This window comes from Macaca mulatta, chromosome 5 (genome assembly GCF_049350105.2).
Source record: "Macaca mulatta isolate MMU2019108-1 chromosome 5, T2T-MMU8v2.0, whole genome shotgun sequence".
Classification (NCBI taxonomy): Eukaryota; Metazoa; Chordata; class Mammalia; order Primates; family Cercopithecidae; genus Macaca; species Macaca mulatta.
The window spans coordinates 35,925,101-35,997,189 of NC_133410.1; the positions used below are offsets into that span (position 1 = coordinate 35,925,101).

Here is a 72,089-nt window from a genome sequence, read left to right on the forward strand (position 1 = left end):
AGATTGATTATTTCAACAGTCTCCCCTTTTTTTCTGCTCGACTTCCCTTCCTCCAGTCCATTTTCCACTCTTTAGGTACAGTGATCTTTTTGAAGTGCAAATCAAATTACACCATTCCTCCATTAAGACCCTCTAATGACTTTCCTATATCTTCACAATAAAACCCAAACTCCTGTTATGGTCTCAAGGCCCTTGCCTTCTTCTCCAACCAAATCTTTTCATTTTCTCCCTGCCTTTCATTAACCTCCTATTTTTCAGACACACCAGGCTCATTCAGACTAAAATATCCTTGCCCATTCTGCTTCTTTTGATTGGAGCACCCTTCCCATGATGTTTGTCCTGCTGACTCTTTCTTATATTTGGGGACTAATTCAGAAGTTATCTCTTCAAAGTAGTCTGACCTGAGAATTCTTTTTAATTGATATTATTTCCCCAAGTCATTTGCTTTCACATCACCTTATTTTACGTTCTTCATAGTAATGGTAACATTTTGACCTTATCTTATAAATGTACTTATTTATTTTTTGCCTCCCCAACAAAAATGTAAGCCACACAACACCAAGGCTCTTGTATTTTCTTGTTTACTTCTCTGTCCCTAGGGCCTAGAACAGTGCTTTGCATAGAGCAGACACTTGGAAGCATTTGTTATTGATGAATGAGCACAGGTATTAAGTATCTTGCCAATTTTAAAAGGCATAGTTGAATGTGAGCACATTTATGGAAAGAAAGAAATTGGATATATGGAATGGCCACATTGGGCCGATTTTGTTGTATAGATAAAGTAAGAATCTTTCGCATGTTTATCACGATGATGAAGACAACACTGAATCTTGCTTTTCTCACCAATATCATAGTTATATTGTGAGAAATAAAAGGGAAGAATACATTTAAAACACTTTACACAACTCTGGCACTCAGTAAAAGTTAGCACTATTATCATAATAGCTAAGCTTTCTTCATAGACTGTGCAGAATTGAAGAGTTCATCTATACAGTGGACAGTTCAACTACTGAGTTTGCTTTTATCTCTGTTATTTTATGATTATTTTATTATGTTAAGTGATAATCTTTATGAAGACCAAGTCAAGTCTTTCTTATAGTCTTCTTTCTAGAGTTTTGAAAGATTTATACCTCACATCATATTAAAAGAAGGGCATCCCCGATTCCCACTTACAATAAAAGAGAATGAGATCACCTTTGTAACATTTTCTTTTCCTCACTTCTATCGCCTGTTACTTATCATATTTCAGTTTCAAATTCTTTTACCCTTAATCTCATGGCTACAGATACAGTTTCTTCATGCTTGTTCATTTCATGTAACCTCTTTCCTTTAGAATTTGCTTTTCTCCAGTTTCCATTCTTATAGTTTTCTTGGTTTCTTATCCTGTGAAATTGCAATAAACATAATCCCTGCCTCCATAGCGAGAACATTATTTGTTAACAGATGGTAGGCTTTCAAAATCTGAATCGCTAAAAGTAGAAGAGACTGAAAAAGGTAATCAAAGGTGAACTCTGCTTAATACAGGAAAAGAAAGGTCACTTTTACCCTCAAGAAGTAAATAAAACTCTTATACAATAACGAAAGTTACCAACTGCTAGGAGCATTAAGGAGAGCATGTAGAAAAGCATGGGAATTCATTTGTCTGTCTCAATTAGTTAATGGATTTTGAACATTAGTCATTAGGTTTCTACACTTTAATTAATTTAAGTAATTTATATAATGAAATTTCTGAACATAAAGTATTTCTAATAAGCATTTCATCATTTATCCCAGAAGGATTTCAAGTAAATTAGTTCAAGTAACTCAACTTTGCTTCGGAAAGGAAGTAGTAGGAGCTGGAAGTCAAGTGTGATACTGAAATGAGACAGCTAGATTAAAAAGTACCGCAGGAAGGAGTAAGACGGTTGAATGAGTAAGTCCCTTAGGCCATAACAAGCCCCCAGGCAAAGGACTGAAAACAAAATGGCCATGGTTTATATAACATTTAGTTTCTATTAAATCTATTTTTGTCTGTGCACAATTTTTGAAAATTTGCCTTGTAATTATTCTTGTGTAGCTTTCTCTAGATACGTTTTTAAACTAAATATAAGATGCTTGAAATCAGAAACCGTTTTTTAACTATTATAACTTTTTATTATAAGAGTTATTGCAATGTCTATAGGACACGTAGTAAGTGGTAGTCGTGGTTATTTCTAGCAATGAAACTGGAATGGGGAACCACTTTTATTCATCCTGTATTCTTTTTATTATGTTTAACTTTTTATTTTCAGATTATTATAGCCTTACAGCATAGAGAGTTCCTCCAGTTTAACATTTTACATGATGATAGTAAATTATCAAAACTAAGAGCTATCACTACAATACTATTAGATAAACTATAGACTGTTTCTATTTTACCAGTTTTTCTGCTATTGTCTTTTTCTGTTTCAGGATCTAACCTAGAAAGTTTTTTTTTGTTTTGTTTTGTTTTTTTTTTTTTTTGAGACAGAGCTTTGCTCTTGTTGCCCAGGGTAGAGTGTAATGGTGCGATCTCGGCTCACCACAACCTCCACCTCCCGGGTTCAAGCAATTTGTCCTGCCTCAGCCTCCCAAGTATCTGGAATTACAGGCATATGCCACCACACCCAGCTAATTTTTGTATTTTTAATCGCGGTTTCTCCATGTTGGTCAGGCTGGTCTCGAACTGCCGACCCCAGGTGATCTGCCTGCCTCAGCCTCCCAAAGTGCTGGGACTACATGCATGGAGGCACCAAGCCCAGCCCTAATCTGGAATCTTACATTGCATTTAGTTGTCATGTCTCCTTAAACTCCCCCAATCTGCAATGGCTCCTCAATTTTTCATTAGTGATATCAAATTTGAAAAATATAGGCCACTTGTTTCATAGACTGTCCTTTTATTTGAATTTTTCTGATATATAGTCAGGGGCCTCATAATGCTGCTTTGGTCAATGATAAACTGCATATACAATGGTGATCCCATAAGATTATAATACCATATTTTTACTGTATCTTTAAATTGTGCCAGCTATTTCAGTTGGCTCCTTTAGATATGTTTAGATACACCAGTAATTACCATTGTGGTATTACTGCCTACAGTATTCAGTACAGTAACACGTTGTACAGGTTTGAAGCCTAGGAGTATAAGCTATACCATATAACTACATAGTCTAGGTATGTAGTAGGCTACACCATCTAAGTTTGTGTATGTACACTCTACGATGTTTGCACAATGACAAAATTGCCTAATGATGTATATCTCAGAATAATCTCCATCATTAAAATATTTATGACTATTTTTCATGATTATAATGAGGTTATGCATAAGTGGAAAAAAATGACACAAATGTAACGTTCCCTTCTAGGAGTGAATCATATCAAATGACACATTATGTCAATATCTCTTATTACTGGTAATTTTAACCTTGATCTCTTGGTAAAGGTAGAATACACCAGGTTTCTCCACTATAAAGTTACTATATTCCTCTTTGCAATTAGTAGATATTCATTTTGGTACATTTACTTTGAGACTCCTAATTTAACTTTTACCCACGAGTTTTAGTTTAATTGATGGATCTTGCTGCAACAGCTATTACTGTGGTATATTAATGATTTTCTATTTCCCTCATTCTTCCTACATTTATTAATTATAATTATTCTGTAAGAAAAATCTGTTCATTCTCCCACATGTATGTATATCATATATACTCAAAAATATTTATTATTGGGTTGATATTTAATATTGACAGTTGTAGTAAATTGTGCTGGCTATTTCAATTGGCTCCTGTGCCTCTTTGCCTTTGTTTTCTTTTTATTTTCTTTCTTTTAGAACACGATCTTATTTTCTGGCACCATAATATGTTCCAGGTTCGCCTTGTATATTTTCTGTCCCAGTCCCAGGATCAACTACTTTTCCAACAAGCCCTGATTCCTTTTATGGAATATGGAAACTAGGGTGTCACTACTTCTAGGCTCCCACAATAGACAGAAGCTAGGAAATATACGTATGTATAGAAAGCCATATGCGCATACACACATATCCACACATGTATATGCACACAGATAAATACTGAATAAATTCTGTTTTTGCTTTTTCAACAAAATTCTAGTTCTCCTCATTCTACACATCATTGATCTTTCATTCCTTTGTGTAACATCGTACTAGTTCGTAACAATTCTCAATACTTGTATTTGATTGCAGATACAACTGCAATCTCCTTAATATCTTTCTTCTCAAAATCTGGTCCATGGACCAGCAGAAGTTGGGAGCCTGGTAGAAATGCAGAATCCCAAGTTCCACCCTATATCAACTAGTTAAAATTTGAATTTTAATCAAATTCCTCAAGTGATTAGAATTCAAAAAGCACAACTTGAGAAAAAAAAAAGTGACTCATTCATTTAGTATCCTCACTTTGGAGTTTCTTAGATTAGGCCCCTTCAGCGCAAATCTTGAATGATATAGAATGAATTGACCAACATCATTTAAATTTTAAAATGATTAAATTTCAGTTTAAACTAAATGGCAAGCTCTAAGTTAAGGGCCAGACAGTCAAAACAAGAGTGTTAATGGGGGCAGTGCAACCAAATTTAAATAAAATTTTCTAAAATCTCTGTGCAGGGCAGATACAAAACACAGCCACAACATGGTTGGGGTGGGGTAATGAAAAATTTTCAAACTATGTTTTATGACTGACCCTATTACAGAGAACAGGTGAGCCCTAACATTCTGTCTGGTTGGAGCAAAAATAACTGTGGTTTTTGCCATCTAGTCGTAGCAAAACCTCAATTACTTTTGCATCAACCTAACATGATTGATCTATGTTCTGTAGAACCATCTACAAGCCCAAAGATATCTACAGCCAATCCTGATTCAGTCCCTCATAAGAATAACAAGAGATTATAATTTTTGAAATTATAATTATAATGTTTATTGAACTTTATTGAGAATTTACTATGCTCTATATGCATTTTTTTCATTTAGCTCATACATCCTGATATGGTTTGGCTGTGTCCCCACCCAAATCTTATCTTGAATTGTAGTTCCCATTATCTCCATGTCATGAGGCAATTAGTGGGGGGTAACTGAATCATGGGGGCAGGTTTTTCCTATGCTTTTCTTGTGATAGTGAATGTCTCACAAGATCTGATGGTTTTATAAAGGGCACTTACCCTGCACACGCTCTCTTGCCTGCTGCCGTGTAAGATGTGCCTTTGCTCCTTCTTCACCTTCTGCCATGATTATGAGGCCTCCCTAGCCATGTGGAACTGTGAGTTCATTTAACCTCTTTCCTTTATAAGTTACCTATTCTCAGGCATGTCCTTATAGCAGTGTGAGAACAGACTAATACAATAAATTGGTACCAGTACAGTGGGGTGCTGCTGTAAACATACCTGAAAATGTGGAAGTGACTTTGGAACTGGGTAACAGGCAGAGGTTGGAACAGTTTGAAGGGCTCAAGAGGACAGGAAGATGTGGGAAAATTTGGAACTTTCCAGATACTTGTTGAATGACTTTGACCAAAATGCTGATAGTAATATCAACAATGACATCCTGGCTGAGGTGGTCTCAGATGGAGATGAGGAACTTATTGGTAACTAAAGTAAAGGTCACTCTTGCTATGCAAGGAGACTGTTGGCATTTTGCCCATGCCCTAGAGATCTGTGGACATTTTGAACTTGAGAGATTATTTAGGATGATATGTGGCAGAAGAAATTTCTAAGTGGCAAAGCATTCGAGAGGAAGCAGAGCATAAAACTTTGGAAAATTTGCAGCCTGACAATGCAATAAAAGAGAAAACCCCACTTTACATGGAGAAATTCAAGCTTGCTGCAGAAATGTGCACAAAAATAACAAGAAGCCAAATGTTATTCACCAAGACAATGGGGGAAATATCTCCAGGCATGTCAGAGACCTTTGCTACAGCCCTTCCCATGACAAGCCCAGAGGCCTAGGAGGAAAAGATGGTTTCATGGGCCAGACCCAGGGACCTCCTGCTCTATGCAGCCTTGGGACATGGTGCCCTGCATCCCAGCTGCTTCAGCTCCAACTCATGCTGTTTTTGCAGAGGGTGCAATCCTCAAGCTTGGTCAGGTTACACATGATGTTGGGTCTGCAGGTACACAGAAGACATGAATTGAGGTTTGGGAACCTCTGCCTTGGTTTCAGAGGATGTACAGAAATGCCTTGATGTCCAGGCAGAAGTCTACAGCATGGGTGGAGCCCTCTTCTCTCCAGGCAGAAGAAACTCTAAGAGGGCAGTGCAGATGGGAAATGTGGGGTTGGAGCCACCACACAGAGTCCCCACTGGGGCACTGCCTAGTGGAGCTGTAAAAAGAGGAACACAGTCCTCCAGACCCCAGAATGGTAGATCCACTGACAGCTTGCACTGTGTGCCTGGGAAGGCTGCAGACACTCAATGTCAACCCACGAAAGCAGCCAGAAAGTGGGTTATACCCCCCAAATCCACAGGGCTGGAGCTGCCATTGCTGTGGGAGCCCACTTCTTCCATCAGTGTGACTTGGATGTGAGACATGGAGTCAAAGGAGACTACTTTGAAACTTTAAGGTTTAATGACTGCCCTACTGGATTTTGGACTTGCATTGGACCTGTAGTTCCTTTGTTTTGACCAATTTCCCCCATGGGAAACAGGTGTATTTACCCAATACCTGTACCTTCATTGTGTCTAGGAAGCAACTAATTTGCTTTTGACTTTACAGGCTCATAGGTGGAAGGGTCTTGCCTCATCTCATATGAGACTTTGGACTATGGACTTTCAAGTTAAGGCTAAAATGAGTTAAGACTTTTAAGGACTGCTGGGAAGGCATAATTGGTTTTGAAATGTGAAAACACATGAAATTTTGGAGGGGCCATGGGTGAATTAATATGGTTTGGCTCTGTGTCCCTACCCAAACCTCATCTTGAATTGTAGCCCCATAATCCCCCAAGTGTCATGGGAGGGACTTGGGAGTTAATTGAATCATGAGGGTGGATTTTTCCCATGCTGTTCTTGTGATAGTAAATAAGGCACATGAGATATGATGGTTTTATAAAGGGTGGTTCCCCTGCACATGCTCTCTTGCCTGCTGCCATGTAAGACGTGCCTTTGCTCTTCCTGCACCTTCTGCCATGATTGTGAGGCCTCACCAGCCATGTGGAACTGTGAGTCCATTAAAAATCTTTCCTGTATAAATTACCCAATCTCATGTATGTCCTTATAGCAGCATGAGAATGAACTAATATACAGCCATACTTTGAGGTAGGCAGAAATGCTGTCCTTATTTTATAGATAAAGAAACAGATTTATAGAAGCTAAGTGACTAATTTTAAAAGCCTCTAGCTTAACTCAGGTTTGTCTGACTTCACAGAATCAATTCTCAGCTACTGCAACATGCAAATGTTAGCTAAGAAGAATATATAAATGCTTTGTATATTCTAACCCATGTATCTAGGAGAAAGAAGGTGAAGTCAGACAAACAGCAAGCCTCCTTCCCAATCCTAACTCTGATACTTACTAGTGGTATGAGCTTGGAAAAATTATTTAAACTGTATGTGTAAATTTCTTCAACTAGGGCTAATAATACATACTTGTCTGTAGAGTTTTTAGAGAGTAGTCCCTTAACTTCTAAGAAATGCTGAATTAGAGAAAGATATCCTTATTTCTTCCTGTTATTATTAATATCACATTAGGTAGCTACACCTTAAAGCCAAAGTCAAGGGCTCTAATGTAGAAAGATATTAAAGAAGTCCATTGTGATGAGGGATTTTAAAAATCCAGGCATATAGAGTACTTTTTTGGGGATCTCTTGGTAATTGCTAATTTTACCTGCACTAATTTAAGAAAGAAAAACAATACTCTACCAAGTAGACTCAGCTGCCTTTCAGAAACTGAAAGCATTTCAACAAGCAACATAGTCCTTCAGCCCAATCCCCCAACACCACCTTTACCTTCATTACAGTAATTCACAGTGCCAAATTTTCCAGAATACATTTTATAAAAAGTAATAAAATCCATATTTTTGTTGAATTGGTACCTATCAAAATTAAACAACTAGCTTTTTGATGAGTTAATATATTTCCCTTTTTGTTCTAACATAAAAGTTTGGAAAAGCCAGAGTTATTTCTTATTGAGCTAGATAGAGGACCTTTTAATTGGTGACTGGTTTGAAACTTGACTGGTTTAATATATTATACATTAAAAACTTCTGAAGTCAAAGGACTCAGCAAGTGGGCAAAATTGTTTGGTCATTTGTATAGCTGCCCTTTACACATGCTGCTCAGTTATTTATAATGTATTAAAAGAATAAAGAGCATAAAATAGACGGCATGGTGAAATTAATTGCCCAGCCAAACTAGCAAGCTCAGTTGAATAGTGGTATTTTGTTCTACATTATGTACACATACAAAAAATGTATGAGACCCCAAATGGGAAAATGGACACAGAAGAATAGGAAAAGCATCTGGTGCAAAAACTACATAGCCAATAAAAATAAAATGACCTTAATATGATCTTGTTCTTTTCTCACTGAAAAATAGAGAGTTTTTAATAGGCCCAAGGCCAACTGGAGTTAGACTGCCTGGCTCAGGGCCTGACCTGTCTACCTACTAGCTGAGTGATCTGTGGCAAAAAAAAAAAATCAGATTCCTCATTTATAAAACAAGGCTTATTGATACTTACCTCAGTACAATATTGCTGTTCTAAAGACTCCTCTTAAAAAAAGCCTTTCTCACTCCCTTGATGGAACTAGTACCTAAGCATTGCTTTCTACCCTGCTTTAGTTTTCTTCATTGCCTGGCATTCTCATTACCTGAAATCATAGTAAATAAACAATATTTGTTTGTTTATTTTCTTTCCCCTAAGATGCAAGTCAAAAGGGGGTAGAGATTTTTTTCCTCCCTACTGTATCTTCAGAACCTACAAGAGTTTGACACATAAGCACTCAATAAATAATATCCATATTATTGTTATTAATAAGTGGATTTATTTATAAAATTTTTATAATTTATATTTTGTGATTTGTAAAATATAGCCTTGTATATTTTACAAATCACAAAATATTTGCTCATTAATGAAAAAATGTCATTTAACTTAAAAACTAAATTTATCATTTTGAATTGATAAGGAATGATAACAAAGTTATTCATTTGTAGCCAGTTGACTCCTTTTGTAAAGTCTTTCTTACCTGCATGGGAATTTGGTTTTAATAGTAAACATATATAAGGAGAGTGAGCTGAATTGACTTGAATAAAATACCAAAGGCAGCCTCCTCCAGACTATTAGTTAAAGTTTATTTGGTTATAAACATCCAAAAATCATTATGGTTTAATATGGAATAAATATGAGAGTACAGGCTGTTAATTGGAAGTAACACCCCTCAGATTCCCAGTAACAGCTGCCACTTGTAAGGTGTCCACTGTGTTACAGGCACCATTCTAAGATATTTACATAATTACCATATTTCATTATCCTATGGACTCTATAAAGTATAGACATTTATCATAGGACTTTTATAGATGAATAAACTGTTGCAATCAGGAGTTATACAATCTTTCTGAGGATATCCATTAATAAACAACAGATCTGATTCAAACTTAGCCAGCCTAATTCTTGGTCCTTTGCTGTTATCCATTCTGCTCTATTGAATCCCAGATGCTCATGATTAGTGCATGTCCAGGTTTCAGGAAGGGCATGTACTGAGTTAGCTTCAGGGATCTCATATTATTTTTCAGGTCCTAGCATCAACACGACTCATTCTAGTGACTGTCAGTTTCAAAGTCCTAGGATAAATAAATAATTGGCTTAATATTAATAAGCTATGGCCAATGATTCAGAGATATAAAATATAGACATGTTATTTGGGGGTAATTCTTGTGGTATGAAGTCATCACCAGAGAAAAGATAATTGTTGTAAGCTGAAAATCCACTCTAAAAATTATTTAATAGCTAATATGTGAAATATTAGAGATATTATCTATAGATTTAGGGATATCAAAATATTAACAAGCAGAGAATGAGAGAAATATCTTCTGTGTAATTTGAGTGACAACCTTCAGTGTACATATTATTATTCCCATTTTATAAACTAAAAAACTGAAGATAGCTAGATTAATTATACTCACAGATAAAGATCTAGTAAATAGCAAAGTCAGGTCTTTACACACATCTATTGATTCCAGTTTATTCCTTCTCTACTATACTATAATTTCCAGTTCTTGGTTTTCTTAAATTTAGCTCATAAGAAATAGAAAATAAGCATAAAGATGGAGAATTTATAAGAAAATTTTAATTTTTTTTTTGGCAGCCGGTAAAGATAAACTCAGGAGGTATACAATAATTTAAAGAACTTTTCTCTCATTTGTATAAGCATTCAAAGCACCCTGCAATTTGAAAAGTATGTAGTTTTCAAATTACTCATTAATAGGATTCAGATCCAGTCAGTAACTCTACAGCCAGTGAATAAAGAAGTTAAAAAGTTAATCAACAAAGATATAAAAATGCATAGAGACAAATGGTTGATGGGGTTAAAGGAAAGACTTTAGACAACTAAATTGAACGAGGTTTAATTGAGATAAGAACAATTCATGAATTGGAAAGCACCCAGAACCACTGGAGATTTAGGGAGCTCCACTCCACAATTTGGGCAGGGCAGGGAGTATTTGCTGACACAAAACAGAAATGACAGTACAGAAAAAGCTTCATTGGTTACAGCTCTGCATTTGCCTTATTTGGACATGGTCTGATTGGTTGGCAGCCTGTGATTGGATGAAGCTCTTGGCTGCTATTATTGGCTATAACTTAGCTATTAGTTACAAAGTAAGCTCTTACATCAGGCTTTCAGAATGTTTACATGCTAAGTTATTTTTCATTTGGTTATGTAGGGTCTCAAGTAATGGAGGCAGACTCAGGTCAAAATTATTTTAATTTAAAAGTAGGACAAATTCAAGAGACCTCGACACACTGATTACGTAAATTGTATTTCTACCTGAGAGACTGAAATGATAGACCATTAGGGCTGAACTTTGTTGTATTAACAATCTTTTTGATTCTTAATTGGAAATAGGATCATAATCTATTTTTAAGAAATTTGTTTTTATGAGAGATATTCAGAGGAAATTCATCACTTTCCTCTCCTTCAAATACTAAAGTAATTAAAAACAGACATTAGAAAAAGATAAGAATAAAACTCTCAGCTATATTACTAGTGAAACTGAATTACATAACAGATTCACCTTGAGGTATAAAATGGCCTCTCTAATCCTTCCGTTTTACTTGAAATTATTCATCCAGTCAGGGGCAGTTGCTGGACATGAGCCTGCTCCTATTCTCCCCCTTTATGTACCCACAACACACACACACACACACACACACACACAAATACATGAGAAGTCTATACACGGGCCTAGTAGAAAGGGTCCTTAAGCTATCCACTGACCATGACATTTACCATTTTTCCATTTGATAATATTAACAAGAGCTCTTTATACCAGGAGAAGCACATTAAGAGGGGACACAATGGGTAGAATATTTATTGTCACTCATTCTAGGTGAAGAGAAGGTACTATCTTGTGTTCCGCATAGAGATAATTCAGTAATGTTCATATCTATCTATCCATCCATTCATCTATACATCCATCTGTCTACATCTAAGTATCTGTGAATCCATCTATCTATCACCCATGTCTGTTGTACAGTCCCTCTATGCCTAAAAATATCACATGGATATTTTTATGTATAAAACCTATTCTTTAGATGTAAAACTATTATGATCAAATATTGAAAATAACTAGAAATATGTGTGTGGAGAGAAATATAATAAGTAAACATTTGAGGTCTGGATTTGAGGGATTTCAAGCCTCCTTTTGCTGACTATATAATCTATTCTAGTCATTCAGAGCAGGTGAAAATTATTTCAGGGACTATGCCTTTCAAGTATTTAGTCATCTGTGGACTTCCTTTAGAAGTGAATATAGTCCACTCTAAGAAGAAGGAAACATATGACAAAGTAATTAGTTTATAATTGACCCCCTTTAGGATCCCCAGACTCATTTCACATGAGTATTTTTAATATCACATTAAATAACAATTAGCACAACACTTTTCAAATATAAAAATGTGTGAAGCACCAATCAGATGGAATAGATGTGCTGCCAGGTGTCACTGAGCAATCTGTATGCATCTCTTACAGACTGCGTGAGAAATCTCATTTAATAGAATAGGGCTGAGAGTCTCCTTACCTAGTAAATAACACCTCACAGTTCTCCTTCAGCTGGGTACCCAAAGTATGGATGAAGGGGGAAAATGCCTATAATTAGACTTGTGTTGTTGTCATTGTTGCCCAGGATATATTAAATTCGCTTTTTATGGCTACTTTCCCTGTCTCTCTCTCTCTCTCCCCACTCCCCCCATCCACCCACCCCCATCTGTACCCAAGTCAGAAATTTAAGGACTAAGTTTTTTGTTGTTGTTAAATCTATAACATTAAAGATTCTTCTGGACTCCCAGAAACCTTTCACAAGATTAGAGGGGAAATATTCCTTATTTTTGTTGCTCCTCAGTAAGCAAAATAGCAGAAAGATTATGTTATTATTTCATTCAAAACTTTAATTAAACACTCTCCTGTGTGCCAGCATAGCTGTATACCAGACTCTTTCTGAGAAGTATAAACAGAAATGCACCACCCCATATCATCACAATCTGGGCAGAGCAAATGAATATTTTACGGAGGACTTAAAATACGCTATCCATACGTTTAGCCAAGAAGTCGTTTCAGATTTACCTGAGAAACTTTTATTAAAGCACAAATAATGCCTGCCCAGTTGCAATACCTGGAACTTCTGTTGATGCAAGTGTGACAACAGGACAAAGATATTTCTAATTTGGAAAATGATGACCAGTGTGATTACCATGCCCACCTCTGTGAACTCCTTTTCCACAAAGCATAAGTTACCCCAAATTAAACAAGACAGCCAAAGAGAAGCGTACCTGGATTATATTTATTGCAATTGTTTTTCTTCCCCATACTCCTTGACCACAAATCATGCCATTACCTTATATATCAGGATTTTACTTTGGTTACATTCTTTCCCGTCTATTGTGTCTTTGTTTAACTTTCAGACTTCCATCCTCCTTTCTTCAATTGGAGATGCTTTTCAACATCAGTACCAGAGTGCATGTTGCTTTTTCCTTCTGAACATTCTAAGAGGAGTGCGTTTTTTCCACAAACAGACCTTTTAATGGGTTTTTTCAAAACGCAGGATTGGCATGCACTTAGCTGCCTCCATCTGCTGCTGTTCCCTGATGCAGCATGACCTCTGTAGATTCACAGCGAGTTCCATATGCCCGAGGGCATTTTCTCCTTCCCCTTCAAGGAATGTTAAGTGTTTATCAAAGGACTGCCATTTTGGGTGGAATCCTTCTTCATTTTGGAAACTCTTACTGCAGCATAGTCTTCCTGCCTTTATGCACTAAATGCCATTAGTCATTGTAAAAATCGAAATCTCTCCACCTATCTTCAAAGTCATTTGATGGAGCAGCGTCAAATTCAGAACCATTGTGCGTGAATCTAAAGGACTTAGACACCCCCACAGGTATATCCCAATTTCATTTTCAATAGGTGTCTCTGTGTCCTCCAGGGAGATGTAAAATCCTCTTCGCCTCTCCCTGGAGGACACAGAGACACCCATTGGAATTGGATTCCAGGGGAGTTCTCAGTATTATTAAGTACTTCTAATACTTGAATTCTCTAAGAGCGTATGTATAAGATATACAAGTAATAAACACTTGTTAACTCTATTCTAATAATGACAGGTTTTTTTTAAGGCACAGCTTTTTATTATATAGTAAAAGAAGATGTAGGCTGGAGGAAAAAGTATTTAATTGGAAAAGTTATAAAACATAGAAATTCTAGGTAAATAAACTATGAATTCTATTAAAACCTATTTTACAAACACCTTTTAAAAACTAAAGAAACAGCCTTTAAGACACTATTACTTATTTATAAAACCTATCGCACTAGTGATCTTAGCAAGTGTTTTCTGTAACATATTCACCATGCTTTCAGATCCTTACCCAGCTATCACAGTTCTGCTTCAAGCAATTCTTCAATTTCTGTGTTGTAATTTCTATGTGAAACTCCTGAAAGAAAATGTAATTAATTGACTAATGCAGGCCTCTGAATAGCTGCATCACAGAAAACACTTCAGAATAGGTGATGGCTTCTTCATCCCAACATGGATAATAGCAGGCTGGGAGCACGTCCATTCCATGAAAGAGACAGCATCTTGGATTATTTTCAATCTCCTGGTATCATCTTGAAATGCCAGGAAAAAGAACAGGTATTAGAATTAGGACAGACTTTTATTTCCGTTTTTCAAGCCTCGGGCAAGTAATTGAACTTCTCTGTTATTGGTTTCTCCTCTCTCTAAAGCAGTGCTTCTCAACGTACTTGCATTTATCAGTCCCTTTTGTGCCAAGGAAACTTTTTAGACATTTTTCCTGATTCCTTCTCTAAATGACTTAATCAGACTCTTCAGAATTGGTGATTGAGCAGGTACACTTTCCTAAAATTCCATAGGGGTTTCTAATTTGTACCACTGGTTTAGAAACGCTATATTCTTAGACAGTGGTATTCAAACTTTCACATGTCTCAGAATCACCTGGAGATTGAAAGATTGCAAATTGCTGGTTACCATCTCCAGAATTTCTAATTCAGTAGTCTATGGTGGGGCTGGAGAATTTGCATTATTAATAAGTTTGCAGGTGATACCGGTAATGTTTGTTGGGGGACGACACTTAGAAGGCACATTGTCCTAAGACCTTTTAACTCCAAGTGTGGTCATCTGGCAACTTGTTCTAACTATATTATTTGGAACATTGTTAGAAATGCAGAGTCATAAACACCACCTCAGAATTACTAGATTAGAATCTACTTTTTAACAAGATCCCTAAGTGATTCATATGCACATTAAAATTGAAAAACAACTGGACTAAGATTTCTCAAATTTTCTATAATTTGAATTTTAATTAATAAACTGTTTAGCCTGCTTAATAATGGCACGTATTTTCTCGATATGCTATAAAAGCAAACATTACTTTTTGTCTTTAAAATGTTTACAATCAAAATTAGCTTTTATTAAATTATTATAAAATCTTTCTATCTTTTCGCTTTTCTTTGACCTCACCAGTATTTCCTGATCTGGTATTTGAACATAATTTAATTTTAAATTGAAGTTCTTAAAAACTGTTTATTTCACAACTTGGCTTTTGGCACACACAAGGTTCAGCTTAAATGACTCATTCATTCACATAGCTCCTGCTGTGCCTTACAGTGTATTTATATTTTATGTTGGTGCATTTATCCTTTCTTTGTCTACTTCCTGCTGAGGATTTAGGGAGATTAGTTTACAAAACGAGCATAGATATTACCTTCCTATAACAGATATTTCAAAACATTTAAGTAACAAATCACTCTTCTGCCTTCTGTTTTCTATCCTAACAATATAATTTTCTAAATTTCCCTAAATACAGGTGCGTATAGTGCTGTGTAAAACCTTGTATTTCCTGTTTTTTCTGACTGGTTATCACTTTTAACTGAGTTCCCAGAGTACTTATTGTAATTTTGGCATTAAATAGTAGCAGAATTTAGCTATTACAAAATAGGTGTAATATATAGTAGTTTTGTAGATCCATAATCAAAACTCTTGTCCCTTCTCCTGCAATTTCACCTTAGTGCTTCAGTTTTGAATATAGTATCTCCTGCAGAGCCAAACCAGGAGCTGCAGGAGGAGGAAACTGAAAAGCCTTAAGATTGCAAGTGCTTTCTTAAAATGTGTGTTCTGAACACCTCACTCACCTCACTTTTGTCCTGGCCCTTATCTCCTGTATTAGTGATCAGTTGCTAACAAATTGTCTCGAATCTTAAGTGTAAAACAACCAGTATTACTATGGATAGGAATCGGGGTGTAGTTTAGTTGAGTCTTCTATCTCAAGGTCTTTTTGAAATCCAGAACCAAGAGCATATCACCCCCTCCTCAAGCTTTGTGCTACAGTTATCACAAAGCTTGAGAAGAGGGTGATACGCTTCCCAGCTCACTCACATAGTTGCTGGCAGGATTGTGTTTCTAATGGCTGATGAACTGAGTGTTTCAGTTCCATGCTGGCTGTCGGTTGGAGGCTTCCCATGGTTCCTGCTCTCTGCGCCTCTCCATGCAGAAGCTTGCTTCATCAGAGAAAGCAAATCAAACCCAAGAAAGAGAGAGTAAGCAAGATGGAATATAACTTAACCTTAACATTGACCTCTTATCATGTTTGTCATATTCTGTTCATTAGAAGCAAGTCACAGGGTCGAGTCCACAAAGAATTATTGAGAGGAATCTCAGAAAACTCCTCACATCTCCCTTACACTTCCTAGAAAGCCACCCTTCTTGTTACTGCTGCTGCTGCTGATCATCTTCTTTTTCGAGATGGAGTTTCGCTCTTGTTGCCCCGGCTGGAGTGCAATGTGGCATGATCTCCACTCACTGCAACCTCCACCTACCTGGTTCAAGTGATTCTCCTGCCGCAGCCTCCCGACTAGCTGGGATTACAGGCCTCTGCCACCATGCCCAGCTAATTTTTGTATTTTTCATAAAGACAGGGTTTCACCATGTTGGCCAGGCTGGTCTCGAACTCCTCACCTCAGGTTGTGTCCGGAATTGGTGGGTTCTTGGTCTCGCTGACTTCAAGAATGAAGCCACGGACCCTCGCAGTGAGCATTACAGTTCTTAAAGATGGTAGTCCGGAGTTTGTTCCTTCAGAGGTTCAAAAGTGTCTGCAGTTTCTTCCTTCTGGTGGGTTCGTGGTCTCACTGACTTCAGGAGTGAAGCTGCAGACCTTCACTGTGAGCATTACAGCTCTTAAAGGCAGTTCATCTGGAGTTGTTTATTCTTCCTGGTGGGTTTGTTGTCTCGCTGGCTTCAGGTGTGAAGCTGCAGACTTTATGGTGAGTGTTACAGCTCATAGAGGTGGCATTGACCCAGAGTGAGCAGCAGCAAAATCTACTGTAAAGAGCAAAAGAACAAGGCCTCCACACTGTGGGAGCAGGTTGCCACTGGCGGGCTTAGGCACCCCGCTTTCATTCCTTTACGTGGCCCCACCCACATCCTGCTGATTGGTCCATTTTACAGAGAGCGGATTGGTCCATTTTACAGAGAGCTGACTGGACCTTTTTGACAGGGTGCTGATTGGTGCATTTACAACCCCTGAGCTAGACACAGAGTGCTGATTGGTGCATTTACAATCCTCTAGCTAGACATAAAAGTTCTCCAAGTCCCTACTAGACTCAGAAGCCCAGCTGGCTTCACCTAGTGTATCCTGCACTGGGGTTGCAGGCGGAGCTGCCCGCCAGTCCCACGCGGTTTGGCCACACTCCTCAGCCTTTGGGCAGTCCATGGGAAAGGGCGCAGTGGTGTAGAGGACAGTTTCCTCTGGGAGGCTCAGGCTGTGCAGGAGCCCCTGGTGGTGGGAGGGGGAGGCTCGGGCATGGCAGGCTGCAGGTTCCCAGCCTTGTCCCGAGGGGAGGCAGCTGAGGCCTGGGGAGAATTCTAGCACGGTGCATGCGGGCCGGCAGTGCTGGGGGACCTGGTGCAACCGCTGCAGCTGCTGGCCTGAGTGCCAAGCCCCTCACAGCCCTGGGCCAGCAGCACTGGCCGGGCAGCTCCAAGTGTGGGGCCCGCTGAGCCTGTGCCCGAGCCCGTGCCCACCGGAACTCACGCTGGCGTGTGAGCACCGCAGGCAGCCCCTGTTCCTACCCGCGCCTCTCCCTCCACACCTCCCGCAAACAGAGGGAGCAGGCTCCGGCCTCGGTCAGCACAGAGGGGGGCTCCCACAGTGCCGTGGCAGGTTGAAGGGCTCCTCAGGCTCCACCAGAGTGGATGCCAACGCAGAGGAGGCACTGTGAGGGCTGCTAGCATGTTGTCACCTCTCAAGGTGATCCACCCATCTTGGCCTCCCAAAGTACTGGGATTACAGGCATGAGCCAACAAGCCCAGCCTACTCTTCTTCTTCTTCTTCTTCTTCTTCTTCTTCTTCTTCTTTTTCTTCTTTCTTCTTTCTTCTTTCTTCTTTCTTCTTTCTTCTTTCTTCTTTCTTCTTCTTCTTCTTCCTCTTCCTCTTTCTCTGCTCCTCCTCCTTTGTCTTTCTTTTCTTCTTCCTTTCCTTCTTGTTTGCCTTGCTTTAATCAAAAAATTATCGTTAGGTTTGGCAAAATGTAACATTGTAATTAATGAATGAATTGATTTGGAGTTTTATTATTTTATTGCATAAATGTAGTATAGATGAAAAAAAATTTTATGGTCTCTAAGACGTTTGAAGTAATGGAAAAACAGCCCACCTGTGATATCTGAGAGATGGCCAGGCATTATCAGATAGGCCTTGGTTTTGCTAGGAGCTGACCCAGACCTTCAATGTTGACATAGTTTGGCTCTGTGTCCCCACCCAAATCTCATCTTGAATTGTAATCTCCAGGTGTTCAGAGAGGAACCTGGTGAAATAGCGATTGGATAACAGGGGCGGTGTATTAGTCAAGGTTCCCTAGGGGGACAAAACTAATAGGAGATATATATATATATACACACACACATATATATATTTTCTGTATGGAGGATATATATATATCCTTGTCATATATATGCATATGTGTGTGTGTGTGTATATATATATATAGGAGTTTATTAAGTGTTAACTTACGTGATCACGAGGTCCCACAATAGGCTGTCTGCAAGCTTGAGGAGCAAGGAGAGCTAGTCTGAGTCTCAAAACTAAAGAACGTGGAGTCCTATGTTTGAACACAAGAAGCATCCAGCATGGGAGAAAGATGTAGGCTGGGAGGCTAGGCTAGTCTCTCCTTTTCACATTTTTCTGCCTACTTTATATTTGCCAGCAGCTGATTAGATTAAGGATGGATCTACCTTCCCCAGCCCACTGACTCAAATGTTAATCTCTTTTGGCAACACCCTCACAGACACACCCAGGATCAATACTTTGCATCCTTCAATTAAATCAAGTTGATACTCAGTAGTAACCATCACAAGTCTATCCCTTGTCAACTTGAAGCCATACCCATTTCCTGCGATCATAATCTTCAAATACAGACAAAAATAAGGTCATAATTATGCCTAACATAATACAACTATCCTCTTGGTGCGGAGCACCTCAACATATCCTGCATATCCTCAACAACTATTGGTGCGGAAATGCACCAATCCCCAACCCAAATACTGTTACATAAAGTTAACAATACCTACATGCTAATATCAAGTCAATAAATCTTATGTCACATGATAAAGGAAAAGGAAATAAAATGAAGACTTTTTTTTTAGTACAAGAGTATCCATGCACAAACATGTTTTTAATAAAAGAAACAGGAAATACTGATGACAATCATGGTCCTCGTTTCTGCAGCTTGTGACATGATTGTAGCTGGTATTGATGACTACCTTCTTTTACTACCCATTCTGTATTTCCTTTGACTTCAGTAAGCACCCCGGCAGGTTGTGGTTTTATTTCCTGGTGGAGTGACCCAAACCTTCAATCCTGAGGGGTCTGGATTATTTTTAGTCCTGCCTGGATTGGGCTGTTGTGGTGTCCCATTGACCTTAAACATAGGGCATGGTAATACTAAGAGATGCCCTAATGGATCTCTTGTATTCCACACATACACTTCCTTACCTCTATTATGCAGTAGTAGACTGATTTCATCTTGATAGTCCAGGTCAATTACCCACCCAACACTGTAACTCCCTTCTTTTTTTTTTTTTTTTTTTTTTGAGACGGAGTCTTGCTCTGTAGCCCGGGCTGGAGTGCAGTGGCCGGATCTCAGCTCACTGCAAGCTCCGCCTCCCGGGTTCCCGCCATTCTCCTGCCTCAGCCTCCCGAGTAGCTGGGACTACAGGCACCCGCCACCTCGCCCGGCTAGTTTTTTGTATTTTTAGTAGAGACGGGGTGTAACTCCCTTCTTAGCCTGTTAACTTAAAGGTAGGAGGAGCCCAAAGTGTCCAGGTGGCAATCTTAACTTCCAGTTTAATGGAATCACTGTTGTGTCTCCTGAACTAAGACCTCTAGGCAACCAAAATGTAATGTCGTGGGAACAGGAATCACAATTTTTGCTAGTGGATCACTAGGGGTGATGTTAAGTGGTGCCACTTCTACTTTCACTCCTTTGTTCCTGGACCTATAAATCCTGGCTATAGGAGAAACAGTACCATATATCAGACACTGATTTAGAGCTTAGACGGCCTTCTGGAGAACTTTGCCCCAGCCGTGCAAAGTATTGCCACTGCGTTGGCATTGTAATTGTGACTTCAAAAGCCCATTCCACCATTCTATCAATCCAGCTGCTTCAGGTTGGTGGGGAACATGGTAAGACCAGTGAAATCCATGAGCATTAGCCCCCTGTCACCTGTCTTTAGACATAAAGTGAGTGCCTTGGTTAGAGGCAATGCTGTGTGGAACACCATGACGGTGGATAAGGCATTTCATGAGTCCACAGATGGTAGTCTTGGCAGAAGCATTGCTTGCAGGATAGACAAACCCATATCCAGAGTGTCTATTCCAGTGAGGACAAACCTCTGCCCTTTCCATGATGGAAGAGGTTGCATATAATGAACCTGCCACCAGGTAGCCAGTTGATCACCCTGAGGAATGGTGCCATAGCAAGAGTTCAATGTTGGTCTCTGCTGATGGTAAATTGGGCACTCAGCAGTGGTCACAGCCAGGTCAGCCTTGGTGAGTGGAAGTACATGTTGCTGAGCCCATGCATAACCTCCATCCCTGCCACCATGGCCACTTTGCTCATGGGCCCATTGGGTGATGACGGGAGTGGCTGGGGAAAGAGGCTGACTGATATCCACAAAATGGGTCATCCTATCCACTTGATTATTAAAATCCTCCTCTGGTGAGCTCACCCATTGGTGAGCACTCACATGGGATACAGATATCTTCACAGTTTTTGACCTCTCAGATAGGTCCATCTACATACCTCTTCCTTAAAGTTCTTTGTCACCAATTTTCCAATCGTACTTCTTCCAAGTGCCTGATGATGCAGCCAAACCATTGGCTACAGCCCCATGAATCAATATGTAATTACATATCTGGCCATTTCTCCTTCCATGCAAAGTGCATAACCAGGTGCACTGCTCGCAGTACTGCCCACTGGGATGATTTCCCTTCACTGCTGTCCTTCAGGGATGTCCTAGAAAGGGGTTGTAATGCTGCAACTGTCCATTTTCAGATGGTGCCTGCATATCGTGCAGAACCATCTTTGAACCAGGCCCTGGTTTTCTCTTCTTCTGTCAACTGATAATAGGGAACTCCCCCTGAGGCCGTCAGTGAAGGCTGCAGAAGAGAAGGCTGGGTGGTAGGAGTATAGACCGTGGGTATTTGAGTCACTTTCTCATGTAACTTACTTGTGCCTTCAGGGCCTGCTCAAGCCCAATCACATGTATGCCATTTCCATTTGAAGATGGAATGAATGTTGCTGTGCATGACTCACTTTATGACTAGATGTGTCAGGAAGCACCCTATTCATGATAGGCAGTTTATGTTGTATCATGACTAGATGACCCCATGGTCAAACATTCAGTTTCCACCAACACCTAGTAACAGGCTAAGAGCTATCTCTCAAAAGGACAGTAGTTATCTCTAGAAAATGGCAGGGCCTTGCTCCAAAATCCTAAAGGCCTCCACTGTGATTTACCTATGGGAGCCCGCCAAAGGCTCCAAACAGCATCCCTATTTGCCACTGACACCTCAAGCACCATTGGATCTGCTGGGTCATATGGCCCAAGTGACAGCGCAGCTTGCACAGCAGCCTGAATCTGTCACAGAACCTTCTTCTCTTCTGGACCCCACTCAAAACTGGCAACCTTTCAGGTCACTTAACAAATGGGCCAGAGTAACACACTCAAATGAGGAATGTGTTGCCTCCAAAATCCAGATAGGCCCACTAGGCATTGTGTCTCTTTGCTGGTTGTAGGAGGGTCCAAATGCAGCAACTTATCCTTCACCTTAGAAGGAATATCTTGACAGGCTCCACACTACTGGACCCCTAGAGATTTCACTGCAATGCTAGTTCCCTGTATTTCAGTCGGATTTATTTCCCATCCTCTGACACACAAAAGTCTCACCAGTAAGTCCAGTGTGTTTTGCTACTTCTTGCTCACTGGATCCAATCAGCATAATGTCATCAGTGTAATGGACCAGTGTGATATCTTGTGGAAGCGAAAAGTGATCAAGGTCTCCCCAAATAAGATTATGACACAAAGCGGGAGAGATAGTATATCCTTTAGGTAGAACAGTAAAGGTATATTGCTGGGTTTGCCAGCTGAAGATAAATTGCTTCTGGTGGGCCTTATAGACAGGAATGGAGAAAAAGGCATTTTCCCAGTCAATGGCTGCATACCAAGTACAAGAAGATTTGTTAATTTGCTCAAGTAATGAAACCATATCTGGTACAAAAGCTGCAGTTAGAGTCACCACTTGGTTAAGCTTACAATAATCCACTGTTTTTCTCCAAGATCCGTCTGTCTTCTGCACAGGCCAAATGGGAGTGTTGAACAAGGATGTGGTGGGAATCACCTCCCCTGAGTCTTTCGAGTCTTTTGTGGTGGCACTAATCTCTGCAATCCCTCCAGGGATGCAATATTGTTTTTTATTTACTATTTTTCTAGGTAGAGGTAGCTCTAATGACTTCTATTTGGCCTTTCCTACCGTAATAGCCCTCAGCTTACCAGTCAGGGAGCCAGTGTCGGGGTACTGACAGCTGTTAAGTATGTCTATGCTTATTATAGACATATAATTATGCATTCTGGCACTGGGGAAATGACCACAGGATGTGTCCAGGGAATCACTGGACCTACTGTAAGTTGAACCTGAGTTAAAACTCCATTAATTACCTGACCTCCATAAGCCCTTACTTTAACTGGAGGACCACAGAGATGTTTTGGGTCCCCTGGAATCAACGTCAGCTCAGAACCAGTGTCCAGTGTTCCCTGAAATGTCTGATCATTTCCCTTTCCCCATTGCAAAAGGCTGGAGGTCTCCTACGAGAAGGATGGAAAAAGATTCACTGCATAAATTGTTGGTAACGTAATGGGGTCTTTCCTCAAGGGGACCAAGCCTCTCCTTTATTCTAGGGGTTCTGGATCTGTAAACTGACTCAAGTATGGAAATTGATTGAAAGACTGTGATTCTCAGTTTTAATCATTCAAATTAGTCTTTTGTCCATTTGACCTAGATGTTTTCTGCTTATATAAATTAAGTAGGAATGCAGTAGTTTTCCTATCCATTTCACTTCTAGGAACACCATTATTAATTATCCAATACCAGAACTCTACATAAGTCAGACTATTCTGATTGCTACTTTGTCTCTGCTGTCCATTACAGTAGCTACGCCCACCTTGCCTTTGATGACTGAGTGCTGCCACTTGGCCCCTGCCACCTTGAGATCCAATTATTCCCATTGTATTTAAATTTTGTAGCTGAATGACTGTGGTTCCCACTGTTAGATCTAACATACCAAGAAGAGCAATTACAGGGCTCTTCAGAGATGCAGGTACTACCCTCACAAATCTATTTCACAAGGCATTGGTCAAGGGTTTATCTTCTGGACTCTCCCAGCTAGGATGAGTTGGTCTAAAGTGACTAATCCTCTTTGTCATCCCAATCTCCCTAAACCTTTGTACTCCTTCCTCTACATTAAGCCTAGGGAGATCAGACATTTCCAGGTAATTCACAGTGGCCCATCTTTCAACCCATATTTCAGCTAACCAAACAAATAAACCACTAGAACCTTTTTTAACACCCTGAGCTGCAACATTGAAAGCGAAGTCCCTACTGAGTGGGCCCAAATCAATAAATTAAGCCTGATACAACTCTATGTTCCTTCCACCATTATCTGATACCCTTAATATCCATTTCCATGCCTGTTCTCCAGATTGCTGTTTATATATATTAGAAAACTCCAGTAGTTCTTTTCGAGTGTAGTGCACCTCCTCATGGGTCACACTGTTAACCTCACCTCCAGGGGTCTGCTGGGACTTTAGTTTAGTTATAGGTCTAGAAGCAAACAGGAATGTTGAGGGTGGCTTCTGAGGAGAATCAACATGAGTTTTCCTGGCAACCGCCTCACGGGAGGCCAGCATTGTTGCCTCAGGCAGTGCAAGGTTTATCTCCTCAGACAAAGGTGGAAAAGCTGATGGCAGCATGGGTCGGGGAGGGGATATTGCCACTACTGGGGATGGGGAAGCTGTCCCTTCTGGCAAAAAAGATTCATCAGACTTTACAAACTCACTGTCCCTGGTTTCATCAGGGTCCTCCTACACATCCCCATTTCAAGTTGTAGGGTCCCATTCTTTTCAATCAATGCCCTCACCATAACAGTAGACACCTGGCGAGGATGTGCATGCACCTTTTGTTGCAGATCAGTCACTTACACAATAAGAGCTTGTGTCTGTTTTTCCACAACTGCAGTTCTTTCTCTACAGGAGATAAGACTCTCACTCAGGGCAATCTTAGATTTGAGGCTCAGTGTCTGCTTCTGAAGCTGGGAGACAGAATCCCTGAGTTCATCATTTTATTTCATCACTTTGTCCACTCTACTTAAGAGCAACCAACCAACTTCATTATGTTCCTTGGTTCTCCACATATGGTCTAAGGTATTATGTATAGAGTCACTAAACTCCTTGCCTCTCACAAACAGTGAATCAGGAGTGTCAAATGTATTTATTTTGCAAAACTCTTTAAATAGTTCACACCGAAGACTATCAGTATTCTCCATACTATTAGAAGTAGAATCCTTAGCATTTTTGCATCTAATCATATTAAGCAGCCAACTCCAGAATCCCCAAAATTAAAGAACCCCATCCTTAATATTCTGTCCCTCTAGAACCACTGCTGGTACCAAATTTTGTGTTAGTCAGCATTCCCTAGAGGGACAGAACTAATAGGAGTTTATTAAGTATTAACTTATATGATCACAAGGTCCACAAAAGGCTGTCTGCAAGCTTGAGGAGCAAGGAGAGCCAGTCCAAGTCTCAAAACTGAAGAACTTGGAGTCTGATGTTTGACGGCAGAAAGCGTCCAGCATGGGAGAAAGATGTAGGCTGGGAGCCTATGCCAGTCTCACTTTTTCATATTTTTCTGCCTGCTTTATATTTGCTGGCAGCTGATTAGATTATGTCCACCAGATTAAGGGTGGGTCTGCCTTCCCCAGCCCACTGACTCAAATGTTAATTTCCTTTGACAACACCCTCACACACGCACCCCCAGGATCAATACTTTGAAACCTTCAATCTAATCAAGTTGACACTCAGTATTTAACCATTACAGGTGGTTTTCCCCATGCAAAGATACACAATCATAGAATTATTCAAATTCCTGACAACATCCAACCCAGCACAAAGCCCCATTTCCTTGAACTCTCCTCCAAATCGCCTCACCCAAGCCCAAATCCTCTAAAAAGTCATTTGTAATATGCTCTTATTGAGAGATACTTCATTATTTTCCATGATGTGCTTTCCACTGTCTTGTCAACAAATTAATAAATTAACTTTCCTCAACTACAGTTGATTCTAGTGGCCTTTGGCTTGAGGGCATTCATTGGCTATTCTAAGAATTCGTGTTAAAAGTGATATAAATTAATCATATTGTACTGTTTGGGAAGGAGTTGTTTGCTATTATATAATAATCTTTGCTCCTTTTATTCGTTTTTTCAGAACTTGATTTATGAAAACAAAATAAAGACAGCAGAATTCTATTTCATTTGCTGTAAATTATACAGCGAAGCCTTTGATTATGGTTTGTCTAGTTCTGTACAGCTACTAAGCCAATACTATATCCAGAGGGCAAGGACTAACCTTGTTCTTCTTTACAATGCCAACGGACTAGTAAGAACTGAAATGTACTGCCCTAGCAAGTCAGACCAACTTTTTCTACCACTAAAAGTTCAGTCTGTTTTTTCCAAAAGCATCCTAGGTGGTGGCCTCTGATTATACAATAAGTTTAGTAGTTTAGCTGGAATCTAATTTCTCCAGGCTTTCAGTTCACCCCTGTTAGAAAGTTCAGCACTTACAGAGGTATGTTACCCTCCTTGTATTTCCAGGATATCATTAAATGTAAAGTTCTAATGAAAAACTAAATGCCACCAATTGTGGTGGCTCAGGCCTGTAATCCCAACACTTAGGAAGGACGAGGTGGGTGGATCACTTGAAGTCAGGAGTTTTAGACCAGCCTGGCCAACATGGTGAAACTCTGTCTCTAGTATAAAAATACAAAAATTAGCAGAGTGTGGTGGTGCACAACTGTAGTCCCAGCTACTTGAGAGGCTGAGGCAGGAGAATTGCTTGAACCTGGGAGGTGGAGGTTGCATTGAGCCAAGATCGGTGCCACTGCACTACAGCCTGGGTGACAGAGTGAGACTCCATCTCAAAACAAAACAAACAAAACAAAACCTAAATACCATTAAACTAAATTCCATACCTATAATTATATTTCTCTGAGCTTTAAATCAGTCATAAGTCATAAAGAATAAAAGTTGACATAGCAAGGTATTTACACTGATGTAAGGCGGCTAGTTTTTTCTGGTATTGGATTGAATATAAATTGACTTCATAGTTAGACATCTAGATAGTTAAAGAAAAGCATAACAATGCCATTGTTGTAATAACACAACTGGTTTAGTCATTTTCAATTCTGTTAAATTTTATTAGATATTTAAATATACATATACACATATGTATACATAGACACATATATGTATATGTATATACACATATATATACACACACACATATATATATAGCTGAACAATCAGTCAGAATGTGAGTAGATGAATCCTGCTATTTTCTTTGTACCAGAGGTAATATGGATCTATAATTCAGTAATTTTATGGTTAGTCAGTCCTTATAAGTGTATTTTATTAAGTGTATCTACTTTTCTAAATGTGAAATTTATTAGATTGTAATGGAAACAAATTAGTACTTATTAAATAGTCTTTGTGTTTCCTTGTACTTTTTGAATAAGAAGTAGGTAGTTAAGAAGTAATATAAATTCTAGAGAAAGGAGGTAGAAAAGAAGAAAAAGATACATTCTCTCAGTATACAATAGCAAACACCACTTCTGTACAGTAAGCTTGTCCAGCCCGCAGGTGGCAGGCTGTATGCAGCTCAGGACAACTTTGAATTCAGCCCAACACAAATTCATAAACTTTCTTAAAACATTATGAGATTTTTTTTGCAATATATTTTTTGTTTTAGCTCCTCAGACATTGCAAAATGTTCCAATCAAAGGTTAGCATGTTTTCATATCCTAGAATTTAAAAAAGGAAGAGAATCAAAAACATAACTCTGATTAGATGTTGGCACATGATACCAATGAGGAAAAAAAAGAGTGGATATGGTATCTTAGAAATCATCAATAAGGCAACTCTTACAGGCCCAAATTCAATAACAGTAGATAGAAAAAAAAAATGATGGGGGAAAAAGATGCATAATTTAGGATGAATATAGGAGAGGCACAGATGTCTCAGAATAGTGTCTGGAAATAGAAATCCTAGAATAACCAGAGGTTTGTGAAAAAAGGTAAAGGCAAGAAAATGTATGCTTTTTCTTATGTTTGGCAAACGAAGAGAGAGACATAGCCATTGCTTGGCATAGATGATGTGTAACATGATGGAGGACGAAATAAGAAGTTTTTCAAATTTTGGTTTTTTTTTTTTTCACTCTCTCTATGTAAGTAGCACAATCTTTAGTTCAAAAAAGTTCAGATTGAACTTTGAAATAAGAGAAAAGGTACTGAAAATTAGTTGGTAGCGGTAGCTCCTAGTACTCCAACAGTTAGTGATAAATCCTAAAATTTCTGTGGAAATGTATTTATCACTTCATGTGCTGCCTTATATTTGAAATATTTTTCCTTAACAATTTAATGCTGGTTGTTTTATCACCCATAGCAAAAATCTGTCTGTTTTATAGCTATGTTTAGATGCTTAGTTACACACATTTTTTCCTCTCCTGTAGTTTGGTAATTTCTCAGTAGAGGGATATTACCTGGCTTATGACATGAGTTTATTTTTTCATGTAGGAAAAATCATTTGCTACTCCACCTTTTATTGTAAATGGTAATTACCTAGTCAATCCACTTTAGGCTTTATATAGATCAGTTTTATAAGCCAGCATAATCCACATATACCCTCTCTTAAATAAAAACAGAGTATGTGAAATACCACATTTGGGTTTTAATATGTAATAGTCCTTCAGTAAGCTGAATCAAATTTATTTTTATTGCCATTTTGGTTCTAGTGTATAAACTAAAATTTGGATATTACATAGCCAAGTCTAGTCCATCCACTTCATTCCATGCAGCACAGATAAATAATTATAAACCATTGGCCTCTGCACAGCTTTTTCTCTGAAACATTCTTGAGTGGATAGTGAGGAGAGCCAAGAAAGCAAATAGGACTGCAAGAAACAGAGAATGGTTGATTCGCCTCAGTGTTGACATGCTGGATAAAAAGATGGGTCATCTGAAGTGAGGAATAAGGAGGGGATATAACCAAGTCAATGAGACAGTTGAGGAGCTTTTTTTGAGAATCCACTGCTGAGTAAGTGTTAGGCAGATGCCTGCTACCAACAGGTATTGCCAGAAAAGGAAGGAAGAGTCAGTGAAGGATGTAAGGAGACAGCAAGAGGAAAGGAGCTTCATGAAGATGCCAGACCTGCGTGGAGCTTGTGATAGAACCGCAGCAAAAGTATATGCGACCCCAAGTCCAACTCAGACTACTTTCTAAAGGAGGGAGAAATGAATTACTTGATGAAACAGATTGATAATTTTCTGTATGAGGATGTGGGGAATCCAGGAAGGTCTTTATTAAAGCCACGTTGTTTTAACCAGACCTTGTTCTTCCCGTTGTAGTCCTCTTAAAGCCAGGGGCTTCATCAATGAGTAATACAAAGTATCTTCACTGTATGGGTGTCTATTAAACGTGGAATTGGATCTTAAACCTAGTTTGGCAAGAGTAGAAAATTTTAGAAATACGGAAATTCCCAAAGAAGAAAAAGAAACAGTTCTCCACGCAGAGATAAGGTTAGCTATATAATCAGTGCAATTCTTACAGTTTTTTTCTGTGCATTTATATATAATTTTATGTTTTTTACAACTTGGATAATTAAAGAAAATTATAATTATCTTCTGACTAAATATATTGTGAGCATTTTTGACCTCAGTCTTTCTTTAAAGCAGGAATTTAATACAATGACTGCATACTATTTCATAAATTAATAATATCATAGTGATAATCTAACCTAATCTAATAATGATGATGATAATTACAGCAGTGTTAAAAGTGGTAGTTACAATAGTAGAAGGGACAATAGTAATAATAGCAGCAGCTGACAAAAAATCTAAATAGATTACATACTATACTTACCATGTGCAAGATAAATTCATAAATTATCTTACATATATTATGTTATATAACCCTCTAAATAATGTTATAACATAGGTATTATATGTCATTCATTTTATAGATGAGAAAACCGACTTTTAGAGGCCAACTAATTTGGAAACTTAAGTGTATATATATTAACCACATGTGCAGCTTGTTAAACATATCAGTGCCTGACTCCAGCCCAGACCTACTGAATTATAATGTATGAGGTCAGTTCCAGGCTTCTATATCCTTAGGAAGCTCCAGGGGTGATTCTCAAACTCTGCTCATTTGGGGAACCACTTTGTCAGTAACTTAGCCAGATTTGCACCTGGTCTATCTGATGCCAAAGTTTGCACTCTTAGCTTCTCACAATGTGGATGACCATACCATTTAACCAGCCTCATATTTTGGTGCATTTAAATTGTTAATAGGTTTATTATAATGAAAGTAAGACTGAGACACAATAAAATATTTAAGGAGTTTATTTGTGCAGTGATTCGTGAGTCAGTAAGCACCAAACCAACTGACAGTGTGGGGTCCTGTTGAAAAGCACAAGGGATGGCTTTTATGAGGTGAAGGCAGAAGCAAAACAAAGACGACATCTGATGGATTAGAGTTGCCTTATTTGTTATATTATACTGGAAATTTCCTGGTTACAAAACTATAAGTTAGCAGCATCTTATTTTGGTTGAGCTTAAGTTTTGTTGTTGTTGTTGGGTTTTTTTTTGCTAAACAAGCATTTACAAAAAAAAATAGCCTATATTATGTTTCACTTATATTTGCCTTTCAAAGTTAAGGCTACTTTAAAGTTTAAATGTTTTCATCTGCTCAGGATTTTTTCAGGCCTGGTCTTTTTTTTTACCTTTGAGATGGAGTCTTGCTCTGTAGCCCAGACTGGAGTGCAGTGGCATGATCTCAGCTCACTGCGACCTCAGCATCCCAGATTCCAGCGATTCTTATGCCTCAGCCTCCTGAGTAGCTGAGACTACAGATGTGTGCCACCAGGCTGGGCTAATTTTTGTATTTTAACTAGACATGGGGGTTTCACAGTATTGGCCAGGCTGGTCTCGAACTCCTGACCTTGTGATTCACCCACTTTGGCCTACCAAAATGCTGGGATTATAGGCATGAGCCACATTGCCTATCCCTGGTCTCCATTTTAATTTGCTTTAACAATTATAACTAGTGCTAAGATGAGCAAGCTTGTTTATTAGAATATTTTCTAATTGTTGCTTAGCATCAATTTCTGTAACTAAAACAAAAACCTAAACATAATAAACATTAGTTTAGCTATTTGCCATGTATCAGATGAGATCTCAGGAACTCACTACAAATTTTACTTATTTCAGCCAAACCGAAAATTATAGTACTGCGTGTGTGTCTGTCTGTGTGTGTGTGTGTGGTGTGTGTGTAATGGGGAGAGAGAAAGGACAAAAAGAGAAAGAGAAAAATTAATTTGGTATAAAGAGAGATTTGGCCCAAAAATAGAGTTGGGTCAGTACATTTTAACATACTCTGAATCTTCATCCTTAAGTGACCTTTTTTTATATTTTTGAGACGGAGTCTCGCTCTGTCGCCCAGGCTGGAGTACAGTGGCGTGATCTCTACTCACTGCAAGCTCTGCCTCCTGGGTTCACGCCATTTTCCTGCCTCAGCCTCCCCAGTAGCTGGGACTACAGGCACTGGCCACCAGGCCCAGCTAATTTTTTGCATTTTTAGTAAAGACGGGGTTTCACTGTGTTAGCCAGGATGGTCTTGATCTCCTGACCTCGTGATCTGCACACCTTGCATTAAAGACGGGGTTTCACCGTGTTAGCCAGGATGGTCTTGATCTCCTGACTTCGTGATCCGCACACCTCGGCCTCCCAAAGATCTGGGATTACAGGCGTGAGCCACCGCGACTGGCCTTTTTTTTTTTCCGCCCCCCACATTTTTAGAAATGAAAACTTCTCAGAACTTTCAAAGATTTACATTTATTTAACATACTATTTAAGGAAGACAATAATTTTAACATTAAAGATAAGATGCATGGGAAAACTAAGAGAATAAGTAGGTAGTTCATTCTTAGATCTTCTGAAAATATAAATGGCAAAGATCTGTGGGCCTAATGAGGTAGAGTAGTGTAGTTGTACATACACGCACAATAAGGGAAGAGTAATGCAAGGCTATTTTTTTCTTCCACTCGGTGCCTCCCTTTTACCAAGTGCACACACACAGGCATACACTGGAAGCATATACAGACAAGCAGGCCAGATAGGCAGTAATAGCATTCTCTTAAGGAACAATAAATGCTACGAGAGTAGAAGGCATTTATTCAATAAGTGCCAAATATGAATCTGAATGTTGTAATGGATAAAGAACCTTGGTTACTAACTAGAAAGACCCACGTTTCACTCCTGTCTTAAAATGAGTTAGTTACTGATACAAGAAAAATAATTTATCTTCAACTGTGTTTTCTGATTTTTAAAGCTAAGGAGTTGAGCTAGATTATTTTGAGGGTTCATCTAGGTTTAATGTTCTCTGACTTTATAATTTTCTGTCATAGTCTTCTGACATAGGGAAATGAAAAAATATCAGATCATAGATGACAATAGAAGAATCATAATTTTTATACACGGATTCTATTATAATAATGCCGCTTCATGTTTTGAAAGGCCTTATATTCTTTAAAATATGTACATCTAACTGAATTATTTAATTTGATAATGGTGTTTTAAATAATAAAGATATAATTATATATCCCTTTTCAATATATGAATCTTTATACAAAAGATTTCTAAATTAAATGTTAGTGTTGTCTTTAATTAAAGGAGTCTTTTCACAAATCTCACAGAATAATATTTGCAAGACTTTTAAAAAAGACAGCATCAGAGTATTTCATTAATGCATAAACATGCTTAAATTGCAGTTTCTAATTCTGTGATGACTTACTGCAATAAAATTGAATTATGGCTTCTCAGGAAATGAGAGCAGAATAAGAATATGCATATATTTTATGAACACCATTTATACAGAATATTGTAAACTATTTTTTTAGTGAATGGGCTTTTCTAAAGTAAGCTAAAACTCACATTTATTTATTTGCAGATCCATAACAAGTATTTTCTTAATTTTATTTTATTTTATTTATTTATTTATTTTTAGAGATGGAGTCTCGCTCTGTCACCCAGGCTGGAGTGCAGTGGTGCAATCTCCGCTCACTGCAACCCTCGCCTCCCAGGTTCAAGCTATTCTCCTGCTTCAGCCTCCTAGTAGCTGGGACTACAGGCACATGCCACCACGCCTGGCTCATTTCTTTTGTATTTTGGTAGAGATGGGGTTTCACCATGTTGCCCAGGCTAGTCTCGAACTTCTGAGCTCAGGCAATCAGCCTGCCTTGGCCTCCCAAAGTGCTAGGATTACAGGCGTGAACCACCGCACCTGGCCCATAACAAGTATTTTCTATTCGTTAAATCAATGTGTATTTAAATGTAATATTTACTGAATGGTATTTAGATATTTATAAACTTGGTGTCTTGGGGAGTAGATCATTGTTTCCTTACACTGAAACATATTTTCAGCACAACCTAGAAAATCAATTAAAATTCTATCAACAGGTTCGTTTTCTGCAGCATAGCAGGACAGATATTCAGAGGAACCCCACCAAATACAATGCATTTAAAACTTTTTCATGCATTGTTGAGCTACTGGTAAGGTGAGACAAATGCATAGAGGCCAGAACGTAGGCAAGTCATAGAGTAGGTGTTTTTCCTGGGATTCAGCTGATCCTGGTGGCTCACAGGCTCAGTGTTAATATGCCAAGCATGTCAGGTTTAGGAGATGAGGCCTCTGGTTAACGGAAAGATTTTTTAGTGTCTCCTTCACCAACTTAGGACTCCTGAAAGTCAATATATCAGGGTAAATGGGGAAAAAAGTCATGTTTCACAAAGAAATATAAAAGTTAGTGCAAAGAGGTCTTTGTTTAGTAATGTCCTTAGGAAACTGGCAGAAGCAATTAGAAAACATTTTTTTTTTTAAAGAAAAATAGACTTTCAAGCCAACACACACACACACACACCTATTGCTATCATAAAGTACCAAGGAACTTCCAGAAGATCACCCATAGGTACATACATACATATATTATACATACACAAATAAATAAATGAAGAAGCTAATGAGGAAACAATGAAGAATTATTATGGTCACAAACCACAAGATTAGATGCAGACAGATATGCTAAAGGACATAAATTATAGCTAGATGGAATAAACATGTTCTTATGTTACATACCAGAATATGATAATTATAGTTAACAATAATATATAGTTTCAAATAACTACAAAGAGGATATTGAATGTTCCCAACATAAAGAAATGATAAATGTCTGTCATAATAAATATGCTAGTTACCCTGATCACTATACAGGGTAATATAGTATTTGAACCATCACTGTGTACCCCACAGAATTCACAATTTTTATGTGACAATTAAAAAAAAAAGTAGAATAAAGTATATAAAAAAGAAATTTCAAGATCAAATCTCAAAATACTGTTGATGTTAAAATTATCAGGCACAGAATATACATGCTAAAATTATCAGACACAGAATATAAAGTAAATATATTTAAGGGACTTGAAGAAATAAGAATAGGAATTGATAATATGAAAAAGGAGAAAGATAACATAACAATTTACCTGGTAGCTTTTAAAAACACCAAATAAGGCTTCTGAAAATTAAAGTGACCATCCCTGAACACAGCAAATGAATGGAGATGTAAAACATCTATTGGACACTATTAAAGAGTATTAGTTAACTGAAACATAGGTATTTTTAAAAATCCAGAATGCAGAACAGAAAGAAAAGGGACAAAGATACACTAGTGAAAAAAAAAAAATCAGTAAAAAACAGCAACAACGAATAATTCCTGCCCCATGGAGCCACATGGAGTAAAGATCAACAGAAAACAGTAAACATACAAAATAATTATACACACCTATGCATGGATATAAGTGTATAGACGGTGATAAATGCTAATACAAATATTGAATGAAGCTGAGATAGTGGGAGGTGTCTATGGGAGGGCACAGTGGTAATTTTAAATGAGCTGGCTAGGGCTTTGTTGCCAACTGATACTTGGGTAAAACCATAAAGGAGTGCAGAAGTTGGTCATGCAGATATCTGGGGAAGAACATCCCAGAATATTACAAAGGAAGGCTGAGGAACTGACATGTTGGAAAAGAAGCCAAGAAACCAAGATTGAAGTAGTTTGAGCCACAGGAGCCCAGGAAAGGATCAGGTGAGAGAGATAGCAAGCCACTTATCAGGAAGCACCTTTGGACCAGTGTAAGGACCTTGGCTTCTATGCTAAGTACAATGGGAAACCACTAGTGCATTATGAACGTAAAAGTAACATGACTTGTAGTGTAGTTTTAAATAAACAATTTGGTCTTCTGCTGAGTGTAGACCATAGCAAAAAAGACAGCATATAGACTCAATAAACGTAAGCTATTATTACTGACTTTATTATGTTATGGTATATTTTGTACCACTGCCATGGAACATATCCAGAACTTCTGGAGTCACATGGTGGAGGAGACAAAGAGTTCATGGTGTTCCCTAGAGTCCTCATTTAAGACAAGGGCAAATGTCATTCTAGGGCATCAGTAGAAACATACTAAGGGTGCCAGCTAAGGAATGGAGATGGGGTAGGTAGAGGTGAGATGTAAAGAATCTGATGGTTTTCCAAGGCCAGAGTAGAGATTTAGCAGATGCTAAATATGCTAAATTTAGAGATTTAGCATATTTCTGTGGACCTAAAGACAATTGATCCAATCAGGGTTTTAGCACTGTTCTACCACTTTCTGGCTTTAAGACTTTGGTAAATCTCTAAACTTAGATTTGTCTTTGTTAATTTTTATTGTATAATAAATACACTGTATGCACGGAGAAGTATATGAAACATAAATGAACATTCCTACAAACATCTCAGTACTAGAGACCTTGTAAAGTACCTTGAAAAGCCTTGTTATGGACCCCTCCCAACCACACAACCTTTAATAACCCTCCCTCAGAATAGTGTCGATTCTGAATTTTTTAAATAATCCTACTTCTGTTTTAATTATGCTTTAATTTTAGCACCTTTGTATAAATTCCTGAGCAAGAAATATTTCTTCTTTTTCTCTACTCTTTAATTCATTCAATAAATATTCATTTTTATGTATTCTTTTGGAATTTATCATTTTTGCTTCATGTCATATTTGTGAAATTCATCTATGTTAATAAAACGAGCTATAGCTCATTAATTTTCACTGGTGTATAATATTACATTGTACAAATAAATATATGTTCGTAATACATATTTATTGAACATTTGAGTTGCTTTCAGAATTGTTTGCTATGATCATTTTTGTACTAACAACCTACAGAAAACATCACGGAGTGCAATTTCTGGATCAATACATCAAACTGCTTTCAAAAGTGTTTGTGCCAATTTACTCTCTCAGTGCAGAATGCAAGTTTCCTTTATTGCACTTGGATAACAAGATTAAGTGTTGCCAGGAATTTTAATTTTGCCATTATGAATTTTGTGCTTTTATTTCTCATTGTGTTTTTCTTTTTATTTCTCTGATTACTAATAAAATAAAAAATTTTCACACATGTATTGGCTAATCATATATCTTCTTTTTTGAAGTGTTTATCTTCTGTCCCTTTTCATTTTAGATTCTTTTACTTTATTACTTTCTATTATAATTTTTGAGAAAATAAACATAAATATAAAAATAAACTTAAACATAAATATTAATATAAATTAACATGCATATATATATACACATAGATATTCTTGATAATACTTTCTTGTCAGCTCTATCTGTAACAAATATTTTTTTCTCTCACTCTAGGGAATTATCTTTTTATACTAATACAAATGCTGTTGATGACAAAAATTATTACAATTTTTTAGTTTGTTTTCATGATACTGATACACACCACTGGAGACAGGACAATTTACAAAAGAAAGAGCTTTACTGGACTCACAGTTCCACATGGTTAGGGAGGCCTCACAATCATGGTGGAATGTGAAAGGCACATCTCACATGGCTGCAGACAAGAGAAGAGAACTTGTGCAGGGAAACTTCCCTTTATAAAACCATCAGATCTCGTGAGACTTATTCAATATCACGAGAATAACACAGGAAAGACCCACCCTCATGATTCAATTATCTCCCACCAATCCCTGCCACAACACATGTAAATTGTGGGAGCTACAATTCAAAATAAGATTTGGGTGGGAACACAACCAAACCATATCAGCATTTATAACTTAAAATGGTAAAATCTATCAACTTTATGTCTTATTTAAGAAAGCATTCCTTTTTCAAAATGATGAAAGTGCTTTTGTGTATTATATTCTAAAAGCTTTTGAGTTTTACTTTTATTTCTTTAGACTACTTGTGACTGATTTTTATAGTATGATATAATGTAAGGGTATAATTGTATTTTTTCCATATAGATAATTATCTTAGCATCATTTACTTGCTAAACTATCATTTGCTATCTTTACCACTGAAACCCTTTAAAAACTAATTATTCATATTAGATAGGGCGTATCTCCTCATTTTAGCCTTCTTCAAGACTATCTTGGTTATTCATTACATTTTACAATTATATTTTAACATTTATTTAAAAATGTATGGGCATGATTGGAATTGCATTGCATCTATAGATGAATTTGAGAAAAATTGATATCTTAATGTTAAGTTTTTGAAACCATAAATGTGATTTTATACAAAGTAGTTCACATTTCTGATAATACTATGATCTTTTAAATTTTTATTTTCTTTTTATTGTTTTATTCAGAAATGTAATACATTTTATATTTTTACCCCATTATGTTGCTGAACTCTCTTTTTACCTCTAAGATTTCTATAGATTTTTTCCCTTTTACTGCAGTTAATAGAAACATCTGCGCAATGCTAAGGAGAATTTATTGTTTCAGGCTTCCTTATGTCGGATGTTAAACAAAATGCTTACAATATTTCATTGTTAAGCATAATGTTTACTATATGCTTATGAAGACACTCTATCTGTTAGGGGAACTCCTTTTTCTTCCCATACTGCTTCTTATTTTAAATCATGAATAAATGTTGATTTATATCAAACCTTTTCTGCATCTACCCAGATGGACATATGATTTTTCTATCTTAATCTACTAATTCATCTAGTATTCCTTGGATAAATCTACGTTGGTAATGATGGCTAACTTTTTAAAAAATTCATTACTGGCCCGGCATGGTGGCTCACGGCTGTAATCCCAGCACTTTGGGAGGCCAAGGCAGGCTGATCACGAGGTCAGTAGATTGAGATCACCCTGGCTAACACGGTGAAACCCCGTCTCAACTAAAAATACAAAAAATTAGCCCAGCATGGTGGCACATGCCTGTAGTCCCAGCTACTTGGGAGGCTGAGGCAGGAAAATTGCTTGAACCCGGGAAGTGGAGGCTGCAGTGAGCCAATATCACACCACTGCACTCCAGCCTGGGTGACGGAGTGAGACTCTGTTTCAAAAAACACATAAAATAAAATAAAGCAAAATAGAATAAAATAAAATAAAATTAATTACTAATGTTGGTGTGTTAATTTATTATTTTTTTTTTTTATTTTTTAAAGGCAAGATCTCACTCTATTAACCAGGCTGTATGTAGTGCAGTGACATGATCACAGTTCACTGCAGCCACGATCTTCTGGACTCAAGCAATCCTCCTGTATGAACCTCCTGAGTAGCTGGGACTGCAAGTGCTCACTACCATGTCCAGCTGATTTTAAAAAAAATTTTTGTAGAGACTGGGGAGAGGGGTCTCACTATGTTGCCCAGGCTGGTCTCAAACTCCTGGTCTCAGGCCATCTTCTCACCTCAGGCTCTCAAAGTGCTGAGATTATAGGCATGAGCCACTCCTGCCAGCCTAGTGTGTTAATATTTCCTGGAGATTTTGCATCTTTTTACCTGAGACATGTTTTAAATTTTTAAATTTTCCTTTTTAATGCTGAAGGTTAAAATGGTTTTTACCAACATTATGTTAGCCTCATAACGTGAGATGTACTGTAGTACTCCTCGCCAAAAGAAATTATGAATAGCAGTGTCAACAGCCTCATAAAATAAATGGCCAAATGTTTTTACATATTTTTTCAGTAATTTATTGAACAACTATTTATTTAGAACGTACTGTATGTCAGGTATTCTCCCAGATACTGGAGAGGGAGTGGTGAATGTAATGGCCATTAATCTTTGTCTTCTGGAAACATATTCTAGTAAGACATGACAAAAATAAACACATAAATAAAATATGTAACTTAGCAGACACTGATATGTATTATTATATGCATTATATGTATGAATACATATACTGCAGACAAAGGAAGTAGGAAATCTGGGGACAGCAGGGCTCACAATTTTCAAGCGGTATTTACAGATGCCATCTCTACAGAGCTAACCTTTGTAAAAAGGCCTGCTGGAAGCAAGGGTGGACACTCAGTGATTTCCGTACTTGAATGGATATATGGTACACATAAAAATACATGAGAATGACTCCGTCTTCTCACTCCTCAGCAGCATTCATCATTCCTGTGTAGTTTAATCCAGGCACTCTCCCCACTCTGCTTCAACTAGGATCTCCCTCCGCACTCCATACATTCTCTGAGTCTTTGTACTTTTTCTGAGGAGCTCAGTACAGTTTTCTCTACCTAACTTGGAAAGTATTCAAGCACATTTCCAATTATTTGATAACTTTTATAACAGTTTTTTTCTAACAAAAATAAGGCTAAGTTTTCTTCTTCAGCAGAAATGAAATTCCATATGATATTAAATGGGCGTACTAGAGTCTTCACAAGCTATAAATTATGGTTTATTATTCCTATGGCCTTAAAAAAAGTCAAATACGTTTTATTTTCTCTGGATTCAACCTTTATGAAGCATTGACATTTACTTCTTTCCCCAAGAGGTCCAGAAAAGTCAGACGTTAGGATGGGCTGAGACCCATAATAGCCAAGGTTTTAAGTATTACCAGACACTGAAAGTATGTCTCTGGCCATAAAATTGGCCTGAATCCTTAAAATTATATTACTTTAACATTTCTTATTTATTAAATTTTGAATGTTGTAGGTGGGAAAAGAAAATATTAGGCATGTGCTATATATGTGTCTTTAAGATCTTGAAAATAACTGGTTTAGTTTTGCTCTTTAATGAGATCATAACTTTTTTTTTTTTTTTAGATTTTTCTCAGTTTTAGGTTGCATAGCCAAGCACATTTGTCATTTTTTATTTTAATCCTGAGAAAGAAATGTTAATCTAAGTGTCTATCTCCAGCAATGAACTTTTAGGGCATCTGTCTGGGAAGAGATTATTATTAACACAACATTACAAGAATGCTGGCTGAACTGTTGTTGGTTCCTTTTTTCTTCTCCTCTTGTTAAATATGTTTGAAAATAGATCTGGAGTGGAAAATCTCTGTGCATGCAAAAGCATTTATCGAAGTTAATAGACTCTGCTTAGGATATTTGTGATAACACCAAAGACAAATAATAAAATAAATTTATCTTGTGATATTAATCCTTCTATTTGGAAAGCACAGCTCTGGGATTCTTATTGTACATTATGGTCAAAGTTAACAAATGGAATTTGGAGACAATACACCTAAGCCTATACCCGACCTCTCCCCATGATTACCTGAGTGACTTTGAACAACTTGTATTTACCTCTCTGAGTCTTGATTTTCTTCTTCTATGAATAGGTTCTTCTATGAATAGGTTCTTCTTCTTCTATGAATAGGAGCCCTGCAGTGAAGATGAGCATTAAGGTACACATCTGACACAAGTAAGTAATCAACAAATGGTGACAACCTTATATAGGTTCTTCTATGAATAGGTTCTTCTTCTTCTATGAATAGGAGCCCTGCAGTGAAGATGAGCAGTAAGGTACACATCTGACACAAGTAAGTAATCAACAAATGGTGACAACCTTATTTTACAAAGAAAATTAAAGTAGGCCTCTTGCAAAATATGTATAAAATAATTAATTTGCCTTCCAAAAACTACATCATTTGGGTAAAAATTTTCTTGTTCTTTCTTTCTTTGTTTTTTGTTTGTTTATTTTGTGTTTTTTGTTTGTTTGTTTGTTTATGTTATGAGATGGAGTCTTGCTCTGTTTCTAAGGCCGGAGTGCAGTGGCATGATCTTGGCTCACTGCAACCTCCACCTCCTGGGTTCAAGTAATTCTCCTGCCTCAGCCTCTGGAGTAGTTAGAATTACAGGCACCAGTCACCATGCCCGGCTAATTTTTGTATTTTTAGTAGAGATGAGGTTTCTTCATGTTGGACAGGCTGGTCTTGAACCCCTGGCCTCAAGTGATCCACTCGCCTTGGCGTCCCAAAGTGCAGGGATTACAAGTATGAGTCACCACACCCGGTCCAAAAGTTTTATATTTCAACAGTAAAACTGGCATAATTCAATGACCCCCAGAATTGGTAAGACTTTCATGAAATAATGGATGGAAAGTGTTTATAACAATGTCTAAAAAAGACATATTCTCAACAAATGTTTGCTGTTATTAATGTTATTATTAATAATAGTATTGGCCGGGTACTGCACCTCATGCCTGTAATCCCAACACTTTGGAAGGCCGAGGCAGGTGGATCACTTGAACACAGGAGTTCGAGACCAGCCTGGACATCATGGCGAAATCTCGTCTCTATCAAAAAATACAAAAATTAGTTGGGCATGCATCTGTGATCCCAGCTACTCGGGAGGCTGAAGTGCACTTGAGCCCAGCAGGCAGAGGTTTCGGTGAGCCATGATCATGCCACTGCGACACTGCACTCCAGCCTGGGTGACAGAGCCAGACCCTGTCTCAAATATATGTATTTTATATTATGTATATATAAAATCACACATAGGCTTTCTTTTCAACAAGAAACTCATTCATAAAAAGCAGTTAAATTGAGTTACTAATCACTGAGTAAGGAGTCTTGTCAGGAGGATTACTTAAAGTTCTGAGGCTAAGCTCAGCCATTAGAAACTGGTCACTGCAGATGATTTAAGATTAAGAATACAGCTTAAAGAAGATCAATAAATGAGATTATAAGCGATTTAAAATAAATTTGCTCCAAATTTCCAAGGATACAACATTTATAACATATATAAAAACTGGAATATGGCTGGGCTCGGTGGCTCATGCCTGTAATAGCAGCACTTTGGGAGGCTGAGGCAGGCAGATCACGAGGTCAGCAGATCAAAACCATCCTAGCTAACACGATGAAACCCCATCTCTACTAAAAATACCAAAATTTAGCCGGTCGTGGTGGCAGGCGCCTGTAGTCCCAGGTACTCGGGAGGCTGAGGCAGGAGAATGGCATGAACCTGGGAGGTGGAGCTTGCAGTGAGCCAATATCGCACCACTGCACTCCAGCCTGGGCAACAGAGTGAGGCTCCATCTCAAAAAACAAAAAACAAACAAACAAAACTGGTATTATAAGGCATTGACTGGAAGATCCTACCCAGTGTTAGGAAGAGGTCATGAGATCAGAAGTAGAAGTCAACAGAGACTTTTTAAAAATCATTAATGATATATTTATTAGAATAAAAAAGAAGCAAAAAAAAAAAAAGACTAGAGCAAACATGACAAAATTTTAACAATGATTAATTCAGAGTTTTGGTCATTGTTCTCTGCATTCTAAATTTGTCAAGATAAATTTTTCAAGGTCTTAACATTTTAAAAGAAGAAAAGTCCAGCACTCAGGTGTGTGCAAGTCCCAAGAAAGTACAATAGTGTCCAGAGAATGCTCTTGAGACAGTGGCAAAGATCAGAGCATTTGGGCAGACAGGGTTCAGACAGAATGGCAGGCTGGTCCCACAGGGAAAAGGAGGATTGTGTGTTCTCAAAACTTGCTTGCTCTCGGCAGCTGGCTAAATCTGCTCAGGGGCCAGGCCCTTGGGTATCATTGGCAGAATCATTTTAAATACACTCATCATTAGAGAACCAGTTCACAGAGGTGACAGCATAAGGGGAATCATCTCTCCCTGCTCTCATGTTCTGCATCTCTTCAAATAGAAGAGGTCAGCTTCAGGTCCCTTGGATGACAGCCTCACCACTTCACAGATGTAAGTTGCGTTCCTGAATGCTAAGGAAAAAATAAAGCATCCATCTGCCTCATGTAACCTTAGCCTTTTCTCAGGACTTTTCTTTGGATGGTACCTAGCCCCATGGATTGGCTTGAATTTGACATAAACAAGGTAAAGAAATATTGTCTAAGAAAAAACTAATATCACATAGCAGGCCAAGTATATTGTATGTATTTCATTTCCCAAGGATTCCAATGTGCTTCTTAACTGGTATGTTATTTCCCTTCATTTTAGCAATTAAAATTCATATATTTGAACTTTTATTTTCTAGCAAGGAATGTAGGCTCTGTGCTATGACAAAACACAACCGTGTTTTATTTCTTTCTCATTTCGGAGTTGAATTAGTTGATTTGTAGTAATTGCTTCAATAAGGTGGCTCTAGGCCACCTGTCATTTTTTTCTGTTGCCTTCCTAGGGATTTGGAAATCTGTATGATAAGCCATCCTTAGTTTTGTCAGCAGTTTACTGGGACTCATCACCAAAGCCCTCTACCTACTTCCCTTATACATGAGGGAGGACTGATAGAAATTTCTTTTCAGCCCATGAACAAAGCCTTTCTGCTGTGCATTGCTTAAGGAAATTCAATGTATAAAACAGTCTATTCAAAATATAGACTTAACAGCAATTGTTTGTATTTTCTTGAGGAATTCATGGTAAAAATCTTAAATAGGTAAATAGGTCTTGATTGATTGATTGATAAATAGAGATAATAGTTACATAAATGATAGGCACATAGATTCATGTATACACAGATGATAGATGACAGAAAGATAACAAAATCAAGCTTCTCTATTACTTTCACATATATGATTTATAAAATCTGTTTGAGAGATTTGTTCCGTAAAAACATCTATTTCATAAAACAAGAGAGATGTGTACCAAATGTCTTCTGCAGTAACCACTTTTGTCTCCTCAGCAGGGAGCATCCCTACAGAAAGCCGAGACTTTATCTCAGGGATAACCTTTTAGGAATATTAACAAGTTAGGACACGATGTTTCAATAAAGATAATTAACACCTCCACTCAACTCTGAAATTATTCTTTAGAAGTTAAAAAAAAAAACATGATATTGTGTGAACTGACAAAATTTAATACCAAAATGATGCTGATTTGTTCAGGAAGACTTGACTTTATTAAAACTGGTTTTATTATTGGTTTTTGCCACACTCATATAGTATTCTAAATTGTCTGAAATATTGTAATATTCAGACAGATCCTGATCACCTTAGAACTTTCCCCTTTCCTAGTGCCAAATATGATACATGATCCCCAAACTCCTACACGATATGATTATTTTTACGCTTCACTCATTTATATATTATAAAATAAGATCACTGGCCCCCAGATTCTCTTCCAGCTTATTAATTCCTTATCTTGTATTTTTGCTGATTGCTTTTCAATGACAAGGAAGGCACCAAATGCCTTCCAAACATACTTCTCTGAGAATATTTAGACCATTTCCCATCAGTTTATCAAATTCATCCTCAATTTTCCAATGAAGAGATTGATACTGAAAGAAGGTTCCTCTTATTAACATTTTCCACATTACAGTCTCATGAAGAGATTGCATTGACAGTGATGTACAAAGGAAGGACAGAAACTAAAGAAGCAAAGCATTGGAAGGCAGGGAGATGAGAAAGGAGGCTCCCCTGGACTCATAACTTTTCAAATGTGAAAATATAGAATGAGCACAGTAATATATGAAATATCATTTAAAAAATTCAGAGGGTAAAATAACAAATCCCCTGTAATCAGATAAAAGAATAACAGGTTAAAGCAGCATCAACATGCAAAATATGTATTATCAAGCAAAGTGAGTTCAGTTCTCAAACTTGCAGTATATCCAAAATCAGTTTGCTCATCTTTTGTGCATTTGTTTTGTTGTTCATTCGTCATTCATTCATTTGAACATTTGTTGAGAGTTTACTACGTACAAATCCATGTCCTGAGACATGTGAGAAATATCAATAGAGGAAGACATTTTCCTGCATCAGTCTCATCACTGCAAAATGAATTTGGGGAGCTGATGGGTACTGTTTACCTTAGCTACTCTGAAAGTCTATCTATGAAGTAAAGAAGACTTTAATCAAGTAAAGAAGACTTTGATCCTTGCTGACACTGAAGATAGTTAATCACCAGCACTCCGGTGAAATGTCAGATAATATAAAATGTCCTCAAAGGAAAAAGTTCGGGGATATGTGGTCTGTCAAATTGTATCATTGTGTAATGCCCTGCTCTGTTTGTAATCAGGATATGTGCTGTTGTGTTTGGCTAAAACGTTTATTTTGAAGTTTCTATCTTTCCAAAGCACATTTATAGGGAACCCTAGGGAGGAGATTCTGGTCTTCTATGGAATGGATAAATAAAGGCTTTCTATGAGATTTGAAGTCAATTGTGAATAAGTGAGACTTTTGGATGCTGTCCTAACTTGAGTCTTTCCAGAATCACTAAGGAAAGGTGAGGTTTGTTCCTTCCTATTGATTTTGGAGAAACAGGATCCAGCTATTTACCAGGATGTCCTGGGCACAGTTTTCCAAGAGGCAGAGGTCTGGACTTGATGACCTCTGGAGGTCTTTCCTGATTCTATGAACAGATGCCATGAACTAAAACTTGGTATCCTATTCCAAGTCAAGAAATTAAATATTCATAGTATCGTTTTTCATCTAATGATCTTGTTTCCTTTTATATTTAATTCCAGCAGTCGGCTTGAGAAAGCCTAAAGGTTCTATTCAAAGTTTTATGAATCCCTAGGCCCACCAGATTGTTAATTGGATGGTGTATTACTATAAAGGAAGTGAGAAATGCCTAGCATAATTGTATAACGTTTGTTTTCTCTGCACTGTGGGAATTCTCAGGGGTTTCATTAGCAGATGGTTACTGAAAGCCAGAATCCTGGAGTTTGGACTGGTGAATAGCATTCTTCTTAATTATTCAGTAACTAGCCTGCACAGGTCAGGTCTAAAGCACAGATACTAAATTCAGAGCATCCTGGACAATAGACTTCCTTATCTTGAATTAGGTTTTTATTCTCTTCAGTTAAGTAGTGCTAGGGGTACATAACACCAATTCATCAAAGACATTGGGTGTTATTTACACGTGAGTCACCATTATATGAGATTTATAGACTAGATATCCTTTAAAAGCTGTCTAGTTTCCATTTATATACTTAACTTGGTAAACAAGCTAAGTAGCTAAATGAAGGCACTTCTCCAAAAATGACTTGTAGAGAAAGATTCTTCCTCTAGGGCTATGACAATTAAGTAATAAGAAAAAACAAGTAAATGGTATCATGATAAACTTGTTGGTAATATACCAGCCCTGGGGTTCATCTAAATTGATGAGTTTGCTTGATCTATCCCTATCAGATCAAGATTGTTATGTCCCTGGTAACATTCTAATTCTGACTCATGACAAATAAGCAAAGGATAAAATAATTATGTAAATAATATTGCCATGTGTTGGGCAGGGAAATTTGGTGATGGCTATATAAGAGTTCCTTATTCTACTTTTTTATTTTAGATTTTCAATTTCCTGAAATAGAAAGCACTTAAAATTTATAAGAGTTGTGTCCTGATTATATTGAATAAAAAATAAGTGTGGTAAAAGTTAGTAAAAACTTGTAGATGTTGAATGTATAATCCAGGACTTGGTTGTCATGCCACCTTGGGCAACTTGATGATTCTCTGTTACATTTTTGTTGATGTTGTTGTTTTGAGATGGAGTCTCGCTCCGTCACCCAGGCTGGAATGCAGTGGCACGATGTCGGCTCACTGCAACCTCTGCCTCCCAGGTTCAAGTGATTCTCCTGCCTCAGCCTCCCAACTAGCTAGGACTAAAGGCACGCATCAACACACCTGGCTAATTGTTTTGGTATTCTTAGTAGAGAAGGGAGTTTCACGTTGTTGCCCAGGCTGGTCTCGAAATTCTGGCCTCCAGTGATGCACTCACCTCAGCCTCCTAAATTGCCACGATTTCAAGAGTGAGCCACCATGCACAGCTGGATTCCCTGTTCCTTGAACTTCATCACATTGATGCCAAAGTCCATATGGAATTGGCATAGCATACTAGAGCCCCAAACTCCTGAGGTCAAAGAATCCAGCTCTCTCAGCCTCCATGTAGCAAACATCTGTACTATAACCAGTCTTATCCAGGTTAACCTGATTGCCCTAACTCTCCTGCTTAATTCAAAGGAGCAGCCAGCTTCAAAATGCATCCTCACACTGATTCTCTTTTATCCTTGTCCTCAATCCTTTTGTCCGCATGCATATTCTTTGAGATTAAATCTCTAACAAAGAACAGTACAGAAGTTTTGCTCAAGCACTTCAGATTTTGTTCACAGCATTGACGGAAATTCAATATAGATGGAGATAATAAAGACAATATTATGTTTACAAATTCATAACTCTTTTTCTTCACCTTTATTGAGAAATAATTGACACAACGTGTATATACTTAAAGTGTACAGCTGGATGTTTTCATACGTGTTACGCATTGTGAAGTTATCACCAAAACCAAGCTAATGAGCATACCCATTAGCTCACATAGTTCACTTTTCTTTATTTTTTTCTTTTTGTGATAAGAACACTTAAAATATAACTTCTTGGCAAAAATACCTCTTTATTGATATTTTTAGTGGATACCTTGACAGTTGGTATATTTCATCACCCAGATATAGAAAGAGACATAGCAAATGTGCAAAAAAATGATTGAGCCTTATTGGAGAATAAAGATGTTTCTAAGTTATCCTGTATGGTATTGCTATAGCTTGAATATTTATCATCTCCAAAACTGTTGAAATTTGGTACCCAATGTGGCAACATTGAGAGGTGGAACCTTTAAGAGGTGATTGGTCATGAGGGCTCTGTTGTCATGAATGGATTAGTCCATTGATCAATTAGTGGATTAATGAATTAATGAGTTAATAAGTTAATGGGTTATTAAGAGACTAGGACTGGAGCTTTATAAAAAGAGGGAGAGAGAACTGAGTGAGCATACCCAGTCCCATTGCCAGGTGATGCCCTGCACTACCTCAGGACTTGGCAAAGTCCCCACCAGCAAGAAAGCTCTCACCAGATATGGCTCCTTGACCTTAGACTTCACAGACTCCACAATTGTAAGAAATAAATTTATTTTTTAAATAAATCACCCCATTTCAGATATTCTGTTGTAAGTAACAGAAAACAGACTAAGACAATAAGTAAATCACTATGAAGAGAACTATCTAGTAGTATTTTTCAAAATATAGTCCTGAACATATACCAAGGTAGATCACATTCTGGGCCATAAAACATACCTTAACAAGTTTAAAACAATAGAAATCATACAATGTATGCCCTCAGGCCACAGTGGAATTAAACTAGAAATCAATGACATAAAAAGAGCTGAAAAATCTCAAAATACTTGGATAGTCAACAATACATTTCTAAATAATACATAGGTCAAAGAACAAATATGTAGATAAATAAAAAAGAATATTTTAAGCTAAATTAAACTGAAAATGCAACCTATCAAAATCTGTGAGATGCAGCACAAGTAGTGCTCACAGAAAATTTATAGCATTAAATAGATACATTAGAAAAGAAGAGAGATCTAAAATCAATTATCTAAGCTGCCAGATTAAGAAGCTAGAAAAAGAAAAGCAAATTAAATTCAAACTTAGCAGAAAAAGAAATAATAGAAATTAGAGCAGAAATCCATGAAATTGAAAACAAGAAATCAATACAGAACTCAGCAGAACCAAAATCTGGTTCTTTAAAAAAGATCAATAAAAAGTATAAGTCTTTAGGCAGGCTAACTAAGAAAAAAAAAGAGATACAAATTATTAATATCAGGAAAGAAAAAGAGGGACATCACTGCACTGCAGATTTCATGGACATTAAAAGAACAATAAAATAATACTATGAAAAACTTCATGCCCATAGATCTGATAACCTAAACAAAATAAATCAATTCCTTGAAATACAGTCTGCTAAAACTCATACAAGAAGAAACATAATATGAAGCGCCCAATATCTATTAAAGAAATTGAATCAGCAATTAATAACCTTCCAAAACAGAAAGCATCAGACCTAGATGAGTTCACTGGTGATTCTACCAAACATTTAGGGAATAAATTATGCCAATTTTCTACCATGTCTTTCAGAAGACAGAATTAGAGGGAATACTTCCTAACTCATTTGGTGATTCCAGTATTACCATAATACCATAACCAGACAAAGCAATTTAAAGAAAACTAGACTGATATTTGTCATGAACATAAATGCAAAAACCCTCTGACAAAAAACTTAAAAATCATATCCAACAGTGTATAAAAAGAATTATATGTTCATTGGCTGCATGTATGTCTTCTTTTGAGAAGTGTCTGTCCTTTGCCCACCTTTTAATGGGTTGTTTTTTTCTGCTAAATTTGTTAAGTTCCTTATAGATGCTGGAATTTAGACCTTTCTCAGATGCATAGATTGTAAAATTTTCTCCCATTCTGTAGGTTGTCTGTTTGCTCTGTTAGTCTCTTTGACTGTGCAGAAGCTCTTTAGTGTAATTAGATCCCATTTGTCAATGTTTGCTTTTGTTGCAATTGCTTTTGGTGTCTTCATCATGAAATCTTTGCCCATCCCTATGTCCTACATAGTACTGTCTAGGTTTTCCTGTAGGGATTTTAAATTTTGGGTTTTACATTTAAGTCTTTAATCCACCTTGAGTTGATTTCATCAAATTTCATCAAATTATGAAGAGAAATGCAAATCAAAACCACAGTGAGATATCATCTAACACCAGTCAGAATGGCTATTACTAAAAAATCAAAAAATAACAGATGCTGGTGAAATTGTGGAGAAAAAAGAATACTTTTACACTGTTGGCAAGAGTATAAATTAGTTCAATCATTACAGAAGACAGTGTGGGGATTCCTCAAAGACTTAGAGGAAGAAATACAATTTCGACCCAGCTATCCCATTGCTGGGTACATATGCAAAGGAATATACATCTTTCTATTATAAAGACACATGCATGTGTATGTTAATTGTAGCACGATTCACAATAGAAAAGACATGGAATCAACCTAAATGTCCATCCATGACAGACTGGATAAAGAAAATGTGGTACATAAACACCATGGAATACTATGCAGCCATAAAAAGGAATAAGATCATGTCCTCTGCAGGGACATGGATGGAGCTGGAGGGTGTTATCCTTAGTAAACTAATGCAAGAACAGAAACTGAATACCATACGTTCTCATTTACAAGTGGGAGCTAAATGATGAGAACATATTGGACATGGGGAAGGGGGAACAACACACACACACTGGGGCCTGTTGGAGGGGAGGGAGTGGTAGGAGGAAGAGGATCAGGAAGAATATCTAATGGATGCCAGACTTAATACCTGGGTGATCTGTGCAGCAAACCATCATGGCACATGTTTACCTATGTAAAAAAAGTGCACATCTGCACATGTAATCTTGAATGTAATATAAAAGTTGGAACTTTTTTAAAAAGCCAATTCAAATAAAAAACCATAACTACTAAAAAAAATTATACACCATAAGCAAATGGGATTTAAAGCAGGTATACAAGGCCAGTTCAACCTTTGAAAATCAGATGTTCCATGACATCAACAGGCTAAAGACGAAAAATCCATCCATCAATAGGCTAAAGAAGAAAAAACAGATGATTGTATCAATAGACGTAGAAAAAGCCTTTGACTAAACCCCTCAAAAAAATTCATGCTAAAAACTCTCAGTAAACTAGGAATACACCAGGACTTACTCACCTGTGTAAAAAACATCTAAAAGAAATTTTAGCTAGCATCATAGTTAATGGTGAGAAAATCGAAGCTTTCCCACTGAGATCAGGAACAAGGCATTGATGTTCCCACTCACTTCTCCTTTTCAACATCTTACTGGAAGTCTCAGCTAATGCAACAAAATAACAAGGAAAATAAAACGTATGTAGATTGGGAAAAAAGAAATAAAACCGTCTTTGCAGATGATATGATTATCTGTGCAGAAAATCTGAAAGGATCAACAACGACAACAACAGCAAAACTGGAATAAGAGATTACAGCAAATTTGCCAGATACTAGTTTAATATACAGCTGTTCATTGCTTTCCTATATACCAGCAATGAACAAGTGAAATTAAAATAAAAAATGAAGTACTGTTTACATTGGCACCCCTAAAATCAAATATATGTGTAAATTTAATAAAATATGTACAATCTCTATCTAAGGGAACCTACAAAAGCCTGCTGAAGAAAATCAAAGAACTAAATAAATGGATAGAAAAAAAGTATTGTCAAGATGTCTGTTCTTTCCAACTTAATCTATAATTGAGCACAATCCCAATCAAAATTCAAGCAAATTATTTTCCAGATATGGACAAACTTACTCTAAAGTTTACACGGAGATGCAAAAGATGCAGAATAGCCAACATAATATTAAAGGAGAAGAACAAAGATGGAGGCTGACAATAACTGATTTCAAGACTTACTCCAAAAAGTACTCAAGACCCTGTGGTATTGGTGAGAGAGTAGACAAACAAATGAATCAAATAAAATAGAACGTCCAGAAAAAACTCATATAATTATAGTCAACTGACTTTTTATAAAGAAGCAAAGGTAATACAGTGGGGAAACATCTTCTTTTCACAAATGATGCTGGCGCAACTGGACATTCACATGCCAAAAAATGTATCTAGACACAGATGCGCACTCTTCAAAAACTAATTCAAAATATATCATTAATCTAAATACAAGATGCACTGTTGCAAAACTTTTAGGAGATAACATAAGAGAATATCTAGGTGACCTTGGGCATAGTGATGACTTTTTAGAACAACAAAAGAGCACAATCCATGAAAAGAAAAAAAATTGATAAGCCGTATTTCATTAAAATTAAACTTAACACCCTATGAAAGACACTGTCATTAGAATGAGAAGACAAGCCACAGAATAGGAGAAACTGTTTGCAAAAGGTGTGTCTGATAAAGAACTGTTACAGAATACACAAAGAAAATCTTAAAGCTCTATGATAAATGAACAACCCAAGGAAATTCTGTCATTTATAAAAATGTAGATGAAACTGGAGGACATTATGTTAAGTTAAATGAGGCAGATACCAAAAGATAAATACCCCATCATACCCCATGATCTAACTCACGCTGGCTGCGGCAGGGAGGCGCAGCTGGGGCCGCACACTCCATGGAGCGGGTGGGAGCCCTGTCCCTTCTGAGTTAAGATAGGAGCTCCTTGAGGGCTACTGCAGCCGACCCAGGCCTCCAGCTCCATGAACCAGGCAGAAGCCCTACTCTCCTGGGCGGGGCTGTAGCTGCCCAAACTGTGGCTGTGGATCCGAGCAGCCGACGGACAAATCCGCAGGCACTTCCTCCCCTCGGAAGTCCATGAAAGCCTGGGCCCGCCAGAGCGGAGGAGGACGGCGAGAGCAGAGCAGAGGACAGAGAATAGAGAGATGCAGAGATGTCCAAACAACCTGCCTACGGAGGGAAGCCTCTTGGGGAGGCTGGGCTCAGGCAGGATCTCTGCCCTCCCAGGTGTAGCTGCAGCCCCTGGACCCGGCAGCTGTGGACCCCGGCCTCCCACTCCACAGAGCAGGCAGGCAGGAGCTGGGGACAAGCGGGAGCCCCGCTCCTTCTGAGCTGGCAGGGCAGGAGCTCCCCGGGTGCAGCTGCGGCTGTCCTCCCAGGTGCAGGACCTGGGCTACTCTGCAGCCTGCACCCTCGGGGGCCGGGAAGGGCATTCCACTGTCAGAGCGGGGTCTAAGGGCACAGCCCCTGGGCACACCAAGCCTTGGGGCCGTGAATGGCAGTGGGAGGCAGACAGATTACTGGGCAGAAGAGGGTGGGTCCCCAGTGGGGCCCAACCTTCAGGCCAGGGAGGGCCTTAAGGCCGGGGGCTGGGCCACCCAGTCCTAGAGACTGGAGTGGGGATTCATAGTGCCTCTTCCAGCCCACCAATGGCCGCCAAGGGACAAATCCTCAGGCACTTCCTTCCCTCGGAAATCCATGAAAGCCTGGGCCAGCCAGAGCAGAGGAGGACGGCCAGAGCAGGGCAGGGGACAGAGAGAATAGAGAGGACTGATGGGATGGGAGGATGAGCTGCAGAGAGGAGCTACCCTCTCCTCTCTGCTGATAGCGGCAGACAACGGGACTACCAACAGCGCAGACGAGCCATCCTCTCTGCTGAGAGCTTCAGAGACTTGCAGAGATATCCAAACAACCTGCCTACGGAGAGAAGCCACCCTCTCCAGGGCCTCCTCTCTGCTGAGAGCTGAACACTCAACGGGACGACCTGCCTATAGAGAGGAGCTACCCACTGCAGTCTCCTCTGAGTTGTTTTAACACTAAATAAAGCTCCTTTTCGCCTTCTTCACGCTTCACTTGTCTGCATACCTCATTCTTCCTGGATGCAGGACAAGAATTCAAGCAAAGGTGCCACCAGCCACAGAGGTTTCCAGGAAGCTGGTTGACACCCCAAAGATCCCAGAACAATGTGTTGAATCTAAAGAGTCAAACTCATGAAAACAGATTAGAGTAGTGGTTGTCAGAGGCAGGGTGTGGGCAAAATAGGGGGATTTTGCTCAAAGGGTACAAACCCAGTTATAAGATGAATGTCCTGGAGATCAAATGTGTAGCATGGCAACTGTAGTTGAAAATAATGTGTTGCATACTTAAAATTTGCAAACAGAGTAGATCTTAAGTGTGCTCACCACACACAAGAAATACTAACTAGGTGAGGAGATGAATCTGTTAATTAGTTTTATTGTGTTAATCACTTCACAATGTGTACATATATCAGAATGCCTTCAATATGCCTTCTGCCTTAAGTTGTACTATTTGTCAATTTTATCACAATAAAACTAGGGACATTTTTTCAAATTTAATTTTGTTGAAACAGGCAGAAGACCCAAAAAGACATGTCAGCAAAGAAGATGTACACATGGCCAATGAGCATATAAAAAGATGCGTCACAGAATTTCAGAGCTAAAAACCAATCTTTTGAGCTAACCCAGTCAGACAGAAATTAAACAAACAAACAAACAAAAAAAAACTAATTTTTAAAAATGAACAAGTTCTTGAGAAACATTAGATAATATAACTAAATTTACAAATTATTGGCATTCCTGAGTGAGATGCAGAAAAGGTAAATAACCTGGAAAACATATTTGAGGGAATAATTCAAGAAAATTTCGCTAATCTTGCTGGAGAGGTAAACATTCAGATACAAGAAATTGAGAGAACGCATGTGAGATACTATAGAAAATTAACAGCACCAAGGTATATAGTCATCAGACTGTTCAAGGTCAAAACTAAAGAAAAAAATCTTAAAGGCAGCTAGAGAAAAATGTCAGATCATATACAAAGGGAACAAAGGGGACCCCATCAGGCTACCAGCCGACTTCTCAACAGAAACCTTCCATCTAGCAGAGATTGGAGACCTATTTTCAGCATTTGTTTAAAAAAAAAAAAAAAAAGGAATTCCAACCATGACTTAATTTTAAATTAACAAATTCTGACTAAGCCACAGGAAACTTAGCGAGGGTGTGCTCCTAACGAATATACAAAGAGAGGTTAGGCAAAATAATATGACTTTAAGCTGAGGTGTCTTTAGGGAGCGCCTGAACTTATCTGTCATGCCTGAGGGAATGTTTGCATAAAAGAAATGTAGTCTCAAGGTGAATATGTCATAAAGAAGGCTTAGGACACTTGTTCTAATATAAAATCAGCCATGGAAAGTATTCATTTGACAGCTCACCCCCTGAGACTAATTCACCAGACCCATCATGAATGATACCTGAAAACTAACTTGCCTGTCTTAACTAAGCCCTAGCTAATGAACAAAGAGAAAAGAACAGGCTCTAAGAAGTAAGGCCAAGAGCCAAGTTAAAAGAGTCATACTGCAAGAGTTGGAGTGTTTATCTACACATGTATATACACATGTGTGTGTTATACTTATGTGTTTATATATACATATGCATGTTTATATATACATAGGCATTGTATATGCATGAATATGTATATATACACACCAATATGAATGTATATACACAGTTTTATATATGTATTTATATATACATATACCTATTTATATATACATATGCATACATATGTTTACTTACACATGCATATGTATCAACACACCAATATACTTGATGTGTATATTATACATCATATATTATTAAATATATATAATCTTATTATTTATATATTAAATTGCTTTGCTAAAAATCTATTGGATTCAGAGATCTTTGATGTATGTTTTTAAACTCCACAAAAACTATCTTTAAATAAAATATAGCCAAAGGAATTGGTAATTCAGAAAATTAAAAATAAAGAAATGGGTAATAAATATTTGAGAAGATGCTCAACTTCATTAATATTCAAAAATACTAATAAAATGAGAGCTATTTTACCAATGAAATTGGTTTAAAAATGGTATCAAGTATTGGTGAAAATGCAGGGAAACTGGAATTCCCATCATTGCTGCTGGGAATATAAATTGGCTTAACCACTGTGGGAACAGTTTGGAAGAAACTGTAAACTAGCAAAATTTAAAGTTACATATACTCTCAATCTAGGAATTATACCTATAAACTCACTGGAAAAAGCTTACCTGGAGTTATATAGGAAGTTGTTTACTGCTGAATTATTTTTAGTAGTGAGAGTTGTAAATAATGTAATTCCATCAACAGAGAACAATCTAAATATCTTCATGTGCTAGACTTTTGGTCCAGATCTCTTTAAATGTTTATCTTAGTAGATGTTAAAAACATAATACTCAATGAACAAAGCAAGTTATAGGCTATATATGCTATAGCACAATTACATATATATTTTTTAAATCCAAAAAACACTATGTCATATGTATATGTATTTTTATATAAAAATAGGATGGAGACATATAAACTAAATTCATGGTAGTTGGTGACTCTGGGTAGATGGAGGAAGGGAGTAGGAATACGAATAGGATGAGAGACAGAGGGATTTCCTTTCTTCTATTTCCAATGCTTTATTTCTTTTAAGACAGACAAATCAAATGTAGCAATATTAACAAAAATTAATTCTGGAGAGTGATTTCATGGACTTTGATACTTTAATACATTGTACTTTCTGTATGTTTTGACATCTTTCTGAAAAGCAGAAGTAAGTTGTCTTTGAGAAAGTGTAAGCACTAATGATGATCGATAAATGAAGACGTAGCTTCATCTTTGTATCTGTCTCATAATTATCCCAATTATGGAACAGTGTCTCCAAAACATACTATGAATTTCTGTATGAGTGCAATATATAATTCTCCTTCATTTTCTTAAAAGACGTTGTGCATCTTGTAAGTTAGTAAATTTAAATTACTGAAGACGTGAAACCATGCTAACAACAGACTGTGAGCATAATTAATCTTTGCGTGCTGGGTAAAATTGTGTCCAGGCTTGTGTGACATTTAATTACAAAAAAAAAAAAAAAAAAAAAAAGCCTAATCAAGTAAAGCATATAATCTCAGAATTACTGCCTAGGTTCAATTTGTGAAGTTACAGAAAAAGATTTCAGTCCTATCCCCACTCTTCTATGCTATTAATTGAGACAGTAGTTTTCATTGTTTAAAATTGTACACTTAATATTAGTTAGAAAAAATTAGAGAGTATGGATCATCAGTATATTTATTCATTTCTTTTATCATTTATACATATGTGCTATTATCAATTGGTATCAAATACCAGAAAAAGTTTAATGTTTTTCTATTTTTATACATAAACAGATGTTCTAGTAATGTCATCTTAAACATGCCAATGAATCAATCATCTCACACTGTATTTTGGAGATCACAGAACTATATAATCATGTATAAATTTATTTGCATCCATTATGCTCTCTAATCTGGCTCTATGGATATTGGTCAACATGTCTTTTCTCCTGCTATTTCTACTGCTACTAATATTAGGTTGGTGCCAAAGTAATTGTGGTTTCTATCATTCGTTTTAATTTTGAAAATCACAATTACTTTGGCACCAACCTAATACTTAACATTTGCTGACTTGTATCAAAGTCGGTGCTTTTGGCCACTAGCCTACTTTGCTTTGCACTAATTCCTGATGTAAAACCTATGCTATAACCAAAACTTTTTTTGTATTAAATGGTTCACCCTACCTAACATATTTTACTAAACCTTTTTCATCCACCCATAGGCTAATTTCCTTGAACCTTCTTTCTATAAGACTTCTGGTCATGTTGTTATTAAATTGTGAATGTAATTCATATTATGTTGTGTTGATTCCCCCCTCCTTTTTTTTCACATTTTGAAGCCATGGTTTTCACATTCCTGGAAATCTCCCTTTAATAGTCCCATTTCAGTGTGGTCTTCAGGGTGCATGGGCCATGTCGGTTCTGCTCAGGATTGAAAGTGTAGCACACAGTATGAGGTCTAGCTGTTCCATAAATATTGCTTGAAAGAATAAGTAAACCTAAAACTATATGAGAATATTTAATAAAATATGGATACATGAATTTTTTAAATGCAGATTCAGATTTACTGTACCATGAGTTTTATGCTTTGATCATTCATATTCTTCTAGATTTCTTTGGACATCTTTTAGCTGAAGGCAGGAATAACAGTAAAAAGTATTAGGATTATCTAGAGAAAAGTGCTTTGCTCCTTGGCAAACACAAGCTTGAATTCAATCATTCCTGAGAAGAAAGAGTGAATAGAACTAAAAGACAACTGCTAAAGTCAAATCTTTAGTTAAACTTCAAGGAAAAAAAAAAAAAAAGAACACTTTGGGAGGCCGAGACGGGCGGATCACGAGGTCAGGATATCGAGACCATCGTGGCTAATACGGTGAAACCCCATCTCTACTAAAAAAAAAAATACAAAAAAAACTAGCCGGGCGTGGTGGCGGGTGCCTGTAGTCCCAACTACTCGGGAGGCTGAGGCAGGAGAATGGCGTGAACCCAGGAGGCGGAGCTTGCAGTGAGCTGAGATCCGGCCACTGCACTCCAGCCTGGGTGACAGAGTGAGACTCCGTCTCAAAAAAAAAAAAAAAAAAAAAAAAAGAAAAGAGAAGAAAAGAAACAGAGCTAAATTTACATTTTAAAAAACTGGCTATAATGGAGTCTGGGAAAAAAAATTGTGTATATTTAAAATTCTATCATTGATCAGTTTCTTTTGGTTTTACCCAGTACTTTCTTTAAAATATTGCAAGTGATAAAACTCGTCTGCAGGTGACCCTTTTTCCCCAAGTATCAATAAAAAGAAGGTATACTTCTGAGTAAACTAATTGTGATGATATGTAATTTGTTGAAACCGGAGAAAATGTATCATCTTGAGAATGTAATATACAGAAAACTAAATGAATTTTCCAATTATGATTAATAAAGCTTGATTCTTTTTTATGAATTCTATAGATAAAAAGTAGCACACACTTTTTTTTCCTTTCTTTTGCACCATTTAGTTAGTACTTTATGTAAGGATGACTAATTTCTGTTTAACCTCTGAAGTAACTGAAGAGTGAAGTATTTAGGGAGGGTAGCGTGGGGGTGAATTGCAGAAACTCACGGTGCAGATGTATTACCCTTTGAGATACTGCTTTGACCCTATAGTGGAGATTGTATGTTAGAAAATGAGAGCCAAGCAATGTGCAGATAAAACTAAAAACCTTGTCTCACAGCATCTACATTCTGTGAGATTCAGTTTTGTCCAACTGATTCTCCTTGCATATTTATTTTACACAGGAAATCAGTTGGAAGTCAGACCCTAGACTTTCATATGACAGTTCTGTGCCTCCTGCCTCAGAAAATACTTCCCCTCTTGTTAGGCAGGATGGCTGCATTCAATAACATTGTTTACACTGGAACCTATCTCACCCCCTCCTATCTCATGATAGTCTGTGGTAATACATGTTCCATTTTCTCAATCAGCCTTCCCCTGAGGGAGTCCCAATCTTCTAACACATGGGATGTTTACTAGATCTGTGGTCTCTTGCTTAAACTTCATCAAGGTGAGAATTATTTTTCTCTTTGCACTTTGTCCAACAGAACCCAGGCTCAAGAAATGTTGAAAATTCTTGTGTCCAAAACGTCATTTTGTACAGCCACAATGTCATTATATTTTATAGTCGATTTCAATGCTGTAGGCAATACACTTTAGATTCTACTGTTTATGCTTTTGGATAATGTTTCTAGCCTCAGATTCCTATATGAGCACCAAAATGCATGAAGAGGGTGTAGTGAATATGATAGTCACTTTCTATACAGTTGGCTATTCGTGCTGCCCATATTATTAATCCATAGATTGAGCTTTATTACACCAAATTGGGCTTATCAGCTATCATCTGGCTAGTGATGATTTCAAGATTGTATGTAGTAGAGCTTCTGGCACATCTTACTCCTGGGGCTTCTCTTAGGAGGCAGTTTTTAATGGCTGAGCATTTTCTTGGATAAGAAGCATCTTGAAGAAGGGAAGCAGGGCATCATTGGTATTTGCCTCATCTTTTGTGTTTGTCCCCAACACAGGCTGGCCAATCAAAATATTCTATCTTTCTGGTCACACGAAATACTTCTGGCCTAGGGATCTGACTAAAACCAAGCAAAGAGACACAATTATAACCTGGGACTTTTGCCAGATCCTATGAAAAATAGACCTTCTTCCATAAGATATAAGCCTAGCATTCCTGGTAGCCATCTCATCACTACTGGAGATAAAACCTAGCTTAGTTCAAAGGAAACAGGAAGGAAAACAGAGTCAAAAATTAAAAGGAGATATTTCTAACATCATTTGAGCATCTGGATCAGCCACATCATAAGTGAATAGACCACTGGAGTTTTCAGTTCCATTATCAATTGTCCATTGTCCCCCTTTTTGCCTAAGCTATTTTGAGTTGAGTTTCCGTCATTTGCAGCCAAGACTTTTGAAATATACACCACCTACTTTCTCCAGAGATCAAAGTGGGCCACTCCAAGATTTCTAAGTGCCAGAGAGCCTAGAATGTGATCACTAAGCCAAGAACATTGTGAGTGACTCTCCCTAGGAATAGCCTCCTATCCACTCTATCGAAGTTTCTCCCAAGGGAGAGGGAGGTGGGAAAGCATCCAGAAATGATAGCATGTGGGAAGTTAGTGAAACATTTGAGCGTCTCCCAAATCATCATATGCAGAAAAAGTAGAATAGCAAAATGTATATATTAATGGTAAAAAAGTGACTTGAGGACATTCAACTCCAAATGAATCTTGTCTTCCTCTCAGTATTAGGAAAATACTAATGTGTTTCCTATTTATAAAGATAAATAACACTTACTCAGAGCTTATTATTATCCAAGTATTATTTGAGTTCAGTTAATCCTCACATAAACCCTTTGAAGGAGTTACAATCATTATTCTCAATTTGCAGATGAGGGAGTTAGGGGCTTAAGTAACTTGCTGAATGTCATGCAACTAGTAAATTGGCAGAGCCAGGAGTTCAAACACTATGGCTCCATAGTATGAATCTAGCCTTGCCCTCTATACATTTATTACCAATTAAGGAAAGAAACAGATATCAGTAACACCTCCTAGACAAAAACCAAATTCTAAAATAATCATAACAATTCTATGTCAATTAACAAATATATGTAGAAAAAGGACCTATTGAATAAAATTATCTTAGCATTATAGTAGAAGTTGTATCTATTCCCAAAGATTCAACTGAAGGCCCCTTTAAAAAGATATTTGCAAATTCACTAGCTATTACAAGTTTAAATTGGATGTATTTATTGGCTTTACCCGGGTAGAAAGGAAAATCCTGGATAGATGCCATTCATTGATACTCTGCCCAATGAGATAAAATTTGACCATTGAATGGAGACTCTTAATAGGAAAAAAAAAAAAAGTAAACAAATATGCAGCTACAGCTATAAAAGAAAAAATTTAGCTCCTATTGTGCTTATTTCGTTCTATTCATTCTTTATGTGTAGAAATTTATCCTACTTGCTATCATAAAACATGTTTGAGCTGCTGTTAGCATAAACAACTCTTTCTTTTTAAATTTCTCTTTTTTTTTTCTATTCCTTTTCCCTTTTTCTTGTTCCTTACATGCATTCAGCTGTATAGACTGAATATAGTCTATACAACTTCAGATAAAACTAAGAACTTGTCTCACAGCATCTACATTCTGTGGGATTCAGTTTCATCCTACTGAATCTCTGTGTATTTATTTCACACAGAAAATCAATTGGAAGTCAAACCCTAGACTTCTATATTATAGCTCTCTACCTCAGAAAAATACTTCCACGGCCAGGTGTGGTGGCTCACGCCTGTATTCCCAGCACTTTGGGAGGCCGAGGCAGGGGGATCACGCGGTCAGGAGATCCAGACCATCCTAGCTAACACGGTGAAACCCCATCTCTACTAAAAAGGCAAAAAATTAGCCGGGCGTGGCCATGTGAACCCAGGAGGCAGAGCTTGCAGTGAGCCGAGATTGCACCACTGCACTTCAGCCTGGGTGACTGAGCGAGATTCCATCTCAAAAAAAAAAAGAAAGAAAAATACTTACCCTCACATTAGGCAGGATGGCTATATTCAATAACATTATACGCTAAAATTTGTTTGCTTGCTGAAAATAACTTACAGGGCATTCCCGGAAAGAAGGTATAATACTTTGTTCATATTTTCAGTTAAAGCCTAAACATTGTTCTTTAGCCTTCTTACATATGTCATTCAGTCTTTCCTTTGACCCTATCAAGAAATGATTATCATTAAAGCAATAATGTTAATTGGCATGTAGCAATTATACATATTTAGGGGGTACATAGTGATGTTTCTATACATATAAAGTATGGTAATCAGATCAAGGTAATTAGCATATTCATCATCTTGAGCATTTATCATTTATTTGTGCTGACAACATTTAATATCTTTCTTCTAGCTATTTGAAACTATCTAATATATCATTGTTAACTATAGTCACCCTACAGAAGTATAGGACACTAGGGTTTATTCCTCCTATCTAACGATAATTTTGCATTCTTTGATGCAAAAATGAATTTTTTAGATGATGATATTATGGCTCATGGAGGCAAAGTATGCAAGAGTAACCTTGCATTTTGCTCAAAAGTATATGTTGTAAAGTTTAAATGGGAAACACCTATGTAGAGTGTTTCATTAGCATAGCACACAGCACACAGTAAGTCCTTACTGTCAGCCTCCATGTGGACATTCACTGTTCAACAGCTTCCAGTTTGGCTACTCTCATCCCAGTGTAGGCACTATTTAATGAACCAGTTACAAGTCATGCCTCTGCTCAAATCCTGTCATGTCTTTCTGTTCTACTCAGACTTAAATCTAGTGTCTTCCCAATGGCCTGCTGGGTCTTATGAAATCTGATCCCAATCACATGTCCAAGTTTATTTCTTACACTCTTATCCTCCTTCTCTCCAGATACACCATATTTCCTCCTTGTTTTTGAATGTGCCAAGATCACCCCCATCTCAGGTCCTCTGCATTCAGGCTCCTTCTGCCTTGAATGCTTTTAGCCCCAGACATCCAAATGACACATTTCCTCAATTTCTTCATGTCTCTCATCAAATGCCTCATCAGAAAGATCTTTTCTGATCACCTAATCTAAGTGTTACCAGAAAGGAGTCCCAACTCAGGCCCCAAGAGAGGGCTGTTGGATCTTGAGCAAGAATTCAGGGTGCGGTCTGTGAGGCCTCTGAGCCCAAGCCAAGTCATCGCATCCCCTGTGACTTGCACATTTACGCCCAGATGGCCTGAAGTAACTGAAGAATCACAAAAGAAATGAAAATGCCTGCCCCACCTTAACTGATGACATTCCACCACAAAAAAAGTAAAAATGGCGGGTCCTTGCCTTAAGTGATGACATTACCTTGTGAAAGTCCTTTTCTTGGCTCATCCTGGCTCAAAAAGCTTCCCCACTGAGCACCTTGTGACCCCCACTCCTGCCTGACAGAGAACAACCCCCCTTTGACTGCAATTTTCCTTTACCTTCCCAAATCCTATAAAACGGCCCCACCCTTAACTTCCTTCACTGACTCTCTTTTCAGACTCAGCCCACCTGCATCCAGGTGATTAAAAAGCTTTATTGCTCACACAAAGCCTGTTTAGTGGTCTCTTCACACGGACGTGCATGACAAGGTCCACAAAGTGAAAGTAAGTTTACTAAGAAAATAAAAGAATAAGGAATGGCTACTACATAGGCAGAGCAGCAGCTTGGGCCACTCAACTGCTTTTACTTATTGGTACTTCTTGATTATATGCTAAACACCGAGTGGATTATTCATGAGTTTTCCGGGAATGGGGTGGACAATTCCTGGAACTGAGAGTTTCTCTCCTTTTTAGACCATATAGGGTAACTTCCTGACATTGCCATGGCATTTGTAAACTGTCATGGTGCTGGGGGGAGTGTCTTTTAACATGCTAATGTATTATAATTAGCATATAACCATCAGTGAGGATGGCCAGAAGTCACTCTTGTCACCACCTTGTTTGGTGGATTTTGACCGGCTTCTTTACTGCAACCTGCTTTATCAGCAAGGTCTTTATGACCTGTATCTTTTGCCTACCTCCTATCTCAGCCTGTGACTTAGCACGTCTTAATGTCCTGAGAGTGCAGCCTAGTAGGTCTCAGCCTTATTTTACCCAGCTCCTATCAAAATGGAGTTGCTGTGGTTCAGACACCTTTGACATAATGAAATACCTCATTATTTTCTGTTCCCTTGCTTACCTTCATGTTTGCTTATAGCATTATTAATACTCAACATACAAAGTACATTTATTTGCTATATTGGGTAGAACCATTGCACCTCTATCCACTTATTGTTGCTTCTATGTTCACACATATCAGAAGCAGTACAATAAGCAACTCTACATGCTTGCATAATAGGTGTGAAAGAATATAGAACCTCGGGACCCCAAACTCACTATGCCAAAGGGAAAGTTAAGCGTGGGGACTGAGTCATGTAATACTTTCTCCCTTTTGTTCCCAGATAGCTGTAACTTCACAACCCTGTGTCATAGCCTCATCCATTAGTCAGGTTCCCACAGTGACGGAAGGCCACATATCTGCCAGATGGCCTCCTTTACAAATTGCTCACAAGGAAATAGCTTGTGAGCTCCTAAATCTTTCACGATACATATTCCCCCTATAAACTGGCCCTAAAATCAAGTTCTGTTAAATCTCACCATGACAATGTCAATTGCCAACTTATCTTCACAAGTAAGGGACAAGGACAACACTAGAAATCATCCTTCCACCTCAGGACAAATGCATAGTTGACTTTTTCCTCTACACGCTCTTTTCACAAGTTGACTTTATCTTATTAAAATGTAGATTTACTGAGTGTCAAAGGAATACATAAATGACTTTTTCCTCTACTCCTTTTCACATGTAAAATGTAGATTCCTTGAACACGAATTAGAGACTCGCAAAAATGTAAAGATTTAACTCACTGCCTACTCTCCTTCCACCCCCAACCCCACTCCCCTGCTTACTCTTTCTCCTTTAAATGCCACAGTTCCCAAAACCCTCTGTGGAAAAAGCACAGGTCATAGCTACTCCAGAAACTTGTGTTTTTTGCCTCCAGGCATGCCCTCAACTTTGTCTAAACAAACCTCTATCAGTTGAGACCTGCTTCCGTCACTTTTTGCCTAACGTAGGATAAGTCACTCTTTATTTCTTTTATTTATTTCTTTTATTTTATTTATATTTTTATTATTTTTTGAGACAGAGTCTCCCTCTGTCGCCAGGCTGGATTGCAGTGGCGTGATCTCGGCTCACTGCAACCTTCACTTGCCGGTTTCAAGCAATTCTCCTGCCTCAGCCTCCCGAGTAGCTGGGACTACAGACGCGTGCCACCACGCCCAGCTAATTTTGTGTGTGTGTGTATTTTTAGTAGAGGCGGAGTTTCACCATGTGGCCAGGATGGTCTCCATCTCTTGACCTCGTGATCTGCCAGCCTCAGCCTTCCAAGGTGCTGGGATCACAGGCGTGAGCCACAGTGCCTGGCCCATATTTCTTTCTTTCTTTCTTTTCTTTTCTTTTTTTTTAAAGAAAAGCCTTGTTTCACATGTTTGCTTCCAAGTGTATTTGCTATATTTCTGTATTGTCAGATCTTCTCTCATTGGAATGTAGTGAAGTGGCATCATTTTGGGGGGTAAATACCTGGCGTTTGTCATCTCACTCCAATAAGGTTAACGACACGGATGCATGTGAGTGGGTTAAGGAGTGGAAAGTTTAATAGGCAGAAGAAAGGAGAGAGAGAGAAAGGGAAAGGCTTCTGAAAGGGAAAAGGTCAGCCTGCTGTGGACCACAGGTTTTATAGGCAGGCTTGAGGAGGGCTATCTGATGTACATAGGACCCACAGATTGGTTCCACTACGTGTGATGTTTACACAGTGCGTGGGAAGGCTGGTTGCCCCACCCTAATCTTATAGGGCAAATGGGCTTTCCCCTTGGCCAGGGTCATCTTCGGTGCTCCTTACTGTACACGTGGCTGACAAAGAGAAGAGAGGATGGAGCCGCCATTTTGAACATGCCTAGTCACAGGTAGTATTTTCCTATTGGCACAACTGCCTACATTTGCCTGTGCAAGCTTCCAGCTTGCTTGTCTATGTCTGCAGCTCGATTTTACAGGTGGCTCTTTCTAAGAAAAGAAAATGATTTGGGGACTGCTTTTTATTAAAAGGAAAACCTTACCGAGGACTCCCATACCCTCACTATCTGCCCAAGTAATCTCTTCTTAACTCCTGTATTAAGAGGAGACAATGTGCTAGCAGCCCTCACTCTCAGCACCTCCTCCGCCTCCGCGTCCACTCTGGCAGCGCTTGAGGAGCACTTCAGCCCGCCAAGGCACCGTGGGAGCCCCCTCTCTGGGCTGACTGAGGTTGGAGCCGCCTCCCTCTGCTTGCAGGGAGGTGTGGAGGGAGAGGCGCGGGCGGGAACTATGGCTGCTCCGGGGGCTCGTGGGTCAGTGCGAGTTCCGGCGGGCCAGCACTGACTGGCGGCCCCGCACAGGGAGCCGCCCCGGCGCCTCCGGCCCAGGGCAGTGAGGGGCTTAGCACCCGGGCCAGCAGCTGTGGAGGTTGTGCCGGGTCCCCCAGCAGTGCCGGCCCACCAGCGCTGCACTCAAATTCTTGCTGGGCCTTAGCTGCCTCCCTGCAGGGCGGGGCTCGGGACCTGGGACCTGCAGCCCGCCATGTCTGAGTTCCCTACCTGCGGCGGGCTCCTGCGGGGCTGAGCCTCCCCAACAGGTGCTGCCCCCTGCTCCGTGGTGCCCAGTACAATCCACAGCCCAAGGGCTGAGGAGTGCAGGCACCGCTCGGGACTGGCGGGCAGCTCCTCCTGCAGCCCCCATGCAGGATCCACTAGGTGAAGCCAGTAGGGCTCCTGAGCTGGATGGGGACTTGGAGAGCTTTCATATCTAGCTGAAGGATTGTATGTGCAGCAATCAGCACTCTGTATCTAGCTAATCTGGTGGGAACTTGGAGAACTTTTATGTCTAGCTAGAGGATCATAAATACACCAATCAGCACTCTGTGTTTAGCTTAAGGATTGTAAATATACCAATTGGTACTCTGTATCTAGCTAACTCTGTATCTAGCTAACCTATTGGGGACTTGGAGAACTTTTCTGTCTAGCACTCTATGTCTAGTTCAAGGATTGTAAAGGCACCAATCAGCACTCTTTCAAAACCATCTAATCAGCTCTCTGTAAAGTGGACCAATCAGCTCTCTGTAAAATGGACCAATCAGCAGGATGTGGGTGGGGCCAGATAAGGGAATAAAAGCAGGCTGCCAGATTCCCCCGGCGGGAGCCAGTTGCGGTACCATTTCATAATGTGGAAGGTTTGTTCTTCCGCCGTTTGCAGTAAATCTTGCTGCTGCTCACTCTTTGGGTCTGCCCGGCCTTTATGAAGTGTAACACCGCAAAGGTCTGCAGCTTCACTCCTGAAGCCAACAAGACCACTGGGAGGAATGATCAACTCCAGACGCGCTGCCTTTAAGAGTTGTAACACTCACCACGAAGGTGTGCAGCTTCACTCCTGATAGCCAGACCACGAACCTACCAGAAGGGAGAAGCTCCAGACACATCTGAACTTCTGAAGGAACAAGCTCCGGACACACCACGTTTAAGAACTGTAATACTCACCGTGAGGGTCCACAACTTCATTCTTGAAGTCAGCGAGACCAAGAACCCACCAATTCCGGACACAGTATCAATAGGTGTGGTGAGAGACAGTACTATTTTGTTCACTGTTGGGTCTTCAACGTATACAACAGGCTTGACACAAAGCTCAATACAGCTATCTAGGTGGAATAAATGTCTATGACACATACCTCCCATCTGGAGATTACCTAGACCATAATAGTTTATTTAGTTGGAGGCGGGTAACAAAGTTCTGGCCAAATATGTAAACAGAAGTGATATACAAAACCCAATTCTCTCCATCTCTTTCTTTCTTTCCCCTACAGGCTGGAACTTGGACATTATGGGTGAGCCAGCTGTGATCAAATGGGTGGTGAAAATGCAGCAATACAGACAAGGAACCTTGTCCTTGAATAGCTTCATGAAGGAGATTGGCTTACCCACTCTGGACTACAAGTTTTTCTTGAATTTGGGATGTCTTACACAGAAGTTTATCCAGAATCCTGCCTAATACAGAGCCTAAACTAAGATAGCTGTATTTGGCAAGAACAAAAGATGAATCATTTTAGAGTTTTATAGGAAATCAAAATAATAAGCCTAGGTGACTGATGGTCTCTGTCAAGAACGGAAGATGAGGTAATGGAAATGACCCTGAGGATTTTAATTTAGAGAATGGGAACGAGGGTAATGCCATTAATCAAGTGAGAAAGACGTTTCTATCAGGCAGGAGGAGTGGAAAGATGAGTTATGTTATGAATATGCTAAAGTGGAGCTGCTCTGTGACGTCAAGGTGAAGATTTCCAATGAATTTTCCATTCCCTGCTTCCACTGGAACAGGTACAAGTGGATTTGTGATTTCTGCATTTACCCTTAAGGTAGGATTTAATTGGTTTTGTGCCTAAAAATAGGTGTGTAGTTCATAGGAAAGGTGGAAATTTCTCTCATGCAATCAAAAATAAAATATCAAAGATGGATGGATAGGTAGAGAGACAGACAATGTAAATATCTTACATTATTTCATAAATAGACAATATATCTACACTAATTGCAAATAATCTATGTATCTTGCCTTTTTCTTAGACCAAATATTCATATTAGTTTACTCTGTGACTTGAATAGAGGATGCATATTTTAGGAACTTCAAACGTTCTTAAATGTAACTTAACATTGATCCCTCTGATTAGAGAGGATATAGTTCCCCAAAAAATGTTTCTAAATATCATATCTTCTCTTTTTAAACTTTTACTAGAGAAATACCACAACATATGTAAATAACTTTTTAAAAAGTAGCAGTTTTTCATTAAGACAACCTTTTAAAAGTAGTAAAATATTTCATGCACCATGAATTTCACCCATAAATGTGCACTCGCACATGCACATGTGTACACACAAGGATAGTCACACATGGTGTCTCCTAAATTAACATCAGTTGTTTTCAGAAACCTCAGGCCCAAAGCAAAATGTTATACAGATCTTTGAAAAAAAAAATGCTATTATAGCTCCCAAAAGTGTTAGAATTCAGCATAATGTAGCTGAGTTAATTATAGCCCACTAGGTAAAGAACTTAATGACTCATGTATGTTGAGGTTAATGGTCAAGTGTTTTGTTCACTACCACTCTGCATTTGAGAGCAAGAAGAATGAGGTGGAGAAAGATGTGAGGTGGAGAAAGCAAAGCCCGACTACAGTAGATATCCCCAGGATACCAAGATAATCAACCGCTGAAAAGACAGGCTCCAATTCACATATGGGAACTAGGTTGTCTACAACTAAGTCACACCACATTTTCTGTGAAAAGGGAGTAGCTTTTTACTCTGCAAAGGGAGCACAGAAAAGCCTCTAAGAATCCTCTCAGAACTAGAATTCACTTTCAGTGTTGCCAAGAGTGGGGCAGTTGAGAAAGAGAATGTAGCATTCATCTGTGTTGCTCCTGCAATAAAGAAAAAATAAATTGGGGCCGGGTGCGGTGGCTCATACCTGTAATCCCAGCACTTTGGAAAGTCGAGGCGGGTGCATCACGAGGTCAGGAGTTCGAGACCAGCCTGGCCAATATGGTGAAACCTCGTCTCTACTAAAAATACAAAAATTAGCCAGGCGTGGTGGCACATGCCTGTAGTCCCAGCTACTCAGGAGGGTGAGGCAGGAGCATCGCTTGAACCCGGGAGGCGGAGGTTGCAGTGAGCCGAGCTCATGCCACTGCACTCCAGCCTGGGCTACAGAGCAACTCTATCAAATAAATCGGATTGTGGGTGAAGAAATGTCACTGTTTTCAGGTGATTTTCTAAAGAAATACAAAAGAATGACATTCAAACATGGGTCACTGTTTTCAAGACCCAGAGCCTGCTTTTGGAAACTGGCACAATAAAGCACAAATGAATTTGTGGATACCTAACATGTCACATGCAATACTCACATGAGAAATTTTCTTCTCCATCATCTTATCCCATCAATACATTGCTTTGTTCACTCTTTCAAATGTGGAAATTTTTTAGTTACCATTTCTGTATTATGTTCCATTTGACCTCCTCTCCGATATCATATCCTGCACATTGAGGCATGCTAGGTTTGAGATTTGAAATACTAAAATCATCTATTTTAAGACGTGTACTGTCCCCATTAAAGTATAATTATAAAGTGTTTAATTTTTTAAAAAAGAATTAGAAGTCTGTGAAGAGGTTTCTCTAGGACTGTTTCACTAGTTATATAAACAAATATATATGTGTTTTTAAATGCATCCTTTATGCTGTAGGAAATCAAATGCCTAGTTTTAAAAATAACTCTCCATTTTAAAACAAAATACACAGAAAATAATGACAAGTTATTTCCTATTCCTTGTCAGGCTTATTTCAAAATTTAGCACCAGTCAGTCATTACTTATTCAATGAGAGTTCCACAACCACCATATTGATAAATATCAGGGGTGTATTCATATGGAGAAGGATATCGGACATCAAGGCTTAGTGACTTAAACATTATAGAAGAAAGAGCACATGGTGGATATTTTCCGTTGTCAAATGGAGTATAAACATCCAGGTCCTTCCAAAAGCCCCACATGCCAGTGGATACATATTTGTGAGTAACGGGCGCCATCCGAGCTGCTGGTTATTTAATAGTTCTTTGGAGCCCAAACCTGCATAGATAAGCTGGAGCATTTCTATACACAGATTAATCTGAATATTGGGGACCAGCTGACATGTCTCAGACCTCCTCATCTATCTTGGGGTTATATGATATACAATAGGACTGCAGAGTAGAGTACATACACTCTGTTATAGATCCTTTCTCATTTATCACCCTCAGCCTTCCCAGGTTAACACAGCCTCTTATAGAGACTTATCTGAGCTAGAAGGTGCAGCATTAGAGCACAGCTCACTTTTGACACAGACTGGAAGTTGTGTTAGTGGAGCTGTTTGACCAGGTTGAGGGTTATACTTGCAAGAATTTGCTGCAGAAGATACCATCTGGATAGATGTAGGAGCCACGTCCAAATTTGGGGTCTACTTCTTGTTTAGCCATATGACTTAGGAAAACTTGCTTAACTTTTCTGAGGCTCAATTTTATAATTTGCTGAGGATTATGATAGCATTTATTTCTCAATGTTGTGAGAATGAGATGATTTAATCTATGTAGTAAGCCTGGTCCAGAATATATTATGTATGCCTAAATAGTTGGTTCCCTTTTGCATGTAGTTTCTCAACTACGTTAAAGGTGAAGTCACCACATTTTTTCCTCAAAATACTCAGTATCTAATTGTGGAGAGAAAAGGCTTATTCTAATGATGATACTAACTTAAGTTGATATCAGTATTTAGAAGGTTGCCATATGCCAAACAGTGACCTGAATATGAAATACAGAAGCATTCATTTAATCTTCAAAAAACTTAACAGGTGGTTTCTGTCATTTCAATCTTTTACTAATAAAATTTATATTGCTTAGTTTTGCTACAGCAAGGAACAGCTCCTGGACTTTGGCAGCTTTTAAAAAACAATAGTGCATTTCTTCCTCACATTAACTTCTGACACATTTAATGTGTCAAATAAAAAGGTTGAAGATCAGACCCTATTTTTTTCTTTTTCAAATATAAAGGTTGAAGATCAGACCCTATTTTGGACATGCCATTCTCATGGTGAAAGAAAGGAGGAAGAGAGACAGAGAAAGAGTTGAGCTACTCAGGTCTTCTTAAAATACCTTGAACACTCATGATATTGGCAAAGCAAGTCTTATGGTTAATCTTGAAAATAAGGCAGGGAAACATACTCTACGTACAGGGAAAACATAGCAAAATCACACTTTATAGGCAGAGAGATGTGCAATCTACCATGAGATTAAATAATCTCCAAAGCCACACCCTAATAGATGGGAAGCCTACTTTAGAATACCAATGCAGAGTCCCTACTCTTAACTAATAATTCTAAGCATCGTATGAATCATGATAAATTAGTCCTAGAGACAGGAATTGATAAAGAGTCAAAAAGCTACTTAATGAGACCTTTACTTGTTGTGTCACTACTTTCATAAAAGTAGAAGGATGAGAACAGGCAATTCCATTTGGACTAGAACATTGTGAAAGAGAGTAATGGGAGGATTTGGCATTAATTGAAATCCATCCTGAGTGATCATTCTATACCATTTAGTCTCCAGTAAGTTACTGAAGAAAACTTAATATTAGAGAGGTTTTATTAGCATCAGTCTGTACCTCAATCAAAAGCATGCATAAATTATGGCAGCTGGAGAAGCATTGTGGTAATTCTAAGTGACACATGGAAAGAAACAGAATTTGTGTAGCACAGGAATGCCTCAAATTAGAGTTTTCGAGAGTCGGTGAATTTCAGCCATTCACCTGATTCCTACAAGAGTTACTTCATTTGTGTTCCTTGGTTGATATATGTACTGTCCTCCTTTAATTTGTTAAGAGGAAACTCGGTTATTTAAATCATTAAAGTTTATTTTCCTTTAGTTTCTAAAACCTTAAGAACACATTTCAATTTTCGAAATCTGGCATGCACTGGTAAACTTCATATGTGTTCTATTTTATTGGAATAAATCTTTGTAACTCTTATTGGGACTGAGAAGAAAGGTCAACATTGGTCATATTCAGCTGAAACAAAAACTTAGATGTATAAAATAACTGGGGTGAGAACAACTGAGAGTAATTTGGATTCTTTTCTGAAAGATAATGTAAGCAGATGTAAATTGTTTTATTTGTTTTTCCTCCTTCATTCAAAAACCATGGACTGGGTACAAATGTGCCTGAGACAGAGTACTAGGGAGGGGGGCCAAGACACACATGATCCCTGCCTTCCTGGTGTTTTCAGTCCAGTAGCAGAACTTACAGACAGAATTATCTCC

The 72,089-nt window shown here is 38.2% G+C and overlaps 1 pseudogene; it reads right to left on the reverse strand.

Moving 5' to 3' along the window:
* Nucleotides 1–20,060: 20,060 nt before the first annotated feature.
* LOC144340942 (uncharacterized) lies at nt 20,061–52,001 on the reverse strand (annotated as a pseudogene).
* Between the last annotated feature and the right edge of the window lie 20,088 nt (nt 52,002–72,089).